Source organism: Cannabis sativa, chromosome 6 (genome assembly GCF_029168945.1).
Source record: "Cannabis sativa cultivar Pink pepper isolate KNU-18-1 chromosome 6, ASM2916894v1, whole genome shotgun sequence".
Taxonomy (NCBI): Eukaryota; Viridiplantae; Streptophyta; class Magnoliopsida; order Rosales; family Cannabaceae; genus Cannabis; species Cannabis sativa.
Genome location: NC_083606.1, coordinates 25,734,038 through 25,806,126, shown reverse-complemented (window position 1 = coordinate 25,806,126; position 72,089 = coordinate 25,734,038).

The window sequence follows — 72,089 nt, the reverse complement described above, 5'->3', positions numbered from 1 at the left end:
GAGGAAAAGAGAGAGGGATTGGTTCGGCTATAGAGAGAAAAGTAGAAGGCTCAGTTATTCTGAAAAAGTAATTTTTTGACAGATAGCTTGAAAGCTTGTTAAAAACTTGTTATTTGACTGAGCCATCACTTTCTATTTATAGGCAACTACTAGGTTTAGGTTATTAATTATTTGGCATTAAAATAATGAAAATATCAATTTGAAAAATATGCTTATGTGGCCGGCCAAGGTGTTTAATGGGCCTCACTTGGTTTTTGCAGTTTTCACAATTTTTATTTCTATTTTCTCAAAAATGCCAATTTTCCAATTCTAACCATTTAAATGCCAAAACTAATTATTTAATAACTAAAATAGATTATTAAATAATATTATCATTTAATTTAATTATTAATTAGACATATAAAGTCTCTTAATTAATAAATAAACCTAGAATCTCTTTTCTTTACAATTTCACCCCTGCTTAGTGAAAATTCACAAATCAGACATAGTCTAACTTTAGAATGATAATTGATTAATCACAAATCAATTATTGAGTCTTACAAGTAGTATAGTCTCAACTAGAATGGGGACCATGGATCTATATGCTGAGCTTCCAATAAGTGAACCGAATTTACTAAATAAATTCCTACTTATTAATTCTTCGTTGAATCCACTCTTAGAACTTAGAATTGCACTCTCAGACTTATATAGAGCATATTATATGTTCCACGATATAGATAATGTTGGGTTTTATGCCCTAAATAAAACTCATTTCAATATAATCAGATTTACTTATTAATATAGATCAGAAATAACATGTAATGTTGCATGGTTCACATGATTTATTTCATGATTATATATATATACATAATGTATAGATTCATCTGAAACCCTTTTCACATACTTGATCCTGTTTATTGTGCCGTCAACACATTGAAAAGTAAACATGACTATGTGAATAAAGTTTCCTAGATTTAATAATTATTTATAATTTTTAAATAGTTAGAATTGGCATTTAAATGGTTGAATTAGGAAATTGGCATTTTTGAGAAAATCAGATACAAAAGGTGTTAAAATTGCAAAATTGCAAAAAGCAAGACCCAATCCATTAGTGTATGGCCGGCCACCTATTGTAGCTATTTTAAGTTGATTTTTTCATTATTTTAATGCCATATAATTCAAATCTAACCCTAGTGGAATGCTATAAATAGATAGTGAAGGCTTCAGGAAAAACACTTCTTCTGATTCAGAAAAACTGAGCCTCTCTCTCTCCCTATCTTTAGCTACCACTTCTTATTTCTTCTTCCTTTGAATTTCGAAATCCTTAGTGTATGAGTAGTGCCCACACACATCAAGTGATACCTCAATCATAGTGAGGAAGATCGTGAAGAAAGATCATCAGCAAAGGAGTTTCAACATCAAGGATTCAGAGAAAGAGATCCAGGTTCAGATATTGATAATGCTCTGCTACAGAAAGGAATCAAGGGCTAGATATCTGAACGGAATGAGTCATTATATTCCGCTGCACCCAATGTAAGGTTTCTTAAACTTTATATGTGTTTAATTTATCGTTTTAGAAAGTTCTTATTTAGGATGTTAATAAACATACTTGTGAGTAGATCTAAGATCCTGGTAAAATAATTTCCAACAGATATGCTATCTCATTTAACCATTGTTATAATCTTATTGTGATTAAAGATCCTCTATATAGATGATCTACATCGAGATGGGATAATTTTACCGTTTTCACCCCTCAACGTATTTTACCCCTTAAAACACTTAGCTACCTGTAAATGATGTTTAGTGATCCAAGAATTAGTCACTTAAACAAGAACTCATCCATTTACTTCTATTTAACTAAGCTCGAAGAGAATCATCACTTGACTTCTATACACCAGTAGAAGCTATAGATTCCATATTTATGTTCAGCACTCCAACTCAATCATACTATCATGTTCTCAAAATATACGTATCACCCTGACCCAAAAGTAGGCTTAACTAATAAATCAAAGAACATGAATAACACTCCTGAGTTGAGCCTAAGCATATCAGGATTTAGATTCTTTTGATCTTAAGATCAACTACTGATATTGACTTGGAAAGATATGACGGTAAGTTTATAATATCTTAACTAAGTTCAATATCGGTCCATTCCAATGTATACTCCATACATTCGAAACTAGTATACTTTACCAATGTCTTGGAAAGAACATAACACTTACTCCTAGTGTAAGTACACATCATCGCTGATTATCACATCAGTGTAAATCCAAAACACTGATGAAACAGGGACTTAGTCTTTTGATTCATATAATCACAATCACATTCCACTGTGTTGACAATACTGTAATTGTGAATAAACATATGATCTGGACTTAACAGATTTTGTGTGTAAATGTAATAAACATATTAAACCATTAGCATGTAAATTTCATGCAAACATAAATCACTTCAAATTTCTTATATTGATAACTAATCAGATTGTAAAGGGTTTTATTTAGGGCACAAAACCCAACACCTTCAGCCTTTAACGTAATGCTAGGCTGACCAGCCTTGTACGACTTAAAAGCTGTCACATCAATATTCCACTCGTGCCTGAAGTTCCGAACCAAAAATGGGGTAGGGTGTCTTAGAGTGAACCAACAATCTGCTCGAGAATGTTACAACCTTGCAGTGGCCAAGGGTAAGAAGGAAGTATCCTCCAGCCAGAGCCCAGACAAGGGAATGCATATTCCCAAGTAGGAAACAGCCCAAGGCGAGGATGAAAATGTGGATCCTCGACTTGGGGACCCAAGCAGCAATGTTAAACCTGTGGAAGAATTAGAAGAGATCGAGATCGATCCAGATATCCCGGCCAGAGAGCTGAAAATCGGAAAGGGTTTGTTGGTCAAAGTAAAATCGGAATTGACAAATTTCTGAGAGCAAACCTGGATGTTTTTGCCTGGTCACATGCGGATATGGTCGGAATCGATCCTTCTATTATTTCGCACGTCCTGAATATCGATCCTAATATACAGCCAGTTCAGCAAAAACGAAGATTGCTGGATAAAGAACAAGCAGTAGCCCTGAAGGACAAAGTTGAAAAGTTGCGCAACAATAACTTCATCATTGAAGCTTTCTACCCGGCTTAGGTCGCGAATCCCGTACTCGTGCCTAAGCCGAACAAGAAATGCGAGTCTGTATTGACTTCACAGACCTCAACAAAGCGTGCCCTAAAGACTATTTCCCACTTCCAAGAATCGATCAGCTCGTCGATGCAATAGCCAGGCACGAAACATTAAGCTTCATGGATGCTTATTCGGGCTACAATCAAATCAAGATGCATCCGCCAGACCAAGAACATATAAGTTTCCGGACAGATATGGGTCTCTACTGCTACAAAGTCATGCCATTTTGTCTTAAAAACGCCGAAGCTACATACCAAAGACTTGTCAACAAAATGTTTAAAGATCAGATCGGCAGAAATATGGAACTGTACGCGGATGATATGCTCGTCAAATCCAAAAAGGGTTGGGGGCACATAGATGACCTGGACGAATGTTTCAAAGTCCTCAGAAAATACAACATGAAACTGAATCCCCTAAAATGATCCTTCGGAGTCAGCTCGGGAAAGTTTCTGGGCTTCATCGTCAATGCTCGAGGAATTGAAGCCAATCCGGAAAAAATCCAAGCCCTCCTGGATATGAACTCGCCAACAAAAACCAAAGAGGTACAAAGCCTAACTAGTCAAATCGCCGCACTCAGCAGGTTCGTGTCAAAATCAAGGGATAAATGTGTCCCATTTTTCAACATCCTGCGAGGAAACAAAAAGTTTGAGTGGACAGAAGAATGTGAAAGAGCTTTTCAAGATCTAAAGGCACAGCTCGCAAAACCTCCCGTCCTCTCTAAACCTATGGACGGTGAGGAACTGGGGATATAGCTGGCAGTAACAGAGCATGCCATAAGCGCCGTACTAATCAGAGAAGAAGATGGCGTGCAACATCCAGTCTATTACATCAGTAAAAGACTCATCGAGGCCAAAGGCTGATATCCATTGATAGAAAAGCTCGCCTACTCCCTCATCTTAGCAACAAGAAAGCTAAGACCTTATTTTCAAGCTCATCCTGTTCGGGTGTACACCGACCAACCACTACGGCAAATACTGCAAAAGCCAGATGCCTCCGGGCGATTACTCAAGTGGGCGGTGGAATTAGGGCAGTACGAAATCAATTTCCAACCCCGAACAGCTATCAAAGGCCAAGCCTTGGCCGACTTTGTGGTGGAATGCACAGGAAAACCTGAAAGCATCCCAGAAGGCGATCCGGAGCCAACACCACAGCCGACCAGCACTGAAAGAAAGCCGACCTGGAAGCTTCACGTGGTGGATCAGCCACAGATCAGCTATCCGGCGCAGGAATTGCCCTTGTCACACTTGGGGGCAACACCTGCATGCAGCGGTCAAATTTGGATTCAAAGCCTCCAACAATGAGGCCGAATACGAAGCCCTAATCGTTGGACTCAAACTAGCGAAGGAAATGAAAGTCGAGCACATCGAGATCTGCAGTGACTCACAACTAGTGGTTAATCATGTATCTGGCGAATACGAGGCTCGGGGAGAAAAAATGATAGCATATCTGAGCAAAATACATGATCTGCTCGCACAATTCAAAAGCTACAACCTCAAGTAGATTCCAAGAGAGGAAAATACAACTGCAGATGCGCTAGCCCGTTTGGCGAGCATCAATATAAGTGACAAGGAAAACCTGGTCTCGATCCAGTTTCTTGAACAGCCTAGCATCACCGGCACGGAAGAAATCGAAATGATCGATACATCTCCGAACTGGATGACGCCAATAGCAGCCTATCTCAACTCGGGGGAACTCCCAGATAACCGAAATGAAGCTCGAAAAATGAGAAGAAAGGCAACACGGTACATCATCGTAGACGCAATCATGTACAGAAGAGGATTCTCAATGCCATTGCTCAGGTGCGTCACACCAAGTGAAGCTGAACGGCTTCTATATGAAGTTCACGACGGATTCTGCAGAAATCATGCAGCCGGACAAAGCTTATCAAAGAAAATTCTAAGGCAAGGCTACTTCTGGCCGACGATGATCGAAGATTCGAAAACTTACGTTAAGAAGTGCGACAAATGCCAGAGATTTTCAAAGATACGAAGGGCTCCGCCCAACGAGCTGACACAAATGCAAAGTCCGTGGCCCTTTGCCATCTGGGGAATTGACCTAATCGGGCAATTACCTAAAGGTAAAGGCGGAGTGCAGTACGCGGTGGTAGCAGTCGACTACTTTACAAAGTGGACTGAAGCCGAACCCCTCGCAACTATCACATCAAAGAAGGTTCAAGACTTTATAGTGAAGAACATCATATGCCGGTTCGGACTACCGTACAAAATAGTTTCGGACAACGGCAAGCAGTTCGACAGTCAATCTTTCACTGATTTCTGAGCGAACCATGGCATCATCAAAAGCTTCTCCGCATTGGCACATCCACAAGCAAATGGTCAAGTTGAAGCAGTCAACAAGATCCTGAAGGACACACTAAAGAAGAAGCTTGAAGATGCCAAAGGAGATTGGCCGGAAGAACTCCCCGAAGTTCTATGGTCATACCGTACAACAGAAAAAACAGCATCCGGTCAGACACCATTCTCAATGGTGTACGGTTATGAAGCTATGCTGCCCGTCGAACTCGAACCACCATCCCACAGAAGGTTGACGTACGATCTGTTGGAAATTATTTTACCAGGATCTTAGATCTACTCACAAGTATGTTTATTAACACCCTAAATATGAACTTTCTAAAACGATGAAATAAACACGTATAAAGTTTAAGAAACCTTACATTGGGTGCAGCGGAATTAAATGACTCCTTCCGTTCACATCTCTAACCCGTGAATCCTTTCTGTAGCAGAGTATTATCAAGATCTGAACCTGGATTTCTTTCTCTGAATCTTTGATGCTGAAACTCCTTTGCTGATGATCTTTCTTCACGATCTTCCTCACTATAATTGAGGTATTGCTTGCTGTGTGTGGGCACTACTCTAATCACTAAAGGAATTTCGAAATATGAAGGAAGAAGAGAGAGAGAGGGTGGCGGCCAAGGTAGAGAGAGAAAGGCTCAGGTTTTCTGATTCAGAAGTGTAATTTTCCTGAAGCTTTCACTACCTATTTATAGCATTCCACTAGGGTTAGGCTTGAATTATTTGGCATTAAAATAATAAAAATATCAGTTTAAAATGCCTAAAAAAGTGGCCGGCCATGGCTTATTGGGTTTGGGCCTTGCTTTTTGCAATTTTGCAATTTTAACACTTTTGTATCTAATTTTCTCAAAAATGCCAATTTTCTAATTCAACCATTTAAATGCCAATTCTAACTATTTAATAACTATAAATAATTATTAAATAATATTGTCATTTATCATATTTATTAATTGAACCATACAAAGTATCATAATTAACAAATATGCCCCTAACAACTCTTTCTTTACAATTTTGCCCTTACTTAGTGAAAATTTCACAAATAGACACAGTCTAATTTGAGAATTATAATTGATTAATCAAAACCAATTACATGAGTCTTATGAGCTCTGGTGAGCGTTCATTTAGAGAATTGTAATTGTCTTGTTGAATTTTTTTAAGTCAAATTTTTTCAAAATTATCCAAGCATGATAGTAAAATTACAGTTTGAGTCAATATTTGCTATATTTTGTTACCAAGTTGTGATTTTCAGAGTTCTTTTGTGCACTTTCCAAACATGTGGTAAAATGGTTGTAAACACATATAGTTAAGAAAAATTTTGAGTGTAAAGTTTTTCATTTTTGGTGAGTTGTGAGAGTTGAGAAAACAACTTTTTGAACTTTCATTGATCATTTGAGTTGGTAAAGTCAAACTTTTGGAATTTCAAACATGACATTTACTAGAGGGATTAATTTTATGTCAAAAGAGCCTTTGTGTTTATTTCTTTGTAACTTTATTGTATTTCCTTATATCTTTATTTTTATATGTTGTCTCTTGTCAAAAAAAAAAAAAAAAAAAAAAAAAAAGAAAATAAAAAAAAAAGTAAAAAAAAAAAAAGATCATCAAATCAAAAAAAAAAAATATATCAAAAAAATATATATAATGAAAAAAAAAAAAAAAGAACAAGAGCAACATCATTTTATTTTGATTTTCAAGTAGTCTCCATTTGTTTTTTTTTTTTGAGAAAAAAAATAAATAAAAAAAAAATAAAAATAGCAAAAGTAATATCATTTTATTTCTATTTTCCTCAATTCTTTCCATATCTAAAAAAAAAAAAAATCATGTTAGTTTTTTTAATTAAAAAAAAAAAAAAAGAGAAGCATCACATGTCTCTCTAAAGAAAAAAAAATTGTTATTATATTTCTTTATTTATTAGTTAGTTAGTTGGCTCTTTATTTTGTGAGTTTTTTCATGTAATCCCAAAGGTTGTTTGTCATTTGAATTCTATTGGTTTGATATGTCTATCTTGTGATCAATATTTGTTCAAATTGCTTGTCCTAAAAAATTTATCCTCTCTCATTTGTGCGTTAATTGTTACATTTCCAACTCCAAAAGAGTGTCACCCTTCCAATATAAATACTTTCAATACCCGTGAAAAAAATTGGAGTTGAGACCTTTACACTTTTGAGATTTTTCGATACTATTTGTGTTAAGACTTGAAATAAATACAGTTTGGTACACACACACACAACTCTGTTGTTACAACTGAAATAACATGATAGCAATCTTTAACTCTCTACTAATATTTTGAAAATGCTTGGATTTTTTTGCGTGGTTTGACTTGTTTATTCAACTCGATTATTCTTTTTCTCCGCTTGAATTGCTAGGGACTAGCAATAAGCTAGTTGGGGGTTGTGATTAGTGGTTAAAAATCAAAATTTGTTTAACGCCCAAATGTGACTTCCACTAGCGGTGGTTGTAGTATAGATCGGGCGGTCGATCCCACAAGGAGGTGATTATGGACAAAAGCGTTAGTAGAAAAATAAAAACAAAAGGTTAATAATAAGTGATAGTAGTAACAAATGATTTTGTGGTTTTTGTTTTGGTAATAAATATTAAAGGAAAGCAAATAAAGGTGTAATCAATAATAAAAGAGAGAAAGGCTTCAAGAATCATCCATATGCTTGTTTAGCTATTTTGTACCTTTGATTCACTAAGTTGACACAATGATGTAACATTAAAGTTCATTATATTTTGAGTATACAAGTTCTTAAAAATAAAAGAAATAATTTAATCTTATGTAGAACCTAGAAATGACATTATACATCAAGCAATAATGCAATAAAAGATTAAATATAAAACTAAACATCAATATTATTTTTACTAAATAGTAACACATAGAAAGAGCATGGCTAATCCTATATATCTCTAGTAAAAATAATGACAAAGAGATGGAGATGGAGGTGATAGTGAAGGAAATGAACATTAATATTACTTTTATTAATTTTTAGACACATAGGGAGAGCATGACTAAACCTATATATCATTTAACAAAAAGTAAATAAAAATGAACATAAAAGATAGAAATGAGCAATACTACCATTACTATAATCACTAAATAAAAATATATAGAAAGAGCATGACTAAGTCTATATATATATTTGGTATATAATAGCATAGATAGTATAGATGGAAGAAGAACATAAAAATAAAAGTGGAATATGAACTTGCATTACTCAAATAAATATTACAACAAAAAGTGAATCAAAGATACAAAATAACCTCACTTTGCATATGGAATCATCCCTAACCTTCCAAGGAAGATTAGGCCATTATGCTAATCATTCTCATAAAATTTCTAAAGAGAAAAGATGAGAAGAAAAGATGAGAGAATTTTGCTATAGTTTTTCTACACTAAAAATTACACACCAAAAATTACTAAAATGAGCTCCTATTTATAGAGCCATAAAAGGACTAAAAATAAATAAATAAAAATTTGGGATTATAAAATAAATATTAAGATTAAATTTGACATTTCAAATCAAAAATAAAATTAATATTATTTTTGTTATCATTGTGATTTTGACTTCTACTCTTTGGATGAAGGTTGAGTGTGGAAGAGGAAAATAGGGTTGATGATGACCTAGACTTATCATCATTGCATCACATGCTTTGGAAGAGACAAAATTGATGATGAGCTTCATGGGCTAGGCTTAACCTTTTTGGGTTGGGATGCTTTGGACTTCAACAAAAATGCCATTTTTTTCTTCATTTCTTTTCAACTTTGCTCCTTCCTCTTTCTTTCAACAAAAATACACTTTAGTTCCTACAAGAAAGACATAAAATGAATCAAAATCAAATATTTTCATTTATAAAATATATTACAATAATTTCATGAAAATACCAATTAAAACTCAATTTATTTTATCATTTAAAACAAATAAAAGTGTATTTTTAACCACTAATCATCTTACAAACAATATTATCTCAACTAGTGCGGGGACCATGGGTCTATATAACCGAGCTTCTAACAAGAATTTAGCACTAAAATTCACTAACTTATTAATTCTTTGTTGAATCCACACATAGAACTTAGAATTGCACTCTCAGTATATATAATGCTCTATATGTTCCACCATATAGATGCATCATAAGTTATCCATTGTTATAATCCTAATTTGATCAATGATCCTCTATATGAATGATCTACACTGTAAAGGGATTAGATTACCGTAACACCCTACTATGTATTTTTTCCTTAAATCACTTGACCCCGTATAAATGATATTTCAGCTTATGTGAACTGAGTACTCCACCATTTATGTTCGTTTGGTCAAGCTCGAAGGAGATCATCCTTTGCTTACTATTCACCAGATAGAAGCTATAGATTCCATGTTTATGTTAGCGCTCCCACTCAATTGCACTACCGTGTTCCCAAAATGTACGTATCACCCTGACCTAAAAGTAGGCTTAACTAAAAAATCAAAGAACACGAATAGCCTTTGAAGATTGAGCCTAATCATAACAGGATTAAGAACAGTTGATCTAGGATCAACTTGGCGATATTGACTTGAATAGATTTTACAGTAAGTTTAATTAAATCTAAGTCGAAGTTCAATATCGGTCCCTTCCGATGCATACTCGATGCATCCAACCTGAGCTTTACTTTAACCAATGTTCTGGAAAGAACATAGCATTTCTCCAAATGCAAGTAAACTCTTGTTGTAGATTATCATATCAGTAAAACCCTGTGTCTGATAAATCTAGGAAACTTAATTCACACAGTCATGTTTACTTTCCAATGTGATGACAACACAATAAACAGGATCAAGTATGTGAAAAGGGTTTAAGATGAATTTATAAATCAAATAGACAAGCAATTGATAAAGTGAACCAAAACATACACAAATGAATGAAAAATATTTCTGTTTCTTTATTGATGTTGAATAAAATAGATTACATTGAAATGGAGTTTTATTTAGGGTATAAAACCCAACACGATCAAGGTACTAATCACATACTCCTTGCAGAATCTCTTGATGAAATCGAAGAAAAACGAGCAACTGCAAACTTAAAGGTTGTACCTCATCAACAAAAAGTAGCTCGATATTTCAACAAACAAGTGAAAGCTCAGAAATTCTTTGTGGGAGATATGGTCCTAAGAAGGGTATTCCTAAACACCAAAGACAACACGTCAGGCGTACTAGGACCCAACTAGGAAGGACCTTATCAGGTGGTCGAAGTTCTCAACTCCGGAGCATACAAACTTGGTAAGTATGACGAAAAAATGCAACTCATTTTAGTACCACGATACTGGAATGGAGAACATTTAAGGAAATACTACCAATGAGTACTCAGGTCGGGTGGACCACTTCAAAGTACTCAGGTCAAATAGACCATTTCAAAGTACTCAGGTCGAATAGACCACATTAAAGTACTATTGAACATTCGCTATAAGTGAATGGCCTCTTGGGCAGACTCCGCGCAAAGGCTTCAGAAACAAAAGTACTTAGATCGGGTAGACCACTTTAAAGTACAGTTTCTTATTTGTTTTATGTCATGTTAAGCTGAAAAGATCTATTGGATCACTAGCTCTGATGTAAGTTACTACGGTAACAAATACATTTTCGATCAATAAAAGAATAAAGATAGTATTTTCAATTCTATTGACTCAAAAAAATTAGCATGATTATAATTTGCCTAGAGTGCGTACAAAAGGTTCAGTCGAACCCAAAATACTGAACAGATAGCAATATATTTGCGAAAGACAAGTGACCAAGAGTCATACGTCTGCTCGGTCACTTGGGGGCACCTATACCTGTACAAAGCATCTGGTAAACATAAAACAATCACAATTGCACTGCAATTATAAACATAGAATGAAATTCATTAAGGATAACAAGAGCATAAAATACCGGGATTAAAAGCTGCCCGGTCAGCCCGTTGTCCAAAAAATGAAAATTAATTCCAAGTTTAAAGACCGCTTGGCCGGTCATGATGTCTTAAAGGCCTTACGGCCATATATATAATATATATATATATAAACAGGAGAGATACAAAGATCAATGTTCAAACAATTGGAGTCCCAGGCTCTTGATTTGGTTCTTCTGAGCCGACTGGAGCAGGAGGATCTGCTGTTCGAGCAGGAGAAGCATCAGCAGCCTGGTCAAAAGCTTGGCTGGAAGTTGAAGCAGCCACCTCTTTCCCACCATAGACAACTTGGGCCGCGCAGTACTCGAGGTACATGTCCTTGGCGTCGCCCAAGTAGTCGAAGTTGGCCTGGGGATTAGCCTTCCAAAAATCAAAGAAGAGCTCGAGGCCAACAGTTTCCAAAGCATCAACCTCCTTCTTCAAGCGGTTCGCCTCGACCGTCTGAGCATCCTTATCATCCTTCAGCCAAAGGAGGACCTGCCATAGAGGAGTCCTCTCATCCTGAAGACGATCAACTTCAGCAGATAAGGTCTCGATGGTTTCCTCAAATTGATCAGCAGCCTCGAGGTCCTTTGTCAGCACGGTGACCTTCTTCTCAGCGGCAAAAAGCTTCTTGTTGGCCTCACCCAACTCATGGCGAACAGTTGCAGTCTCCGCCCTGGCCTCCTCAACTTCCTTCTTGGCCAAGTCCGCCTCCGCCCTCAAGGTGTCGGACAGAGCCGTACTCTTGGAAGTAGCAGATTTAGCCCAGGAGTAGGTATAAGCCAACTTCAAACCAGCCTGCATAAAGGAAAAAGTCAATATAAGAAGCTAAGTATGAAAAGCTAAAAGGGAAGTGTCGAAAAGAAAAGACTAACCCTGGTAAGCTCCTTCAAGACTCCGCCCACCAACACATCCAGAGAAGAGTCGTCAGCACCAGCCAGCTCCTCACCGACCTCAGGAACCAACCGGTTCATGTAATGAGCCATCACCTCCCTGCCCTTCTTGACCTCAGGCAGCGTGGGGCATGGGTGGAGTTGGTGCTTGCACCCGTTCAGGAATCCTCCTGACCAGTTCGGACCCAGATGTTGGTGGCCCAGACTCCTTAGACTTGGCAGATATGGGAGTGGAAGGATTTGCAGTAGTCAGCTCCTCAGAAAGATCAATGACCTCTCCAGAAGGCCTCTTCTCTGAAGACCTCTCTCCGACCTTGGACTTCTTGGCCGGAGGGGAGGCACTAGAGCTTCCGCTCATCCTCTTCCTTAAGGCGTCCATCATCTGTCGAGACATGTCTGCATAGAGCAAAAACAGCGTGATTAGCAAAAACCAAAAAAAAATACAAAGTATGAAGTTCATGAAGCTTGAAAAAAGCAGAATGGAAAACAGACGCAATGCAGTTCTAAAACAAGCCTTACGGCTGAAAGCTAACGCAAGGACATGGAAAAGAAGAGTCGTAGAAGTTTCAAACCCTAGGGTTTCCTACGATGTTCTTTCTACAGCAAAGTTACATTCAAAGCACAAGCATGCAAAGGAAAAACGTAAAGGGGATCAGAAACTTACTCAAAGATTCGAGTGTCCGGATTCAAGCAAGCCTGAAATCGTTTGAAAGCTCTTCAGCAACTTTGAAGCCTGAAAACTCTCTTTTTGCTCTGAAGTTTGCTTAACAACGAAGGGTGAAATGAGGTAATGTGCCAGTACTCCAAGTATTTATAGGCAAAAGTGTAACTGTACGTAAAGGAACCTTAGACGCCTCGACTTCCCGCCTTGAAAGCAAATATGGGAAATTAAAATAATCGAGTGCAACCGTCAGCCGTGGAGAGAGAAATTCGGATTTTCAAAATATTAATTGTCAAAGCATTAATAAGCCGAAAACCGAAGGGACGCCTAGTCAGCTTCACATCGAGTCTCGAACGGTCATGCTCGACACGTGTCCCTTTTAAAAGGCTGAGCCAGCTCGGAATAAGTCTATACGCAACCTCAGAGGTCCCGCACAGACTTGGGGGGAAAATGTTATACCAAAATTGGCACTCTTACGTGGCCTCACAAGAATGGTGACATGTGGCATCAACTTAGAGCACCTAGTCGGATGAACATGCCGAGCAGGATGCCTCGCTGGCATGCCCATGATGGAATACTCAACGAGCCGTGCAGAATGAGCAACACTTAGCGAATTCAACCAGGCACTTCGTGAGTCACCAGCTCAATCCCTATAACTCAGGGATCAACTTGCGTGGATGTGGCATACACACGATTCCACTATCGGTGTATACGACCTCAATCCCACGATCCTAGCATTCAGCAATGATCACACGATCTTTGTGTTTATGCACTTTGTAACGAGAGAGGAAACTCTTCCTCCTCAAGTTTCCTGCCCTATAAATAGTGAGGAATGTTCACTAGGCAAGGAGGACGAAAAGATACTATTGTAAGAGCTATAAGAAAAGAAATCTTCTTCCTTATTCTTAAGTCAATACAACTAACGAGGATTAGGCTATTACCGAACTGCTCGGGGCTGAACCTCTATAAAATTTTTGTGTCTTATTATTATTATTATTATTTGCTTTATTACGTATTCTTACAACGACACATCGTTTATCGCTTATCAAAAAGACTCATTATTGTTGGCTACAAGCGAAGTCAACAATATTAAAATCACCTTATATGATAAATTAAATAATTAATAAATTTGAAATTAACCTAGATATTTTTTTATAGATATTCTAACCATAATAATTTTCAAATTCAAAAATTTGTTATTTTGTTAAATATTTAATTGTTTATAAATTATAAGTTTAAAAAATGATATTTATGCAATTTTATATCATTTTACTTAGTAGAAATTAATAAATTATATTTTAAATACTTAAATAACTTAGATATTTTTGTAGAAATTTGAATAATGCTTAATTTGAGATATTTTGACATATAATTAGGATAATTATTATTTATTTATTATTTTAGTCTTAAAATAATAATTATCTAACCACATATATTTTAAAATTATTTTATTTTATTATTTTAATTTTATTAAATAATAAGATTTGAAAATGATATTGAAAATATTATTTTTCAAATCATTTATCTTATTTGATATTTAATTTAATTTGATAAAATAATTCAAATAAACCTAGATATTTTAAATTAGTTTTCATTTTTGAATTTTAAATTTTGATTAGAAATTTAAGGTTGGTTTTAACAGCTCTAAGTTTTCAAAATTTAGTTGGTTAGTTTAAAATAATAATTTAATTATATTAATATTTTATTTCATAATCTGTTACATGGACAATGTTTGTTTATTTATATTGTTTATTCAAAAACTTTTTTTTTAACAAACCTATTATTTATTTGATCTAAATTGCTATGATTAACTTGTTGACAGATCCAATGATCTGAATTTAATCATAGTCCAATTGTCAATAGATCCTATATATAATTTTTAATAGGTAAATTTTGTACTTCTTTCATCTGTGTAAACCTAGTAACATGATAGGGCCCATCCAAATCATTTGACCTGTGTGAGCCTATATGTTTGCTTTTGGGCTTAGATGCATATAGGAAGCCCATTTAAGTTTTAAGTAATTAAATGGACTAGGTTGCTAAAATAAAATTTCACATAAGTAATTTTATTTAGGCCCAGTTAGAATTGGGCTTATTCAATGAATAACAATTATTTATTTAATGGTTGAATTCCTCTCCTTTGGGCCTTGTGTGAGAGTTAGGGGGCCAATAGCAGTGGGTACGACATACTGAACCCAGCCCTCCCTCACATAAACCACCCAAATTGTGAAGGCTCATTTGCCTTATTTAAATAATTGTATCAGGTTAAATATATTAGTCTAACCTAATTAAAATTGAATTAGCAACATAATTAGCTTTAAAATATATGAAATTTATTTTTTTATTGAATATTTTAAAGTTAATTTTAGAAAAATACTTAGTTAATGAGATATATTCTAGATAGTTATTTCTAGTAACTAATTATATTTTCTAATATTTAATTAGGAAAATATTTTAAGTGGAAAATTAATTATTTATTTTAATTAATTTAGGACCAACTTAAATAAAAAATATTTTCCTAGTATTAAATTAGAATTAAAATTTAAGTTTCTTTTATACTTAATTATTTAATTCTTGTATTTAATACATTTAATTAAATTAAAAATTAAATATTTAAGTTGATTTCATTCTTGATACTTAAATATTATTATTTTCAGAATATTTAATTAAATAGAAAATTATTTTAAGTTGGAAATTTTAATTTGAGAACAACTTAAATTTGAATAAGTTTCAATATATATTTTATTTTTATTTTATTAATCATTTTTTTTTTCAAAATTGCATTTTTTATTTTAATGCATAAAATTTTGAATTTTTTTTTGAAAAATAGATTAAAGTTGAAAATTATTTATTTTAATTTTAGACCAACTTAAATCATTATATTTTTCATTTAAATGATTAATTAAAATAAATGAACTAAAATATATTATAATTAGAAAATAAATTAATTAGTCAATGAAAGTCTAGATAGTTATTGTCTGTTTGCTTGAAGTATTTTTCTAGTTATATTTAATTAAATAGAAAATTAATATTTGAGTTGATTTTAATCTTGATACTTAAATATTTGATAATTTTCTCAAATATTTAATTAAATAAGAAAATTAAATTTGTGTTGAAAATTAATTTTTGATTAATTTTGGATCAAAATAAAATTATAATAATTTTTCAGGAGTTATTTTATTTTATTTTATTGCATTTTCGAAAATTGCATTTATTTTAAATGCATTATTTTTCGAATTTTGCATTATATATTTATAGAAAATTAAATTTGAATTGAATTTTTTTAATTAATTTTGGATCAACTCAAATTGAATAATTTTTATAATATTTATTGGAAAATTAATACTAAGGATGGAAAATAATTTATTTTTATTTTTCTAGATCTTCCTTAAGTATAATTTTATAAATATTAAATTAAAATTTATATTTAGAATTTTATTCTAAATTGGTAATTTTAATTAAATAAATAAATATATTAAAATAAATAGATTAAAATAAGTATAAAAGAAAATACAACTCTTTAAAATAATGAGCTTTAGTTATTAGGATATTCGATCTCTATTGTTGGTCCTACATGGTTAATATGTTTTCAATATAACCTCGAGACGCTAGACTTCGTCCCCCTAATGGATGGTTATTCGTTGAAGCATTTAACACCGTAACGATCTCGAAAGATAAGTATTTTGTAAGTTTTCGTCTCTATTAGACTCTCCCCTACGGTGACTACTTAGAGATAAATTTACAAGTATGAAACAATGGTGGAAGCTCATAAAATAAGAATAACATTGACTCTCACCTACTGGGACAACGTTGGATTCTTGTTTTGATCGAATAAAAGGTTGCTAGAATGGTTTCCATTTTAGATGAGTTGACAACTCTATTCAATGAATGATACTTTGACTCTCGCCTACCAGGACACTATATCAGTTTGTTGGAAACCTTGGAAATTATTTACGATATGATAATTTTGTATGTTCACATGTCTTTGTTATTTGCTAAATGCTTGATAATTTCTGAATTGTGTGTGAATTTATATTGAACCGTGTTGTTTTCTGTTATTAATTGTAGTTTAATTTCGAATCTTCATTGTTGGTCTAACTTTGCTTGTTGTTTTTAATGGGACAAATCCTAATGAATTGTCATCCATTAGACAAACATAATAGTGCTAGATCTCGATAGATAAATATTTGTAAATGCAACATTTGTTGGGTTTTGTGCCCTAAATAAAACCCTTTACAATCTGATTAGTTATCAATATAAGAAATTTGAAGTGATTTATGTTTGCATGAATTTTACATGCTAATGGTTTAATATGTTTATTACATTTACACGAAAAATCTGTTAAGTCCAGATCATATTTTTATTCACAATTACAGTATCGTCAACACAGTGGAATGTGATTGTGATTATATGAATCAAAAGACTAAGTCCCTGTTTCATCAATGTTTTGGATTTACACTAATGTGATAATCAGCGATGATGTTGTTGGAAGTTATTTTACCAGGAACTTAGATCTACTCACAAGTATGTTGATTTAACAACCTAAATATGAACTTCTAAAACGATGGAAAATTAAACACATAAAAGTATCAGAAATCTTACATTGGGTGCAGCGGAATATATGTCTCCTCCCACTCAGATCTCTAACCCTTGATTCCTTTCTGTAGCAGAGTATAATCAAGATTTGAGCCCGATAGTCCTTCTTTGTTGTTTCTGAATTCTACACAGCATTCCTCACTATGATTGAGGTATTACTTGATGTGTGTGGGCACTACTCTAACACTTATAGATTTCGAAACAGTGAAGGAATAAAGAGAGAGAGGGTGGCGGCTCAGAGAGAGTTTTGAGTGAGAAAATTCTGTCAGAATAATGTGTGTTCAAAACTGAAGCCTTTGCCTTCTATTTATAGAAAACCACCCAGGGCTATGATTGAATTAATTGAAATTTAAAATTGAAAAATCAATGAGAAAAGGGAAGCTTAAGTGGCTGGCCTAGGCATTGTGGAAACAAGGCTTGCCACTTTTCCAATTTTCCTTTTCCTACATTGATAGTTTTCTGTTTTGTCAAAAACTGCCAATTCCATTGTTCAACCACATAAATGTCAAATCTAATTATTTAATAATTAAAATTAATTATCAAATAATTTATTGTCATTTATTTTATTAATAATAAAACTAATTAAAGTTTCCTAATTAATAAATATGCCCTTCAAAATCTCTATTTACTGTTTTGCCCTTAATAAGTGATAAATTCTCAAATAGCACAGTCTATCTTGAGAATTATAATTGATTAATTAAAATCAATTAAATGAGTCTTACAAGTAATATTATCTCAACTAGTGGGGGGACCATGGGTCTATATATCTGAGCTTCCAATAAGCAGATCTAGAATTTACTACTTAAATTCACTGACTTATTAATTCTTCGTTGAATCCACGCATAGAACATAGAATTGCACTCTCAGTATATAGAATGCTCTATATGTTCCACCATATAGACACATCATTAGTTATCCATTGTTATAATCCTAATGTGATCAATGATCCTCTATATGGATGATTTACACTGTAAAGGGACTAAATAACCGTAACACCCTACAATGTATTTTATCCTTAAAACACTTAACCCTGTATAAATGATATTTCAACTAAGTGAAATGAGCACTCAATCATTTATCTCGTTTGGTTAAGCTCGAAAGAAATCACACTTTGCTTACTATTCGCCAAATAGAATCTATAGATTCCATATTTATGTTAGCGCTCCCACTCAACCGCACTACCGTGTTCCCAAAATGTACGTATTACCCTGACCCAAAAGTAGGCTTAACTAACAAATCAAAGAACACGAATAACACTCTTGAGATTGAGCCTAACCATATTTGGATTTCGATCATGTGATCTAGGATCAACTTAGTGATATTGAATTAAATAGATATTTACGGTAAGTTTTATAAATCTATTTCAAAGTTCAATATCGGTCCATTCCAATGCATACTCCATGCATCCAACCTGAGCTTTACTTTAACCAATGTTCTGGAAAGAACATAGCATTTCTCCAAATGCTAGTAAACTCTGTTGTAGATTGTCATATCAGTAAAACCCAGTGTTCTGATAAATCTAGGAATACTTTATTCACATAGTCATGTTTACTGTCCACTGTGTTGACAACACAATAAACATGATCAAGTATGTGAAAGGGGTTTGGATGAATTTATAGATCAAATAGACAAACAATTGATTAACTGAACCAAAACTTACACAAATGAATGAAAAATACTTCTGTTACTTTATTGATATTGAATAATCTGGATTACATTGAAATATAGTTTTATTTAGGGCATAAAACCCAACTGATGTGTACTTACACTTGGAGTAAGTGTTATGTTCTTTCCAGGACATTAGTAAACTATACTAGTTTCGATTGTATGGAGTATACATTGGACTGGACCGATATTGCAACTTAGTTAAGATATTATAAACTTACCGTCATGTCTTTCCAAGTCCATATCAGTAGTTGATCTTAAGATTAAAAGAATCTAAATCCTGATATGCTTAGGCTCAACTCAGGAGTACTATTCATGTTCTTTGATTTATTAGTTAAGCCTACTTTTGGGTCAGGGTGATACGTATATTTTGGGAACATGATAGTATGGAATCTATAGCTTCTACTGGTGTATAGAATTCAAGTGATGATTCCCTTCGAGCTTAGCTAAATAGAAGTAAATGGATGAGCTCTTGTTTAAGTAACTAATTCTTAGATCACTAAACATCATTTACAGGTAGCTAAGTGTTTTAAGGGACAAAATATGTTGAGGGGTGAGAACGGTAAAATTATCACATCTCGATGTAAATCATCTATATAGAGGATCTTTGATCACAATAAGATTATAACAATGGTTAAATGAGATAGCATATCTATATCGTGGAACATATAATATGCTCTATATAAGTCTGGGAGTGCAATTCTAAGTTCTAAGAGTCGATTCAACGAAGAATTAATAAGTAGGAATTTACTTAGTAAATTCGGTTCACTTATTGGAAGCTCAGCATATAGATCCATGGTCCCCATGTTGGAAATTATTTTACCAGGATCTTAGATCTACTCACAAGTATGTTAATTAACACCCTAAATATGAACTTTCTAAAACGATGAAATAAACACATATAAAGTTTGAGAAACCTTACATTGGGTGCAGCGGAATAATATGACTCCTTCCGTTCAGATATCTAGCCCTTGATTCCTTTCTGTAGCAGAGCATTATCAATATCTGAAACTGGATCTCTTTCTCTGATTCTTTAGTGCTGAAACTCCTTCTTGCTGAAAGTCTTTCTTCACGATCTTCCTCACTATGATTGAGGTATCACTTGCTGTGTGTGGGCAATTGGGGTCGGCCAAAGATAGGGAGAGAGAGAGGCTCAGTTTTTTCTGAATGAAAAGTCAGAAGAAAAGTGTGTTATTTTCCTGAAGCCTTCACTATCTATTTATAACATTCCACTAGGGTTAGGTTTGAATTATTTGGCATTTAAAATAATGAAAATATCAGAGGGAAAACCCTACAAAAGTGGCCGGCCATGCAATGTGGATTTGGGCCTCACTTTTTGCAATTTTGCAGTTTTATCTTTTCTGCATCTGATTTTCTCAAAAACGCCAATTTTCTAATTCAACCATTTAAATGCCAATTCTAACTATTTAATAACTATAAATAATTATTAAATAATATTGTCATTTATCATATTTATTAATTGAACCATACAAAGTATCATAATTAACAAATATGCCCCTAAAACTCTTTCTTTACAATTTCGCCCTTACTTAGTGAAAAATTCACAAATAGACATAGTCTAACTTGAGAATTATAATTGATTAATCAAAACCAATTATATGAGTCTTACAAGCAATATTATCTCAACTAGTTCGGCGACCATGGGTCTATATAACCGAGCTTCCAATAAGCAGATCAAGAATTTATAACCTAAATTCACTGACTTATTAATTCTTCGTTGAATCCACGCATAGAACTTAGAATTGCACTCTCAGTATATAGAATGCTCTATATGTTCCACCATATAGACACATCATTAGTTATCCATTGTTATATTCCTAATTTGGTCAATAATCCTCTATATGAATGATCTACACTGTAAAGGGATTAGATTACCGTTACACCCTACAATGTATTTAATCCTTAAAACACTTAACCCCGTATAAATGATATTTCAGCTTATATGAAATGAGATCTCCACCATTAATTTTCGTTTGGTCAAGCTCGAAGGAGATCATCCTTTACTTACTATTCGCTAGATAGAAGCTATAGATTTCATGTTTATGTTAGCGCTCCCACTCAATTGCACTACCGTGTTCCCAAAATGTACGTATCACCCTGACCTAAAAGTAGGCTTAACTAACAAATCAAAGAACACGAATAGCCTCTCGAGATCGAGCCTAATCATAACAGGATTAAGATGATTTGATCTAGGATCAACTAGGCGATATTGACTTGAATAGATATTACGGTAAGTTTAATAAATCTAAGTCAAATTTCAATATCGGTCCCTTTCGATGCATACTCCATGCATCCAACCTGAGCTTTACTTTAACCAATGCTCTGGAAAGAACATAGCATTTCTCCAAATGCAAGTAAACTCTGTTGTAGATTATCATATCAGTAAAACCCTATGTCTGATAAATCTAGGAATCTTTATTCACATAGTCATGTTTACTTTCCAATGTGTTGACAACACAATAAACAGGATCAAGTATGTGAAAAGGGTTTCAGATGAATTCATACATTATATACATATAATAATGAAATAAATCATGTGAACCATGCAACATTAAATGTTATTTCTGATCTATATTAATAAGTAAATCTGATTATATTGAAATGAGTTTTATTTAGGGCATAAAACCCAACACCCCATTCTAGTTGAGACTATACTGCTTGTAAGACTCAATAATTGATTTGTGATTAATCAATTATAATTTTAAAGTTAGACTATATCTGATTTGTGAATTTTCACTAAGCAGGGGCAAAATTGTAAAGAAAAGAGATTCTAGGTTTATTTATTTATTAATAGACTTTATATGTCTAATAAATATTTAAATTAAATGACAATATTATTTAATAATCTATTTTAGTTATTAAATAATTATTTTTGGCATTTAAATGGTTAGAATTGGAAAATTGGTGTTTTTGAGAAAATAGAAATAAAAATTGTGAAAACTGCAAAAACCAAGTGGGGCCCATTACACGCCATGGCCGGCCACTTAAGCATGATTTTCCAATTAATATTTTCATTATTTTAATGCCTAATAATTACTAACATAAACCTAGTAGTTGCCTATAAATAGAAAGTGATGGCTCAGTCAAATTAATGCTTTTTGTCAGAAAATCTATTTTTCAGAAAACTTAGCCTTCCCTCTCTCTATAGCCGAACCAACCTGTCTCTCTTTTCTTCTTCTAAATTTCGAACCTTAGTGATAGAGTAAGTGCCCACACACAGCAAGTGGTACCTCAATCATAGTTTGGAAGACTGTGAAGGATCACACACAAAGAGAAGGACATTCGGGCTCAGATCTTGATAATACTCTGCGACAGAATGGATACAAGGGTTAGAGATCTGAGTAGAAGGAGACATTATTCCGCTGCAACCAATGTAAGGTTTTCTTAACTTTATATGTGTTTATTTATCGTTTTAGAAAGTTCATATTTAGGGTGTTAAACAACATACTTGTGAGTAGATCTAAGATCCTGGTAAAATAAATTCCAACAACATCTAGCTGTTCATCAATAGATGACACCTTAGACAAGTATTTACAAGATGAAACAAGAATTTTATATAATAAGTATAACTTTGACTCTCGCCTACCGGGACATCGTTAGATTCTTATTTTAAATCGAAATTATCCTTTACTTATTCCTCTTAGCTTATTCTTTTTGAATTTGCTTAAATAATATATCATTGGATGAATGGTTTATAAATCATTTGCTTATAATGTCATTCTATTTTTTCTTAAGAAATTGAACGGTGCATATGATTATATTTCTGACATTCTATCTTGAAATGATATAAATCCTCAATCTTAGAAATCTCCTACTTGTATATGTTTATTTTAGGCAAATCAGACTTAGAGTTAGATTAGTAGTGGTGGTCCAAGCTAGAATAAAACTCATTGTACATTTGGTATAAATTTAAGTCTTTGACTTTAAATTTTAGATTCCAAATAGAAATTTTATATTTCTATTTCTAGAATACAATACAGTTAAACTTTCACAAGTTATTAATAACCATAATCTGTCAATGGTTCAAACTGTATGTTAAAGTATGGAATATGAGTTTAGTATTCTGTGACCAGGATCCACTTGCACTATTCTAAGAACTCTTTGATGTAACTAGACCTAAGTCATCAAAAGACCACAATGTAACTAGAGTCAATATGCCTATATCCACTGAAAGTATAATCATCTTATTTGAAGATGGAGGTACATTCAGGGGTGGATATGAGTTTTTCGTTATATTCTTAAGACGATCACTCTAGATTTTACCTTATGCAAAAGAAATTTGAAATGTTTGAACGATTTCATGAATTTCTAGCAATGGTGAAAACCATTAAGGTAAGTGGTTAAAGATCTTGCGAATTGATAGGGGTGGAGAAATATTTGGTCCATATGCAGTTCAAAGATCATTAAGTTGATTTTTAGAATTATATCCAAACTTACCTCCCCAGAAATTCGATTTGCATATTGATGATAGTATAAGGTCTACGATTAGTTACTGCCTAAGTCCTTCTAGGGAAATACCGTAGTGAAAGGGAAATTTCGGAATGATGGAATGGTTATGTACTTAGTACAAACCATTACTAGATTCATGGATGACCTAATCGTAATCTTAAGAAAAGCTAGAACTGTTAACCAAGGTTTGCATGTTTGTTAGCTATTCTAAGTGATTAGGGGTGGACCATCCCATAGTCATTAGATAAGAAAGTGTTTGTTTAAACAAATACTACTTTTCTAAGAAAATGACTAAGTCTGAAAATAAAGTAGCAAATAAAGGAGATATTTTTTCTTGATTCCAAAAGTGTTCTATCATCTTATTTTACAAGATGATCCCACTGCCTCTGTGTTGGAAATTATTTTACCAGGAGCTAGATTTACTAACAAGTATGTTTCATTAACATCCTAATATGAATTTCTAAAACAATGAAATAAACACATATAAAGTTTAGGAAACCTTACATTGGGTACAGCGAAATATAATGACTCCTTCCGTTTAGATCTCTAGCCCTTGATTCCTGTCTGTAGCAGAGCATTATCAAGATTTGAACCTGGATCTCTTTCTCTCATTCTTGAGCCCAATTCTCCTTCTTGTTTATTGGATTCTTCACAGTCTTCCACACTATGATTGAGATACCACTTGATGTGTGTGGTCACTCACTATATCACTCAAGGGTATGAAATTATGAAGAGAATAGGAAGAGAAGGTGGTTTCGGCCTAAAGAGAAAGAAGGCTCAGGAAAATTTCTGAAAGTTAAATTTTTTCAATCTTTAAGTGTGAGCCATCACTGTCTATTTATAGGTAACCACCTAGGTTTAGGTTAGATTTAATTAGCATTAAAATAATAGAAAAATAAATAGTAAAATCTACACTAAGTGGCCGGCCATGGGTATTGGATTGGGCCCCACTTTGCAATTTTTCCATTTTGTCATTTTTCCATCCCATTTTCTCAAAAACACCAATTTTTCAATTTAACAACTTAAATGCCAAGTCCAATTATTTAATAACTAAAACTTAATTATTAAATAATATTGTCATTTAATATATTTATTAATTAGACTAATAAAGTCTTTCAATTAATAAATAACACCTAGAATCTCTTTTCTTCACAATTTAGCCATTGCTTAGTGAAAATTCATAAACTAGACATAGTCTAATATTAGAATTATAATTGATTAACTAAAATCAATTAACTGAGTCTTACAAGCAATATGGTCTCAACTAGAACCGAGCTTCCAATAAGCAAACCTAGAATTTACCAGGTAAATTCACTGACTTATTAATTGTTGCATCCACGCATAGAACTTGGAATTGCACTCTCAGTTACATAGAACGCTCTATATGTTCTAAGATGTAGGTACACTATTAATTATCCATTGTTATAATCCCAATAATTAATGATCCTCTATAGATGATCTACATTGCATAGGGATAAAATTACCGTTACACCCTTTCAATGTATTTTTGTTAGCCCAAGATATGTTTCCAAGAGAGGGGGTGAATTGGAAATTTAAACTAATTTCGGTAAATTAAAACTTTTAACACATAGTTATGCAATTAGTCACTTAATCAAATAAAAGCAAGTAGTATGGCAAGCAATATATTAAGACAAATAATTAAACTTGTAAAGTAAAGAGTTTAAGGATTAGAAAAGGCAAACTCTCGATTTTTACAAGGTTCGGTAGAGCTATGCCACCTACGTCCTTGGTCTTCAAAGCTATGGACCTAGCTTTGAGTTCCAATATCGAGCCATGTTAACGGGCTTGACTAACCCTTACAACCGGGAAATTTTCACCAAGGTATTTCCAAACCTCTTACATTAGTTTCGCACCCCCGAGGACTATTAACCTCTTTCTCAGATTGTTGAAGTGCCAATCTCACTATTACCGGGTTGTTTACAATACCGGTGCCAATCTCACCTCAATCACAATATGGAAATGTGTTTGATATTACAAGCTAAAATCACTCTAGAGATATGATGATAGAATGGAAACCTAGAGTGAAAAGCAAGCACACTCAAGATGAATAAAATCAAATTTTGGCTCAAAGTGTGTGAAAAGTGTTTGTTTGGATTTCAAACTTAGAAGCTCATTAATCTCACTTAGATAGGTTAGATATTTAAAATAAATGCTCGACCAACTGATTTTTTGAAAGAAAAATCGAGTTTATACAGTGTTGAAGAGAAAAATAGCCGTTTATAGCCGTTAGCACGTTTCCCGAGGTGAGGTCAGCCGTGAACCGGAATTTCGGATGGGAACCGGAATTTCGGATTGATGACAATGGGATTCCGAATGCCAACCGGAATTTCGGATGACTGACCAAAGGCAGAAGTGCCATTTTTCGGGACTTAAACGCGCATAACTTCTTACTTGATTGTCCGATTTCAGAAATTCCAACTTTGTTCTCTTAGTTAAACAAAATGTGATTTAGAAATTCAATCAAAAAAAATTTTGAACTATCGTGTGAGAAAACTTGTTGCACAAGTTAGTGAATGGGCCAAAATTTAAATTTATAAAACTTAGTGTGCTATGCAAATCACTTTAACAAGACTAAAGTAAATTTATACCATTTGATTTTGAGTAGTCTTGATGTAGATAAGCCTCCTAGCTTGATTTGCATGTTTTTGATCCAATGTTGACTTTTCCCGAGAGTTGACCTTGACTTTGACTTTGACTTTTGACTTTCGGGTTGACTTTTGACTTTGGGCTTTTGAAGACCTCTTTTGAATAGGGTATTGAGTTGTTTATTCCTTGATGAATCTTTCGCTCTTGATATGCTTGTTGAATCCATTTAGTGTTGCTTTCAAAAGATTGGTAAAAATACCAAAATATTTATTTTCTCTTTTAAATTTGCTACAAAATCAATAAATCATTAGTAACAAATAATAATCAAATATCTTTTAATCATCAAAACAAGGAGATCTAAAAGTTTGAGTTAACAATTTTATCCTTAAAACACTTGGCCACCTATAAATGATATTTTAGTGAATTAATATAATAACTAAAATGAGATCTCAATAATTTATCTCTATTCAGCCAAGCTCGAAGGAAATCATCGTTTCACTTCTAAATACCTATAGAAGCTATAGATTTCATATCTATGTTTAGCGCTCCCACTCAATTGTACTACCATGTTCTCAAAATGTACGTATCACCCTGACCAAAATATAGGCTTAACTAACAAATCAAAGAACATGAATAACACTCTTGAGATCGAACCTAATCATGTCAGTATTAAGATCATTTGATATAGGATCAACTAGGTGATATTGAATTGAATAGATATTACGGTAAATTTATCATATCTAATCAAAGTTCAATATCGATCCCATCCAATGTATACTCCATACATCCGATACTGGTAAATTTTCCAATGCCTTGGAAAGGACATAACACTTATCCAAGGTGTAAGTATACTTATCGCTGATTATCATGCCAATCTAAATCCAGTGAACTGACAAATCAGGGAATTAAACTTTTGAACATATAATCATGATTATGATCCACTGTGCTGACAACACTATAATCATGAACAAATACATATGTTCTGGGCCTAATAGAATTTATAATCATGAAATAAATCATGTGAACCATGCAACATAAAATGCGATTTCTGATCTTTATTAGTAAATCTGATTATATTGAAATGAGTTTTATTTAGGGCACAAAACCCAACAAACTCCCACTTGCACTAATATAAAACAAAAAGTACATTTCAAATAATCTCAACACCCTGATATCCAAATCAAGTGTAGTATGTAGTATACTCTCCGTAATAGGATCTGACAGGTTGTATTTATTTCATGATTATATTTAATGTATAAATTCTATTAGGTCCAGAACATATGTATTCGTTCATGATTATAGTGTTGTCAACACAGTGGAATATCATCATGATTATATGTTCAAAAGTTTAATTACCTGATTTGTCAGTTCACTGGATTTAGACTGGCATGATAATCAGTGATAGGTATACTTACACCTTGGATAAGTGTTATGTTCTTTCCATGGCATTGGCAAAGTTTACCAGTATCAGATGTATGAAGTATACATTTGTAATATCCAGATTAAAATAGTATTTAATTTTTGGGATATTAATGGTGCGAGGATAATTATCTCATTTATTTGTGTTGTTAGTGAGTAGAGACTATTGCTTAGAGTAGTTGTACCAATTTTCTAAAGAGAGTTAAAGTTGTATTAACTACGAAAGTAAAATATTATGGTATTTTCATAAGTAGGTAATCGTTTAATTAAAGCCCGATATGAAAGTACATTAAGGTTTTTTTTATAATATTAATTAATTGTATAAGTGGTATTAAATAATATTATTATTTAATTAATGTGAGAAAATTCGTAAGTTTAGAGAAATTCGTATGTTTAGAAATTGTTTTACTAAAACGACCGTATCTGGAGTTTTATAGATAATTCAAAGATCTTTAAATTTTGTAGAAATAGCTATATTATAATTCGTAATTTTTCTAGGTCAAAACTAAGCCCTAAAGTTACGGGATTGAGAGCTTACAATTTAAATTTAAAAGTTAGATATTTATTTATTTAATAACTTATCATGTTATTATTGTTATTATATTATTATTATTCATAAAACTAAACCTAATAAGAGTCAGAATAGTATAGGTTTCATTAACCCTAAAATTATATCGGTACATTCTTCGCACGCATCTGAGCAAGACTAACCCTAAAATTTTCAAGTCATCTTTCCATTATATCCTTAGCCAAATCTATACCACTCTTCACTCTCATCTTTGATCACCATCATCTTATGTCTATCGATCCAAGCAACTTGATGTATTTGAGGTAAAAAACTCTACATTTACTTATTTATTGATCACAATAGGAGAATATTCGTAGGTCTCTTTTTTTTATTTTTCAAAATAAAACATGTCTCAGTAAAACTGTCATATCTCTTTAAATACTCATCTGATTCTCGCAATCTTGGTGCCTATAGAAAGCTTATTTAATTTCTCATAATTCTTATGAAGAAAGGTTTCGCTGAATCGAAGTTTATCTATGTCAAAAATTAGTATTTCTATACTGTTTGTTATAAATTGTTTTTTCTTTTTTACATATATTCTATATAAGTTGTCCCAGTAAAATCCAAATATCTCTCTGAATAATGATCCAAATCTAGAGATATTGGTACTGTTGAAAAAATAATTTAATTTTCTAAATATTTTATGAAGAAACCATTCACTAATTATTGATTATTCTAAGTCACAATTATTATTTTATTGTTGTAGTTCAAAATCCATTTGTTTCAGGATTTCTAAAAAAATAGTTTCGATATAATATCTATATTTCTTACATTATAACTCCGATTTTAAATATTTTAGTGTCATTAGAAAGGGAATTCAATTTTCTAAAAATTTTATGAAGAGGGTATTTTCTGATTTGGAATATTTCAGTATCAAAACTTTGTATTTCCGATGTCTCCTGTGATTCGTTACTCCATATTCCTTCTCAGAAATAGTTTTAGTAAAACTATCATAACTCCCTCAGTTTTAATCCATTTTTAATGATCTATATATTATTGGAAAGATAATTGAATTTTCTATAATTTTTATGAAGGAAACTTTCACTAAATTTATGTAGTTATTGGTCAAAAATAGTGTTCTTCCTGCTGCACTGTCAGAGTGCGAATTTTAATGTTACCACTACTACGAAATTAGTTTTTCCCAACAGTTAATAAGGCGGTCAATTATAAAAACTGTTGGAAAATGTAAGCGGAGATTTTTTTCAACGGTTTAGAACCAAAGCAAAGAAACTATTGGGAAAAATAAATGCCAACGTGGGCAATACTAAATGGATTTTTTTTTTTAAAAAAAAAACAGTAAATGCCAACAGCTTATAACTGTTGGGAATACAGTTATAAAATATTGTGAATACTTAGTATTCCCAACAGTTGTAAAATGTTGGGAATACTTAGTATTCCATGTTTGTTTTAGTATATAAAAAAGATTTCTTTTTTTTTTTTTTTGCATAATAATTTCTTTTTTTTTTTGTATATAATAAAAAAAATACTAAAAAAGAGTTTCAGATTTTTTTTATATATATAAAAAGAAATTTGTACTTTTTTACTTAATAAAATAAATTTGTATTTCATAAAATAAAATGCCAAAAATATTTCAAATTTAAATAATAAAAAAATAACGTAATAAATTTATAATTTGAGAATTTATAAAATTGAAATTTGGATTTTATATATTTTTAATTAGAGGATAATTTTATAAATTAGTTGTATTTAAAAAATTATTGTGAAAGTTATTCAAAAAAAAATTATTGTGAAGGAGAAAAATTATTTGAGGACTAAAATACTATTGGACAATTACTTGAGGTCCTAAAATATTATTGGAGAATTATTTTGAATTTTAGTTAAAAAAATTAAATTTAATAAAATAAATTTTTATATATATATATTTTTACTTAATAAAAGAATTTTGTGGATGAGGCTTGTACTTGGTTGGAGATTATTCCTCCGCCTATATACTCGGTTATTGTAAACGAATCTTGATTGGTTAATAATAACTAAGTATTTTCCCTCAAAAAAAAAAAAAAGAATTTTGTATTTAATTAAAAGAATAACAAAAAAAAAAAAGTTTCAGCTATTTAAACGAAAAAAAAACCATAAATAGAACTTTATAAAATATTATTGTAGAATTATGTTGAGTTTAGTTATAAAAAATTGTATTTAATAAATTTTTCTGTTTTTAATTTATGCTTAATAAAAGAAATATATATTTAATTAAAGAAAATAACAAAAGAAAAAATGTTTCGGCCATAAAAAAAAAGAAGAGTATAAAATACCTCTAAAATAATTAATTGGGAGTAAAATTAAATAGGGTATAACTAATAAATAATCAGATTTTCTTTTTTTTTTTTTTAAAAAAAAATAAATAATTATTTTTTTTTATAAGATAAATAATCAGATTTAATTTAAATATTTTAGTAAATATATTTAAGGGTATAAAAAGAATAATATGAAAACCCTAACCCCCAAACCCTATTTCCTCTTCTTCTTCCTCCTGCCTCTTCTTCTTCCTGTCGCCTCTTCTTTTATCCTCTCTCTCTCTGGCCTATTTTTCGAGCAGCTCTGCTCACTGGACGGAAGTACTCCGGTCACCCCAGGTCTCAATCGCCACGAAGATCCCCACCCCAGAAACCCCCAAACCCGACCCCTGTCCTCCCACTCGATCCCACCTTTCTCCCTCTCACCATCCTTCTGGTCTTATTTGAGCACCTCACAAGTCTTAATGAGCCAAACAGATAGCAGTAACAACCACAGTGAGATCCCATTATAGTTATATTTTGTCTAATTATTTTAAAATTTCAGTTCAAATTCTGGTAACAACCACGATGACCCATCTTAGTTATATATATAAATAATCTTGCTTTTTAATTAATTGTGATGATGATGATGATGATCGAGTAAACAAATTTTTTTAATTAATTGTTATATGTGATTTGTTAGATTATATATATAATTATTTTTGTTGTTTGGATAGGTTTCGTTTTTGGATAAGTAAAACATTTATAATGAAGGTATATATATATATATCTTAGGAAATTATTCTGTAATAATAAATAATAATATATAATATATAATAATATATTAATATGTAGGTGTGTGGGGTTATCCTCCTTAAGGGCTTCAAGGATCTGTGACTCAATCCTTCGTGCATCCACATTGACCAAGAACCATCGCCACAAGTGGAGGAGCTCTGGTGAGCATTTCAGCCAGTCGTTGTTCTTAGTGTTCTGGGCTTCTCTTCAAGTTTCAAAACTCAATTGAGACTCATAATTAATGTTTGTGAATGTATATTTGAATTTATTTATTTGGGTATAAATTATTTACTATTCAGTGTAATTGTTTGAGTTTGATAATCGTGTGTAATTATTTGAATAATGTTGTAAACATAATAATTTAAATGTATGTTTTATGATTGTAATTTTTTTTTTTATTTTTGTTATATTATTATTTTTAAAAAAACTTATGTATATTATTATTGTAATTATATAATAAATTAATTTAAATTTATTTTTTTAATATACATAATACTTTTACCAACAGTTATAAACACTCATTTAAAATGATTTTTTCCAACAGTTGTAAACCGTCATTTAAAGTAACTTTTCCCAACAGTTATAAACCGTCTTTTAAAGTTCCGTATTTTTATGACACCCACATAGCCAACTTTAGGAACCGTTGAGAAATTGTATAAAAGACAGTTATAAACTGTTGGGAAAAGCCAATTTTGTAGTAGTGTAGGGCTTCCCATGTGTTGTTATAGGTAGTAGTGACGAGATAACAAGTCTTAAGCAGCGGGATTTGAGGTAAGGAATTTAGATAGTTTTGTATGTGTTTATCTACATAAATTTAAATTCTTTATGTATTGAAATATGGTTTATGATTTGTTATTATGAATATGTATATGGTACTTAGAATCTGTGGTATAGACACAATATGTTGTATGACTTGTATATGTTGTATGTTGTATGTTGTATGTTGTATTTGTATGTTGCATGTTGTATGTTGTATGCTAACGTCTCAGGTAAAGTGAGGGACCATGGTTGGGTATGATACGGGATAAGGCCGTTGAATGTAGAGATACCCTACCCTGCATTTTACTGAGTCGTGTATGAGATTGTTATGGTGGGTATGATACAGTGATGTTACTGTTGAATATAGAGATACCCTATCCTATAACAATAGTAGTGCTGCATAGGCCCAAGTTATTATATGGGCAGATTAGGCCCAGGATATTGTAGGGCTAGACTAGGCATGGGTTATGTAAGTAATGTCTATGATATGCCAATGTTATGGTAATGACATTATTATTTATAGTATCGATATGATTATGTTATGAATATGATACTGGAGTTATGATCTTTGTATATATGTATGGTGTGAACAATTATTATAGACCTATATAATAAATGTTTCTATGTATACAGTTATTTGGTTATGGTTATAACAAAAGGTGTATGATATTGCTAAAACTTAATAAATACATTAATGGTATGTGTGACATTATATGGTATTGTATGATAAGCATTTCCTTACTGAGCTTTTAGCTCACCCCCTTACTTTCTCCTACAGGTATTAGACAGGGAAGTATGTAAAGTGAGCAGGGTCAGTTCTAGTACGTACACTATGAGTGGCTATGAACGGGCAAACGATCTAGAACGCCGGTGGTGCCTATTTTTTTTAGCAGTTGATAAATCTAAACACAGTGGAAATGTATTATTTAAAATCATTTACTTATCGTATTTTGTTTTACAAATGAAGGATTCTTCTCTATTGCATTTTTGATTTCTAAAACCCATTGTTGTATTTTAAGAATTTTTTTTTTATCTTTTTAAATTATGTATTTAAAATGGTATTTTTGTAAAGTAAGGCAAAATATCGGGGCGTTACAGTTGGTATCAGAGCCGATCGTTCGTTAGCCCGAAGGATACTCACGGTATACATACAGAAGACTGAAAAATATCCATATCACTATAACGTAAGTATTACTTTTAATATGTTTGGTATTGCCATTAATAGTTTTATCTGTGATACGCAGATTTTTGATAAAAATATGCTTCCTAGAATAAGAGTGTCACGTGATGTGGTACTTAGAGAAATCAAGAGCATCTTAACGCTTAAGATCGACCATGTTTTCGGCAAGGAAGATAAAATACTTAGAGCTTTGAGGGAGATTATTGCTATCAATGGAGAGATCAATAGAATAGTAAGAAAATGGGGAGCTTTGATCTGGTCACAAGAGAAGTTTTTAGTATTAAGGGTGGCATTGTCTCACGTCCCCGAATTACTTTATTATATCGATAACATTTGGCATAGTACCATAAAGAATGGTTATGAGACAACTAGGTACACAATGTTGATACGGGAGTTAGCAACGAAATTCCATAGTTTCTCTTTTGAGAAGGCTTATACTGTAGAAGTCAATGGTGTGGATAAAACATGAATCAAGACCGTACGGTACAAACTTAGTGATAAGAGTAAGAAAGATATTACCGATTCCATTGACCCTACAACTGAGTGGGACTGTAAGGAAACAAAAAGGCCTGACTATTTTGAGGTGACAGAAAATATGTTAGTAGTGGAATTAAGGAGCCCACCAGAAATTTAAGTAGAAGAGATAATAGAAACGATGGAACTCCTTTTGGACTCAAAATCTGAAGATGAAGAGATGGTAGAAAATTTAGACGAATCAGAGTATTCCCCATCGTTAGATAATGAGGAATTAGAAAATGCAGAATTGTCTCCAACAACAAATGATAACAAGTCAAATGGAGATATACCAGATTATCATTTCGAGGTAGAGATTGAGGAATCAGAGTTAGAAAATGAAAATTTACCAGCATACCACCCATCGCCAAGACAAGAAGTCTCATTCGCACCAACACCAATTCAAGAGGATGTGAGAATGGTAACATATTCAGAAGAAGGGCTTGAAGAGTCAATAGTTGAGTCATGCGTGCTAAACAATTAGTTATTGAGAATTTGTAGTTGTTTAGCTATTTAGTTTGTTTCTTTGCTTTCCACTTTTAAATTTTAGAAGGAAAGGAATTTAACCCTTTTCTCAAAAATTTATAATTTATATTATTAGGAATTCATAAGACTTTGTTTGATAAAGAGAAAATTATGTACTTGTTGTGTTTTGCAACATTAAGTTTAGATGTGCATGGGATCTTCTCTCCCAAGAATTAGACTCTTTTATACCTATTAGAAAATCAATTAGAATCAATGTGAAAGGAACGACCAATAGAGGTGGGGGCTAAGGATGTGTGTTCCGCTGACCCACAGGTGGTTGATGTTCCAATGAACCCAATAATAGTTAAGGCTAACGATCTATTAGAGGCCTTGGAAGGAATACGAGCATGACTGAGACGATTTGTTGAAGAGTTTTCATAGGCTTAGCGCAACGGATCACCAACACTAGGAGTACAACTTGAGGCACATAATAAAATGGACCAATAGCTAACTAAATACCGAGGCATAGGATAGTTGATGCTATACTAGACTTGGACAGGGCATTTCAAAAAACTTGCTTATTAAGAAGGATGAAAGAATAGATCTTTAAGGAAAAGTACTATCTTGGTGGATGTTTTATAAGTTACACACTCTTAAGTTAAATGGTAAGAAGTGTGTATGTGAAGACTCTAGATATGAGTCTGTTATAGAAATTAGTTTGAGGAGGACAATGCCATCATATAAAGGAGTGTATGTTGGAAATTATTTTACCAGGATCTTAGATCTACTCACAAGTATGGTTATTAACACCCTAAATATGAACTTTCTAAAATGATGAAATAAACACATATAAAGTTTAGGAAACCTTACATTGGGTGCAGCGGAATATAATGACTCCTTCCGATCAGATATCTAGCCCTTGATTCCTTTCTGTAGCAGAGCATTATCAATATTTGAACCTGGATCTCTTTCTCTGATTCTTTAGTGTTGAAACTCCTTCTTGCTTAAAGTCTTTCTTCACGATCTTCCTCACTATGATTGAGGTATCACTTGCTGTGTGTGGGCACTATTCTCACACTAAGAATTTCAAAAATGAAGAGAGAAGGAAGAGAGCAAAGTGGCGGCTAAAGATAGGGAGAGAGAGAGAGGATCAGTTTTTTCTGAATAAGAAGCGTAATTTTCCTGAAGCCTTCACTATCTATTTATAGCATTCCACTAGGGTTAGGTTTGCATTATTTGGCATTAAAATAATGAAAATATCAGTTTAAATTCCCTACAAAAGTGGCCGGCCAAGCATAGTGGATTTGGGCCTCACTTTTTGCAATTTTGCAGTTTTATCTTTTCTGCATCTGATTTTCTCAAAAACGCCAATTTTCTAATTCAACCATTTAAATGCCAATTCTAACTATTTAATAACTATAAATAATTATTAAATAATATTGTCATTTATCATATTTATTAATTGAACCATACAAAGTATCATAATTAATAAATATGCCCCTAAAACTCTTTCTTTACAATTTCGCCCTTACTTAGTGAAAAATTCACAAATAGACATAGTCTAATTTGAGAATTATAATTGATTAATCAAAACCAATTATATGAGTCTTACAAGCAAAATTATCTCAACTAGTGGGGGGACCATGGGTCTATATAACCGAGCTTCCAATAAGCAGATCAAGAATTTATAACCTAAATTCACTGACTTATTAATTCTTCGTTGAATCCACGCATAGAACTTAGAATTGCACTCTCAGTATATAGAATGCTCTATATGTTCCACCATATAGACACATCTTTAGTTATCCATTGTTATAATCCTAATTTGATCAATGATCCTCTATATGAATGATCGACACTGTAAAGGGATTAGATTACTGTTACACCCTACAATGTATTTAATCCTTAAAACACTTAACCCTGTATAAATGATATTTCAGCTTATGTGAAATGAGATCTCCACCATTTATTTTCGTTTGGTCAAGCTCGAAGGAGATCATCCTTTACTTACTATTCGCCAGATAGAAGCTATAGATTCCATGTTTATGTTAGCGCTCCCACTCAATTGCACTACCGTGTTCCCAAAATGTACGTATCACCCTAACCTAAAAGTAGGCTTAACTAACAAATCAAAGAACACGAATAGCCTCCTAAGATTGAGCCAAATCATAACAGGATTAAGATCATTTGATCTAGGATCAACTGTGCGATATTGACTTGAATAGATATTACGGTAAGTTTAATAAATCTAAGTCAAAGTTCAATATCGGTCCCTTCCGATGCATACTCCATGCATCCAACCTGAGCTTTACTTTAACCAATGCTCTGGAAAGAACATAGCATTTCTCCAAATGCACGTAAACTCTTGTTGTAGATTATCATATCAGTAAAACACTGTGTCTGATAAATCTAGGAAACTTTATTCACATAGTCATGTTTACTTTCCAATGTGTTGACAGCACAATAAACAAGATCAAGTATGTGAAAAGGGTTTCAGAAGAATTCATACATTATGTACATATAATCATGAAATAAATCATGTGAGCCATGTAACATTAAATGTTATTTCTGATCTATATTAATAAGTAAATCTGATTATATTGAAATGAGTTTTATTTAGGGCATAAAACCCAACAAACTCCCACTTGCACTAATATAAAACAAAAAGTGCGTTTCAAATAATCTCAACACCTTGATATACAAATCAAGTGTAGTAGTAGTAAACTCCTCGTAATAGGATCTGAAAGGTTGAATTAACCACAACCTTTTCTCCACCATTACTCTTCCTTAATCACAAAATTGTTGATAATGTGAAATTTCTCTCTATATGTCTACTCTCTTGGGATACTGGATTCTATACTTTTGGCAACTACTTTTAGTTAATAGGGAAATAACACTAGTAGTTTAGGCAATTCGGAATAGTGCCAAATATGTATAGAACTTTCCTTAGACTGAATAAGTACCTTTCCTGTAAGTTTAACATTCAGTCCCTTCCTGGTAGACCTAGAGACTTCAGATAGGTTTTTACACTTCTCCAAAATCACTATTCCACCTCAGAGTAACCACCATCTTATCAGAAAGATTTTCTAGCACAAAGGCAAATTTTGAAATCTGATGTGGTATAGTCTAAGAGTTTTAAACACACTCTTATAGACTAACATATAGTTCCTCTTTTTAATCTTAAGATTTACTTGATTGTCTTCCAATGTTCTTCTCCTGGATTAATCTGATACCTACTCATTACTCCCACTCAACAGCAGGTGTCTGGTCTACGGCATACAAAAGAATATCTGAGACCTCTCACTGTTGATATAAGAAATTCTTTCATGGTTTTATCTTTTCTGGAATAGTTGAGACTTTTCCTTAGATAAATAAAATCTATGCCTAAGAAGTTGTGAAGCTTGTACAGATTGCCATTAGAAAGAAAATGCTTCAGCATCTTACTAAAGTAAGTTGCTTGCATTAGAGTAAGTAATTACGAGGTATACCATAAGCCATAGGTTTAGATAAACTCAAACCTAGAATACTAGGAACAGGAAGTCTTGTTAAGTCCATTGAATAGACTTATACACGAAAATTTCCTTTTATGTCCTTGTAATAGAAAAATTTAGGTTATTCCATGTGAATGGATTAAACCATAGTTCTATTGGCTTTTCTTCTTAGTTTCTTATCTTGACAATCCATTACTTGTTTAAACTCACAATGGATTTTAATCACTAGTGTCTCCCAAGTCATAAGAAGGTGAGTTCCTAGAAACTCTCCCACTACGACAAGGTACCGTGAATTATGTCTAAGAAAACTAAATGGTATTGATCTCTTCGGTTGTGACAAGACAACAGAGGCAGTGGGATCATCATATGTCAAATAAGATGATTAAACACTTTTGGAATCAAGAATTAAATATCTCCTTTATATGCTACTTTATTTTTCAGACTTAGTCATTTTCTTAGAAAAGTAGTATTTGTTTAAACAAACACTTTCTTATCTATTGACTATGGGATGGTCCACCCCTAATCACTTAGAATAGTTAACAAACCATGGTTAACAATTCTAGCTTTTCTTAAGATTTTGATTAGGTCATCCATGAATCTAGTAATGATTTACATTAAGTATACAACCATTACATCATTCTGAAATTGTATTACCATAGAAGGAATTAGGCAACGACTAGTAACTAATCATCAATATGCAACTCGAAATTTCTGGGGAGGTAAGTTTGGATATAATTCAAAAATCAATTTAATGATCTTTGAACTGCATATCTACTAACTATTTCTCCACCCCTATCAGTTCGCAAGATCTTTAACCACTTACCTTAATGGTTTTAACCATTGCTAGAAATTAATGAAATTTTCAAACATTTCAAATTTCTTGCTAAAAGGTATAATCTAGAGTTATCGTTTTAAGAATACAACGAAAAATTCATATCCACCCCTGAATGTACATCCATCTGTGAATGAGATGAACTACTTTCAGTGGATATAGGCATATTAACTCTTTGCAGAGATTGATCTTGTCAAATCAACTATGAACAAGATACAAATGCCATAGATTAAAAAAAAATGTGGTAGTGTCTTTTGATGACTTAGGTTTAGTTACATCAAAGAGTTCTTAGAATAGTGCAAGTGGATCCTGGTCAAAGAATACCAAACTCATTTCTATACAGTTTGAATCCATTAATAGAAGATGGATAGTAAACCCTTGTGAAGGTGTAACTGTATTGCATCGTGGAATTAGAAATATAAGAAAATTTCTGTTTGGAATCTAAAATTAAAGTCAAAGACTTAAATTTATACCAAATATAATGAGTAATTCTATCTTGGACCACCACTACTAATTTAACTCTAAGTCAGATTTGCCCATAAAGTAGGAGATTTCTAAGATTGAGGATTTATATCAATTGGGAATAGAATTTCGGGATTATAATCATATGCGTCATTTAATTTCTTAAGAGAAAATATAATGACATGAAATGATTTATAGACCATTCATCCAATGATATATTATTGAGCAAATTCGAGAAGAATAAGCTAAGAGGAATTAGGATAATTTCGTTGTTAAATAAGAATCCAACGATGCTTCGATTAGCGAAAGTCAAAGTAATCTTATTTATATAATCTTCTTGTTTAATATTGTAAAAATACTAGTCTAAGGTGTCATCAATTGATGAACAACTAGATGTTGCATATACAATATTTATCTTTCGAGATCTAACACTATTATGTATGTCTAATGGTGAAAATCCACTAGGGATTTATCTCATTAGATAAACAAACTAAGTTAGACCAACAATGAAGATTTGAAATTAAACTACAACTTAATAATAGAAAATAACATGGTTCAATATAAATTCATACACAATTCAGAAATTATTAAACATATAGCAAGTAGGAATGACAAGTGAAAATACTAAAACATACAATCCTAAATAATTTCCAAGGTTTTCAACAAACTGATATCAGTGTCCCGTTTAGGCGAGAGTCAAAGCTACCATCCATTGAATAGAGTTGTCAGCTCATCTAAAATGTTAAACATTCTAGCAACCTTTTATTCGATCAAGATTGGAATTCAACGCTGTCCCGTTTAGGCGAGAGTCAAGGCAATTCTATCTTATGAGCTTCTACCATTGTTTCGTAATTTGCAAGTCAAATATGGTCGCCACCATTAGGGTGATCCATACCATATAAAACACTTACAAACTACTTATCTTTCGAGATTAAACGGTGCGAAATTGCTAATGAACCTTCCTCCATTAGGGAGGATTACTCACTAAAACAAACTCGATGTAAAACCAACAATGGAGATCAAATATCTTAATAATAAAGCTCATTATTTAAAGAGAGTTGTATTTTCTTTGATTCTCTTTATTTATCTATTTATTTAAAATATATATTTATGTAATTAAAATTTCCAATTTAGAATGAAAAATTCTAAAGATAAATTTTAATTTAATATTTATAAATTTTACTTAGATGGATATGAAAATAACATAAATTATTTCCATTTTAGTAATAATTTCCAATAAATATTTAGAAAAATATTCAGTTTAAGTTGTTACAAAATTAATTTAAATTAATTTACAACTCAAATTTAATTTTCTAGAAATATATATTGCATTTCAAAAAATTAAAGTATTCAAGGATACAATTTTCGAAAATGCATGTTAAAATAAAAAAAAAACTTAATCCTGGAAAAATTATTCTAATTTAATGTTGGCCCAAAATTAATTAATAAAATTAATTTACAACAAAAAATATAATTTTCCTATTTAACTAAATATATAAGAAAAATTTCAAATATTTATGTATGATGATGAAAATCAACTTAAATATTAATTTTCTATTTAATTAAATACACTAGAAAAATACTTCAAGTAAAAATATCACCTATCTAGATTTTCCTTTGACTAATTAATTCAATTTCTAATAATATATTTTAATTCATTTATTTTAAATTAATCAATTAATGAAAAAAATCATTGATATAAGTTGGTCCAAAATTAAAATAAATAATTTACAACTTTAATCTATTTTTCAAATAAAATTCGAAATTCCAGCATTTAAGAAATGCAATTTCGAAATTTGATTAATAAAATAAAAAAAAAATATATATTTTGAAAAGTTTTAAATTTAGTTGAAAAAATAAATTTCAACTAAAATTAATTTTCTATTTAAGTATCATGAAAAAGAAATATTTAAGTATCATGATCAACTTAGATATTTAATTTTCAAATTAATTAAATGTATTAAATTCAAGAAATAAATAATTAAGTGTAGAGAAGGCTTAATTATTAATCTCAACTTTAATACTAGGAAAAATATACTTAAAATAAATTGTACCAAAATTAATTATTTAAATAATTAATTTCACAATGTATAATATTTTCCTATTTAATATTAGAAATAATAAGTAGTCTAGAAATAACTATCTAGAAAATATCTTATTTGACTAAGTATCTTTTCCACAAAATTTGAAAAAAATATGTAATTTAAGTTGTATTAGATAAAATCTAGAACTTAAATATTTTTTTTTTTAAATTTAAATTAAATAAAATATTGAAAAATTAAGTTGTAACCACTGAATTTAAAAATATTCCATTTTAAGTTAATATTCGAAAAGATATTAACTTAAAAAATATCTAAAATATTACATTTTAAGTTAATATTCGAAAAGATATTAACTTAAAAAATATCTAAAGAATCTTAATAACCAATGCCTAAAATTCCTCAACTTAATTTTGAAATTTTAAATCCAAAAGATATTCAGATTTAAGTTGGTTAGTTGTAGATTACTAAATATCAATTTAAATAGGAATATTTAATGAAAAACTTAAATTAAGCTTTAAAAAGAATCTAGATAGTTATAATTCTATATTTAATTAAATATAAGAAAATACATATAGTTTAGCTTAGAATAAAAAAAATCTTTAAACTATAATTTTCTTAAATTAATTTCAAAATAAATAAAATTATTTATGTTGCTAATCAATTTTATTAGGTTAAACTAGTTTAATTAACCTAGTACAGTTATTCAAATCAGGCAAATGGGCCTTCACAATTGGGGTGGTTCATGTGAGGGGGTGCTGGGTTCAGTATGTCGTACCCACTACTATGGCTCCCAACTCTCACACAGGCCCAAAAGAGAGGAATTTAACCTTAAGATGAACAACTGTTATTAATTGAATAGGCCCAAAAACTAAATGGGCCTAAATAAAATCTATCAAGAACTATGATATTTTATTTAGCAACAACAACCTATATGCATCTATAATGAAATTAAACACATAGGCTCACACAGACACACTTTTGATGGGTCCTATCATGTTGCTAGGTCAAACACAGATGAAAGAAGATTGTAAATATACCTGTTACAAATTATTTACTTGACCAAGGGAGCCATCAGATCATTAGATCTGGCAAAAAGTTAACCATGGCTATTTGCAATCAAGTAATAATAGGTTTTGAAAACTTACAAACAAGCTAAAACACATACTTCTGCAACAAGGTTAACTGGATAGTTGGATGTATGATTTATTTAATTTTAAATAATTAATTTCGAAAATTAAATAATTAGATAAAAAAAATTTGAAAATTTAAAAAATTTCGAAATTTAAAAAAAAAAATTAAAATTAAACCTACAATTTTGAAAAATTAGGTTTCAACTAACCTAAATATCATTTCAAAATTTGCTAACTACTTTTAAAAAATTAAATGTTATTTTATAAATAAAAATTAAATAAAAAATTAAAAAAAAGATAAATGAATATCTTTTTCAGATTTTAAATGTAATTTAAATAAATAAAATAACAAAATTTAAAAGTTAGCAAAATATCTTACATCTATTTAAATTACATGATTATAGTTATCTTATTTTAAATTTAAATAAGGTCAAATTATTTAAAAAAAAAATTAATTTAAAAAATTCAAAATCTGACCTTAAATTTAAAAATAAGATAAGATATAATCAAATTTAAAAATAAGATAGATAATTAAGCAAAACAGATAGATATTGACTATTTCATGTAACACCCTAACTAACTTAGGCGTATTACGTGATTTTCAAACGTACTGTGCAGCTCGTTGCTAATCAACGAGGTTTATGGAAAAACGTGATTAATTAAAATTTTGCTTTTTAATTAAACTTATAAAATCATATTACAAAAGGCTCGGGATCCCGATTTATAAAATCATTTACAAAAGTTTTAACTGTTTAACTATTACATAAAATTAAAAGTCGTCTAACGACTAGTTACAAAATTCAGCCTTGCTGTCCCGAGGATCGTACGCTCCAGGCCTAACCGCCCCGACATGTACAATCTCATAAGCTCGCTCACGGTCCATCAGCTATAGCCTTGCCTTTACCTACACATGAACATAAACTGTGAGTCGACAGACTCAGTAAGAAAAGCATAATAATATCATACATAATTCTAACTGCCGTGTCCAACACGATACTGAGTCCCGCTACTGCCATGTCCAACATGGTACTGAGCCACTACTGCCATGTCCAACATGGTACTGAGTTTTGAACGTTCATAGGGACGGTACTATTGACAAGTATCCTCCTGATCGGTCGAACCGGTCATACTCCGGCTGCTGGTCATACTCCAGCCTGTACCGACGGGATAGGTCAATAGCACTGAACCACCAACCAAATGTCAGCCTGATCGGTCGAACCGGTCATACTGCCTGCGGTCATACTCCGGCTGTACCGACGTGACAGGGTTGGATGGTTCGAAGCCTATATACATAACTAATGTAATCTAGCAGGCTTCCTACATGCACGCTAAACATGTAATCTACATATGCATACTGTTATACTAATCTTACCTGGATTCCGATTTCAGGTGTGCCGGTCAACCTGACTAGAACTGAAGCTGAGTGGCGGATTACTGGCTCCTAAACCATACAAATCACAACGCTATAAGTGACACGCTAAATCACTTCCCGGGGACTAAAACTAGGAACTAAAAGTTTCCCTATCGATAAAAAGCATGGCAATACCCCTAAAAACATAAAAACGAGGAAAACTAGGGTTTCTGAAAATTCCCCAACCGGTAGACCGGTTGCCCAACCGGAATTTCGGTTCTGGGAATTACTGGACACCCATCCGGAATTCCGGTTGCACAACCGGAATTCCGGTTCCTCGCAGGAATTTTTCAAAAATTCCTAACTCAACCAAATCAAACCCAAATGGTTCCAAACCTTCCAGACCTGCTCTAAATACCCCAAAGAAAAAATCTAAGGCATCAAACTAACCCAGAATTCACAGATACACAAAATGCCATTAAAGCTCAAGCTTTGAGTTCTAAACTCAAACTTGAGCAATTCCCACAAACATGCAATAAAACCAGGTTAATTCTACTTAATTAAGCATGAATAAGCTTCTGCAAGCAATAGAAAACAATCACCACAACCACAGCAACCAATTTTCTCATTTTCTTCAAAATCACATTTTTAAGCTTAAAATTTCCAAACCTTAAACAAAACAACTAGCATGCATTAGAACCTATATAATCCATCCATTTAAAACCTAATTAAGCTACTGAAAACAACAATTAAACACAGCAACATACAGCTTCACAAACTAACATGCAACCTACCATTTTCACTTCAAAAACATCAAGAACAAGGAGAAGAGTTGAGAACCACTTACTAGTAACTAAGGATCACAAAATCAACACAAAAAGGACTTGAATCACCAAGGAAAACTCCTCCTCCTTGCTGCTCAAAGAGGCCGAAAAGAGAGAGGCTTGAGAGAGTTTCTTTTTTCAAGTTTTCTTTCTTTTTCTAAACTTAGCATTTTTGTGAAAAATAAAAATGAAATAACTAACCAAGCATTATACATTTCAGCCAACATAATCAATTAAAATAAACATTTAATCCATTTAATAAATCACATAAGACAAAACACTAATGGGGCAAAAAGACCATTTTGCCCCTCCACCATAAAATCACATAAAAATCACTAAAGGGGTATTTTTGGGACATTCTAAATTCCCGGCCATTCCCGACATTCCCAATGTCTAAAACCCGTCCCCAAACTACTAACATACTAAGTTGTGATTTCTACTGAGCCAAACGCCGAGTTCCAAATACCGGGCACCGGAAATGCAACATATGAAAAACTACTGATGACATAATCATGCATTTCTGAATTCCATAAATAACAGTAATAAATTATTTAAATAGCTATAAATAATTTCATAATTAATCACAATTAACTGATAATTTCCAAATTAACTAAGCGGGCTTTACATTTCAAATTCAAATTACACTAATATCATGAATTAAATTTAAAAAATATTAAATAAATTAATTATGATAATTAGAAATGAATTAGGAATAGTAAATGTATAAATACCGAACTACACAAAAAATTGGAAGTTAATTCCTTGAAAAAGCATGAAAAAACGAAGAAAAACGAAAAAATTGCAAGTTGTACGGACGGGATGCTGTGCATACCCGTCCGCGCGTGTGCTGGGGTGTCATGGGCGTGCAACCTCGGCGCTGGTGGGATTTGGCAGGATTTCTGCGCGCGCACGTGGTGCAGCGACACAACTCGATTTTTTCGAAACTTCAAAAAATCATAACTAATTCAAATTAAATCGAAATTGAGTTCTGTAAAAAAGTAACTTGCTTAATTTTTTTCATACTATCCAATAAAAATAATTCCAGAAACATAAATTCAATTATTTTTCACGAAAATTCACAAACATCAATCAATCATCAAGTAACAATCAATACAACATGATACCATCCAAAACATCAAACAATCGTTTTAAAGTCCAAATTTCTTGCAAGCAAATCAATTATTATGGCTCTGAGGCCAGTTGTTGGAAATTATTTTATCAGGATCTTAGATCTACTCACAAGTATAGTTATTAACACCCTAAATATGAACTTTCTAAAACGATGAATTAAACACATATAAAGTTTAAGAAACCTTACATTGGGTGCAGCGGAATATAATGACTCCTTCCGTTCAGATATCTAGCCCTTGATTCCTTTCTGTAGCAGAGCAATATCAATATCTGAACCTGGATCTCTTTCTCTGATTCTTTAGTGCTGAAACTCCTTCTTGCTTAAAGTCTTTCTTGACGATCTTCCTCACTATGATTGAGGTATCACTTGCTGTGTGTGCGCACTATTCTCACAGTAAGAATTTCGAAATTGAAGAGAGAAGGAAGAGAGCAAAGTGGCGGCTAAAGATAGGGAGAGAGAGAGGCTCAGTTTTTTCTGAATCAGAAGTGTAATTTTCCTGAAGCCTTCACTATCTATTTATAGCATTCCACTAGGGTTAGGTTTGAATTATTTGGCATTAAAATAATGAAATTATCAGTTTAAATTCCCTACAAAAGTGGCCGGCCATGCATAGTGGATTTGGGTCTCACTTTTCGCAATTTTGCAGTTTTATCTTTTCTGCATCTGATTTTCTCAAAAACGCCAATTTTCTAATTCAACCATTTAAATGCCAATTCTAACTATTTAATAACTATAAATAATTATTAAATAATATTGTCATTTATCATATTTATTAATTGAACCATACAAAGTATCATAATTAATAAATATGCCCCTAAAACTCTTTCTTTACAATTTCGCCCTTACTTAGTGAAAAATTCACAAATAGACATAGTCTAATTTGAGAATTATAATTGATTAATCAAAACCAATTATATGAGTCTTACAAACAATATTATCTCAACTAGTGGGGGGACCATGGGTCTATATAACCGAGCTTCCAATAAGCAGATCAAGAATTTATAACCTAAATTCACTGACTTATTGATTCTTCGTTGAATCCACGCATAGAACTTAGAATTGCACTCTCAGTATATAGAATGCTCTATATGTTCCACCATATAGACACATCTTTAGTTATCCATTGTTATAATCTCAATTTGATCAATGATCCTCTATATGAATGATCTACACTGTAAAGGGATTAGATTACCGTTACACCCTACAATGTATTTAATCCTTAAAACACTTAACCCTGTATAAATGATATTTCAGCTTATGTGAAATGAGATCTCCACCATTTATTTTCGTTTGGTCAAGCTCGAAGGAGATCATCCTTTACTTACTATTCGCCAGATGGAAGCTATAGATTCCATGTTTATGTTAGCGCTCCCACTCAATTGCACTACCGTGTTCCCAAAATGTACGTATCACCCTGACCTAAAAGTAACAAATCAAAGAACACGAATAGCCTCCTGAGATTGAGCCTGATCATAACAGGATTAAGATCATTTGATCTAGGATCAACTAGGCGATATTGACTTGAATAGATATTACGGTAAGTTTAATAAATCTAAGTCAAAGTTCAATATCGGTCCCTTCGGATGCATACTCCATGCATCCAACCTGAGCTTTACTTTAACCAATGCTCTGGAAAGAACATAGCATTTCTCCAAATGCAAGTAAACTCTTGTTGTAGATTATCATATCAGTAAAACCCTGTGTCTGATAAATCTAGGAAACTTTATTCATATAGTCATGTTTACTTTCCAATGTGTTGACAGCACAATAAACAGGATCAAGTAGGTGAAAACGGTTTCAGAAGAATTCATACATTATGTACATATAATCATGAAATAAATCATGTGAACCATGCAACATTAAATATTATTTCTGATCTATGTTAATAAGTAAATCTGATTATATTGAAATGAGTTTTATTTAGGGCATAAAACCCAACAGTGTAGTATGCTGAATAGAATCTAAAATAAGAGTTAGAAAGAGATTTGTTAAAATTTGCTGGAGGTAATATCTTATGAAGGTATCTTGAATACCAAGAGATAAGCAAAGCATCAACAAATAGTAGATTGCAAAAGGAAAATTGTAATCTTCAAACTCAAGGTCAACTATTTTGTGGAGGAGACAACAGAGTAATTCTTGCATGGTTCAAAAAAAAGTCAAAGGAGGCACACAAATGAGGATTAGGCACCTCTATCAATTTGGATAAACTATGGATGAGAGACTATGAAGAGGAGATCACAAATTTAAAACTAGAGGAAGATGAGAAGTTAACATTCATGGATGACATCTCTAGAACCTAAATAACATCAACACGACACCAAAAGTATGGAGCATAAAGTTGGAATTATTTTACCAGGATCTTAGATCTACTAACAAGTATGTTCTTTAACATCCTAAATATGAACTTCTAAAACGATCATAAATAAACACATATAATGTATGAGAAATCTTACATTGGGTGCAGCGGAATAATATGTCTCCTTCCCCTCAGATCTCTAATCCTTGTATCTTTTCTGTCGCAGAGTATCACCAAGATCTGAGTCTGAATGTCCTTCTGTTGAATCTGGATTCTTCACGATCTTCCACACTATGATTGAGGTACCACTTGATGTGCGTGGACACTACTCTATCACTCAAGGGTTTCGAATTTTAATGGTGATGAAGAAGGCTTAAAGTGGCAGCTAGGTTTAGGGAGAGAAGGCATTCAGTTTTTCTGAAGAAAGATGTGTTATATTTTCTGAAGCCATCACTACCTATTTATAGCAAACCACTAGGGTAGGGTTAGAATTATTTGGCATTTAAATAATGAAAAAATAAATGATAAAACCCTATAATAGTGGCCGGCCATGTATGTGGATAATGGGCCCCGCTTTTGCAATTTTGCTGTTTTATCATTTCTCCATCTGATTTTCTCAAAAACGCCAATTTTCCAATTTAACCATTTAAATGCCGATTCCAATTATTTAATAATTAAAAATTAATTATTAAATAATAATGTCATTTAATATGTTTATTAATTAGACTAATCAAAGTCTCTTAATTCACAAATGTACCCTAGAAACTTTTTCTTCACAATTTTGCCATTGCTTAGTGAAAATTCATAAACTAGACATAGTCTAATTTTAGAATTATAATTGATTAATCATAATCAATTAACTGAGTCTTACAAGTAGTATTGTCTCAACTAGTATGGGGACCATGGGCCTATATATCCGAGCTTCCAATAAGCTGATCAAGAATTTACCAAGTAAATTCAATAGCTTATTAATTCCTTGTTGCATCCACTCTTGGAACTTAGAATTGCACTCTCAGTTATATAGAACGCTCTATATATTCCACCATATAGAGACGCTATTAATTATCCATTGTTATAATCCTAATTTGATCAATGACCCTCTATAGATGATTTACATTGAATAGGGATCCAAATTGTCGTAGCACCTTTCAATGTATTTTATCCTTACAACACTTAGCTCCGTATAAATGATATTTCAGCTAAGTGAAATGAGTACTCAACCATTTATCTCTGTTTAGCTAAGCTCGAAGGAAATCATCATTTCACTTTCTATTTGCCAGATAGAAGCTATAGACTCCATCTTTATGTTTAGCGCTCCCACTCAATTGCACTACCATGTTCCCAAAAAGTACGTATCACCCTGACCCGAAAGTAGGCTTAAGTAACAAATTAAGGAAAATGTGTAATACTTTTGAGATTGAACCTAAACATATCAGGATTCAGATCATTTGATCTAGGATCAACTAGGTGATTTTGAATTGAACAGATACTACGGTAAGTTTAATATATCTGAAACAAAGTTCAATATCGGTCCCTTCCGATGCATACTCCATGCATCCAACCCAAGCTTTACTTTAACTAATGCTCTGGAAAGAACATAGCACTTATCCACGGTGCTAGTAAACTATGTTGTAGATTTTCATATCAGTTAAACCCTGTGTTCTGATAAATCTAGGAATATACATTCAATCACATAATCTTGATGACTTTCCACTGTGCTGACGACACAATAAACAAGAATATAAATGTGAAAAGGGTTTTGATGAATTTATAAATCAATTAGACAAGTAAATGATAACATGAACCAAAAGACACACAAATGAGTGATAAATACTTCTATTTTTTTATTGATATTTAAAAGAATAGAGATTACATTGAAAAGGAGTTTTTTTTAGGACATAAAACCCAAAAAACTCCCACTTGCACTAATATAAAACTAATCAGTGCATATCATTTAATCCTAAATTCTGACAGTTCTTTTGGAATGCAGTTCCTGCCAAGACTTTGGTGAATGGGTCAACTAGATTGTCCTCTGTGTCCACTTTCTCCACCACTACAACCCCTCTTGCTACATATTCTCTAATAATGTGATATTTCCTTTCTATATGATTGCTTCTCTTGTGGCTTCGAGGCTCCTTACTGTTGGTTATGGCTCCAGTGTTATCACAAAGCAAAACCAGAGATTTTTCCATTCCAGGAATGACACCGAGTCCAGTGAAGAACTTTCTAAGCCAGACAAGTTCTTTGGCAGCCTCTGTTGCAGCTATGTATTCTGCCTCCATGGTAGAGTCTAAAATTGCGGTTTGTTTAGCACTTCTCCAAACCACTACTCCACCCCCAAGAGTAAACACCATCCTAGATGTAGATTTCCTGTCATCAAGACATTCCTGGAAATCCGAATCAGTATAGCCTACGGGATTTAAAGCACCACCCTTGTAGACTAACATGAATTGCCTTGTACTCTTCAAGTATTTTAAGATATGCTTAACATCTTTCCAATCTTCCTGTCCTGGATTTGTCTGATACCTGCTCACGATTCCCACTGTATAACAGATGTCAGGTCTAGTGCATAACATTGCATACATTAGACTTCCAACTGCAGAAGCATAAGGAACCCTACTCATGTCCTCTATCTCTTGAGGATCAGTGGGACACTGTTCCTTAGATAGATTGATACCAAATCTAGAAGGCATATGCACCCCTTTGGCATTGGTCATGAAGAATCTCTCTAGAACTTTATCAATGTAAACAGTTTGAGAGAGAGCAAGTGATCTGTTCCTCCAGTCTCTGATAATCTGAATACCGAGAACATAGGCAGCTTCACCCAAATCTTTCATTTCGAATTGAGTGTCTAGCCATTCCTTGATGTAAGTCATTTTATTCACATTGTTACCAATGTTCAAAATGTCGTCAACATAAAGGACCAGGAATACTACCACGTGGTCATCCTTGAGTTGGTAAACACAAGGTTCATCTTCATTCTGAAGAAAGTCGTAGGTCTTGATGATCTCATCAAAACTTTTGTTTCAGGAGCGAGAAGCTTGCTTGAGTCCATAGATGGATCTATTGAGTTTGCAAACTTTCTTTTCCTATCCTGGAAGAACATAGCCTTTTGGTTGCTCCATATAGATGGTTTCTGCAAGAATTCTGTTAAGGAAAGCTATCTTGACATCCATTTGCCAGATTTCATAATCGAAAGCGGCAGTGATGGAGAGAAGAATTCGGGTGGATTTGAGCATGGCGACAGGACTAAAAGTTTCCTCATAGTCCACACTTTCTCTTTTGGTGTAACCCTTGGCGACGAGTCTAGCTTTGAAAGTTTCGACTTCGCCTCCAGCACCTCTTTTCTTCTTGTAGACCCACTTACATCCGATTGGATTATAGTCGTCAGGTGCGTCTATATATTCTTAAACTTTGTTCTTTTTCATGGAATCCATTTCTGAATCCATGCCGGCTGACCATCGTTTCCGTTCTGGACTTGCCATTGCCTGTTTATAGGTTAATGGGTCGTCATCAATACCGTCACCAACAACCATATTGATTTCACCATCCAAGCCATAACGAGATGGTTTAGTAGAAACCCTCCCACTACAACGAGGTGCGTTGATCTTTTGAACAGGAACTTTACCGGTAGTTTTCTCAGTTGTTTCAACTGAGGGAGTGGGATTATCCTGTTCTTGGGTAGGAGAGCACGGAACATTACAAGGAGTAATATGAAAAAGCCTTTCCTCTAATACAACTTTACTTTTCGGTTTGAACACTTTGATATAGTTTTCTTCAAAGAAAGTAGCATTTTTAGAAACAAACACTTTATTATCCTTGTAACTATAAAATAGTCCACCCCTAGTCTCTTTAGAATTTCCGACAAACAGACAAACTTTTGTTCGCGATTCCAGTTTGCCTTCTTTCTTTCTTAAGACATGAGCAGGGCACCCCCAAATTCTATAATGGCGTAAAGAAGGTGTACGACCATTCCATAGTTCGACGGGTGTCTTAGGAACTGCTTTAGATGGAACAACATTTAGAATGTCGTTTGCCATCTGTATAGCATATCCCTAGAAGGACGTAGATAGAGTTTAATAACTCAGCATAGACCTAACCATTTCCAAAAGAGTGCGATTTCTTCTTTCTACTACTCCATTTTGCTGTGGAGTGCTAGGTGCAGTATATTGGGATTCAATTCCAAGTTCAATTAAATGATCTTTGAACTGCATATCCATATATTCTCCACGCCTATTAGTTCGCAAGATCTTTAATGTTTCACCTAATTTGTTTTGAGCCAAAGCATGAAATTTCTGAAACTTTTCAAACGTTTCAGATTTCTTTTGCATGAGGTAAAGGAAACTATATCTACAGAAATCGTCAATGAAAGTGACAAAATACTCATAACCACCTCAGGCTTTGACATTTAGGGGTCTGCAGACATCCGAATGTACTAACCCTAGGGGTTGTTTGGCACGTTCTCCCTTTGTAGAGAAAGAACGTCTGGTCATTATACCTTCTAGGCATGACTCTCATACACGTAATTCACCTAAGACGACATTTTTCAATGGACCGTCTTTGGTTAGCTTATTGAGTCTATCATAGCCAATGTGACCTAAACGTAAGTGCCATAGATAAGTTTGCTCATCATTATCAATCTCTTTTCTTTTTAGGTTTCTAGGTTTAGCAACATTGAAAAGTTCATTGTTTAGTGCGAATTGTATTTCCGGTCTCAAAACATAAAGCCCTTGTTCCATGTAAGCAACACATAATTGAAATCTATTACGAGAAATTGAACAAAAAGTACTCGAAAAATTCAAATTATATGGATGTGTTTAAAAACATGAAACACTAATCAAGTTTCTACTAAAGTTTGGAATAAATAAAAAATTTTCTAAAATTAAAAATCTCTTTCGAAACTTGAGGCGGGCTTTCCCTCTTGCTTTGACCGATACTAACTGTCCATTTCCAACTTTAAGCTTTAACTCTTCTGGGTGCAGATTTTCCCAAGTTTCAAGCAGCTGCAGTGGAGAACAAACATGGTTAGTAGATCCTGAATCAACAATCCAGATGGATTTGTCATTCTCTAAAACACATAATTCAAAGACAAAAGCATTACCTTCGTTTGAATTGTTTAGAAGCCTGGGACATCGATCTTCCTGATGTCCCTTTTCATTACAATTCGAACATAGAAGAATATGACTATCAATTGTATTTGAAGAAGCAGCTTTGTTAGAAGCTTCATGCTTAATCATTTTCCTCTGATTAAAGTTTGCAAAACCAGGAGGTGGCATTGCAATCAGATTCCGTTCATATGATCGTAATTCTGCTTTGAGCTTATCCATGTCGGAAGAAGTAAAATTGTTGATCATGTAAGATACAACAAATGCATTATACTCTGGAGGAAGACTATTAACTATGAATTGCACCCATTATTCTTTTGATAATTCAATTCCAAGTAGATTTACCTTTTGGAACTTCAGATTCATCATCAACAGGTGTGAGTTTATGCAACTACCAGGATGCATTTTCACACTATAGAGTTCATTTGCAAAGGTATTTACTAGGAGTGGGTCGGGGTGTGGGTTGTTCATATTGGCACTACAAATATCAATAAATAGAAGTATGGTTTTGGTTCAAAAATTCATACACAAGTTCAGAAAATAACAAGTAATCACGTATGTTTATAAAATACTAAAACTTAACATATTTTATTTTCCAAGGTTTTCAATAAACTGATACATTGTCCCGTTTAGGCGAGAGTCAAAGCATCATCCACTGAATAGAATTTTCAATTCATCTAAAATGGTAAACATTCTAGCAACCTTTTATTCGATCGAAAAGATAATCTAACGTTGTCACGTTTAGGCGAGAGTCAAGGTCATTCCTATTTCATGAGCCTCCACCATTGTTTCATACTTTTGTAAGCCCTATAATAGTCGCCGCCATTAGGGTGATCTATACTAAAATAAACACTTACAAAAAAATACTTATCTTTCGAGATTCTACGACGTTAATTGCTAATGAACGTTCCTCCATTAGAGAGCATTACTCACTAAAACAATTAACTATGTAAAACCAACAATGGCGATCGAATGTCTCTTGATTAAAGCTCATTATTTGAAAAAATATGTATTTTATTTAATCATTTATTTTATTCTATATTTTAATAATGAAAATAACAAATTAAAGTTGGTTAAGTAAAAAAAATTTAAAATTTAAAAAAAATCCAACTTTAATTAAATTTTAATTATTTAAATTCAAAAAAAAAATTGAAATTAAATAAAGAATTAAAATATAATAAAATAAAATTTGAAAAATATCTTATTTAAGTTGTTATAGAAAAATCTAAAGAACCAACTTAAATATTTTTCAAATAAAATTTAATTAAATATTAAAATTAAGCTGTAACCACTTAATTTGAAAATATTCCATTTTAAGTTTATCCATATTTGAAAAAAATATCAACTTAAAAAATATCTAAAGAATCTTCAATAACCAATTCCTAGAATTCCTCAACTTAATTTTTGAAATTCAAAAGATATTCAAATTTATGTTGCTAATCAATTTTATCAGGTTAAACTAATTTAATTAACCTAGTACAGTTATCCAAATCAGGCAGATGGGCCTTCACAGTTGGGGTTGTTCATGTGAGGGGGAGCTGAGTTCAATATGTCGTACTCACTTCTATTGGCCCCCAACTCTCACACAAGGCCCAAAAGAGAGGAATTTAACCTTAAAATGAACAACTGTTATTAATTGAATAGGCCCAAAAACTAAATAGGCCTAAATAAAATCTATCATGGTGTGACATTTTATTTAGCAACAACCTATATGCATCTAAACATAAAGTAAACATATAGGCTCACACAGGCACACAGATTTGGATGGATCCTATCATGTTACTAGGTCATACACAAATGAAAGAAGAATGTAAAATTTACCTGTTACAAATTATTTACTTGACCTATTGACAATTGAACCATGGGTTAAAATCAGATCATTGGATCTGTCAATAAGTTAACCATGACAATTTAGATCAAGCAATAATAGGTTTTATAAAACTTACACACAAGCTAAAACACATACTCCTGCTACAAGTTGAATTGGATAGTTGGATGTAGGATTTATTTAATTTTAAATTAATTAATTTGATTTAAAAAAAAATCGAAAAAATAAATAAGTAATTTCAGTTTTAAATAAATTTAAATAAAATAAATTAACATTTAAAATTAAACCTACAATTTTTGAAAAATTAGGTTTAAACTAGCATAAATATCATTTCAAAAAAAAAAATTTGCTAACTACCTTTTAAATTTCATGTTATTTTATAAATTAAATATTCAAAAAAAAATATCCTTTTCTGATTTATAATTTAATTTAAATAAAAAATAACAAAATTTTAAAGTTAGCAAAATATCTTATATCTATTCAAAATATCATGCTTATAGAAATCTTATTTTAAAATTTAAATAAGGTCAATTTATTTAAAAATAGAATAATTTAAAAAAAATGTTAATATCTGACCTTAAATTTAAAATAAGATAAAATAACCCAAAATTTAAAATAAGATAGATAATTAAGCAAAAAAAATAGATATTTATCTATTTTCAAGTTCAAATTACACTAATATCATAAATTAATTTTAAAATCCCAAGTAAGTTAATTCTGATAATTAGAATTGAAATAGGAATAGTAAATATCTAAATACAAAACTACAGAAAAAAAAACGGAAGTTAATTCCATGAAATAGTATGAAAAAACAAAGAAAAATAAAAAATTTGTGGGCTGTACGGATGGTATGTTGTTGCATACACATCCACGCGTGCCAGAAGGGGATCTGGCCGAGAAAACTCAGCGCTGGAGTGTCCTAGCATGATCTCCGCACGCAGAATGGGGTATGACACACCCCTGTGCGTGTTGCTAGGACAAAATCTTGTCCGAACACGCATCTGGCCGAGTGAATGGGCCATCCGCGCGTGCGTGGGATAGGTGATCATCTTATCTTTTTTCAAATCTTCAAAAAATCATAACTAATTCAAATAAAATCGAAATTGAGTTCTGTAAAAAAGTAAATTACTTAGTTTTTTCCAAACTATCCAATAAAAATAATTCCATAAACGAAAATTCAATTATTTTTCACAAAATCTCACAAACGTCAATCAATCATCATATCACACACAGATCAACATGAAACCATCCAAATCACACACAAATCGTTTTAAGTCCAAATTTCTTCCAAGCAAATCAATTACCATGGCTCTGATACCAGTTGTTGGAATTATTTTACCAGGATCATAGATCTACTCACAAGTATGTTCTTTAACATCCTAAATATGAACTTCTAAAATGATTATAAATAAACACATATAAAGTATGAAAAACCTTACATTGGGTGCAGCGGAATAATATGTCTCCTTCCACTCAGATCTCTAACCCTTGTATCCTTTCTGTCGTAGAGTATCACCAAGATGTGAGTCCGAATGTCCTTCTGTTGAATCTGGATTCTTCAGGATCTTCCACACTATGATTGAGGTACCACTTGATGTGTGTGGGCACTACTCTATCACTCAAGGGTTTCGAATTTTAATGGTGAAGAAGAAGGCTTAAAGTGGCAGCTAGGTTTAGGGAGAGAAGGCACTCAGTTTTTCTGAAGAAAGATGTGTTATATTTTCTGAAGCCATCACTACCTATTTATAGCAAACCACTAGGGTAGGGTTAGAATTATTTGGCATTTAAATAATGAAAAAATAAATGATAAAACCCTATAATAGTGGCCGGCCATGTATGTGGATAATGGGCCCCGCTTTTGCAATTTTGCTGTTTTATCATTTCTCCATCTGATTTTCTCAAAAACGCCAATTTTCCAATTTAACCATTTAAATGCCGATTCCAATTATTTAATAATTAAAAATTAATTATTAAATAATAATGTCATTTAATATGTTTATTAATTAGACTAATCAAAGTCTCTTAATTAACAAATGTACCCTAGAAACTTTTTCTTCATAATTTTGCCCTTGCTTAGGGAAAATTTATAAACTAGACATAGTCTAATTTTAGAATTATAATTGATTAATGATAATCAATTAACTGAGTCTTACAAGCAGTATTGTCTCAACTAGTATGGGGACCGTGGGCCTATATATCCGAGCTTCCAATAAGCTGATCAAGAATTTACCAAGTAAATTCACTAGCTTATTAATTCCTTGTTGCATCCACTCTTGGAACTTAGAATTGCACTCTCAGTTATATAGAACACTCTATATATTCCACCATATAGATACGCTATTAATTATCCATTGTTATAATCCTAATTTGATCAATGACCCTCTATAGATGATTTACATTAAATAGGGATCCAAATTACCGTAACACCTTTCAATGTATTTTATCCTTTAAATACTTAGCTCCGTATAAATGATATTTCAGCTAAGTAAAATGAGTACTCAACCATTTATCTCTGTTTAGCTAAGCTTGAAGGAAATCATCATTTCACTTTCTATTTGCCAAATAGAAGCAATAGACTCCATCTTTATGTTTAGCACTCCCACTCAATTACACTACCATGTTCCCAAAAAGTACGTATCACCCTGACCCGAAAGTAGGCTTAAGTAACAAATTAAGGGAAATGTGTAATACTTTTGAGATTGAACCTAAACATATCAGGATTAAGATCATTTGATCTAGGATCAACTAGGTGATTTTGAATTGAACAGATACTACGGTAAGTTTAATATATCTGAAACAAAGTTCAATATCGGTCCCTTCCGATGCATACTCCATGCATCCAACCCAAGCTTTACTTTAACTAATGCTCTGGAAAGAACATAGCACTAATCCACGGTGCTAGTAAAATATGTTGTAGATTTTCATATCAGTTAAATCCTGTGTTCTGATAAATCTAGGAATATACATTCAATCACATAATCTTGATTACTTTCCACTGTGCTGACGACACAATAAACAAGAATATAAATGTGAAAAGGGTTTGGATGAATTCATAAATCAATTAGACAAGTAAATGATAACATGAACCAAAAGACACACAAATGAGTGATAAATACTTCTATTTTTTTTTTATTGATATTTAAAAGAATAGAGTTTACATTGAAAATGAGTTTTATTTAGGGCATAAAACCCAACACATAACTCAACGAAAAAAGATGTTAGGTAAGCCTCACTAGTATTAGAGATAGAAGACAAGTGAGGCACAACTAAGACTAAAGTGATATGTCTTGAAGAATTCTATGGCATGGAAAGGACGATACTGGTTTCAGAGAAGTGTTGGGATTATTAAATTCTCAAGCAACATACATGGATTCAAGGAACAACATAAGCAAATGATACTAAAATCTACTTATGATTCATGGAAAATAGCATAAGTATGTTGGAGTGTCAACGCAAGAGGAAATTAAGAGGTAAACTTTCAATAAGTGCCAACTTTTGTTAAAGATGTGGCATTTTAGGTCTTGTAGAGCTCGAGAAAATAAAGCTATTAAGATATAAGAATTTTGAAAAATATTAGAGGATTTTCTTGAACTGGAAGGCTAGTAAAGGAAATTTCTAGATGGACTTTCCAAAGTTGGAATATTCCCATAGCAAACATCTCTACAAATAGCTGAAGATCGTCCAATTAGAAGTGGAAAACTTAAAGGGAAAAGAGAGAGAATTATTAATAGTTAAGTTGCGCTTGAACATGGAATGAAATGCTTAAACGGAGTACAGACTTATGTCTAAAGGTAATTTAGGAAGTATATAAGTCAAAGAGCCTTGACTAAGGAATTACAAACTATGAGTCTCTAGTAGAAAATCAGATACAAGTGAGGGTATATGAGGTATAGTAGTGATGGACAGAGTAAGGTCTATTCGGCATGGTTTGCCAATTATATTTATTGTATCCTTACCCCCCCCCCCCCCAAAAAAAAATGTCCTGGTTAATATATTATGAGATTGTATGGTTAACCTATCGTTAAAGGTTAACAGTAAGTTAATAGCTGGGCTACAATAACCCATGGTAGGGTTTAACTCGTTTTAATAAGTTACCAGTATGCTTACGATATTTTAGCGCATATATGATATAGTCTTAGTTAAAAGTGAATAATCAGTATTGGATTATGAGTTGGGTTCAAAGACTTGGAGGTCTTGGCAGTATAATTTAGAAAGCATGAATTTTTGCAAGTTAAACAGGCTTGCAATGCACAAATATGGTTGGAGCAATCGACGATATCGTAAGTATAGAAAATTGGGTCGCCCTAAAAGACTATTATGAAGGAAGAAACACTCATTAAAATTAACAACACATGTCTATCGTCGCTACAAGAATAAGCTTGACCACTACAACAACAGATTGTTAATTCGGACGAATAAAAAAATGGAAAACTTGCTAGTTTCAAAGTTAAGTAAGCATGATTGAAAGTAATAATAGAATATCGTGCAACAAAGATGAGATTAGCAAAGAAGATAAAATAGAGTTGTACAAGAATCAAGAGACTGAAAAAGGAATCAAAGACTACACTGTCCGAGAAATGGCCTAAAAGAAACTAAGAAGTGAGCTCATACTGAGTGGTGGTTGAATGGATCAGTAAAATTATATAAGGAATTATAAAAGGCCTAAGTGCTTAATTCCCAATGTTATGAGAACAAGTATCTCTAACTGATAGAGTAACAACTATGAAACTATAGGTGACACTGTAACTCTATGGTGGGAATTAATAAGTAGAAAGTTAAGCTTTTTGTATGTAGTAACATTCAACGGACGAGCATGATAGTAAAGAGAAGTTTGCATAAGGTCTTCTAACCTACTCTTTGTTGTTTGTTATTTTTTTGTATTGCATAATGTGTTCTCAAGTGACATGTAAGGATGTTCAGAGGAGAATAAATAGTTTTACTCTTAATAGCATGTAAGGATGTTCATAAGAGAAGGAAAACTTTTATAATATTACGAGCATGCAGTTGTAGGAGCATGTTTTGTTATTAAGTAAAGTATAGTAGAATAACCATTCTTAAATAAAGGAGTATATTAAATGTGTTATAATTTTACCGATAAGACAAACGTTACATACATGACTATTGGGTTCATGTGGTAGAAAAGGAGGCAATGTGGTAGGTAGAAGACAAAATACCCTAAATGCTTGGAAAGTTAAATTTCGAGGACGAAATTTCTTTTAAGGAGGGTAGAATGTAATATCCAGATTAAAATAGTATTTAATTTTTGGGATATTAATGGTGAGAGGATAATTATCTCATTTATTTGTGTTGTTAGTGAGTAGAGACTATTGCTTAGAGTAGTTGTACCAATTTTCTAAAGAGAGTTAAAGTTGTATTAACTACGAAAGTAAAATATTATGGTATTTTCATAAGTAGATAATCTTTTAATTAAAGCCCGATATGAAAGTCCATTAGGGTTTTTATATAATATATTTATTTGATTTAATTAATTGTATAAGCGGTATTAAATAATATTATTATTTAATTAATGTGAGAAAATTCGTAAGTTTAGAGAAATTTGCAGGTTTAGAAACTGTTTTACTAAAACGAGCATATCTAGAGTTTTATAGATAATTCAAAGATCTATAAATTTTGTAGAAATAGCTATATCATAATTCGTAATTTTTCTATGTCAAAACTAAGCCCTAAAGTTATGGGATTGAGAGCTTACAATTTAAATTTAAAAGTTATATATTTGTTTATTTAATAATTTATCATATTATTATTGCTATTATATTATTATTATTCATAAAACTAAACCTAATAAGAGTCAGAATAGTATAGGTTTCATTAACCCTAAAATTATATCGTTATATTCTTCGCATGCATCTAAGCAAGACTAACCCTAAAATTTTCAAGTCATCTTTCCATTACATCGTTAGCCAAATCTATACAACTCTTCACTCTCATCTTTGATCACCATCATCTTATGTCTATCGATCCAAGCAGCTTGATGTATTTGAGTTAAGAAACTCTACATTTACTTATTTATTGATCACAATAGGAGAATATTCGTAGGTCTCCTTTTCTTATTTTTCAAAATGAAACATGTCTCAGTAAAACTGTCATATCTCTTTAAATACTCTCTGATTCTCGCAATCTTGGTGCCTATAGAAAGCTTATTGAATTTTCCCATAATTCTTATAAAGAAAGTGTTGGAAATTATTTTACCAGGATCTTAGATCTACTCACAAGTATGTTGATTAAAACCCTAAATATGAACTTTCTAAAACGATAAAATAAACACATATAAAGTTTGAGAAACCTTACATTGGGTGCAGCGGAATATAATGACTCCTTCCGTTCAGATATCTAGCCCTTGATTCCTTTCTGTAGAAGAGAATTATCAATATCTGAACCTGGATCTCTTTCTCTGATTCTTTAGTGCTGAAACTCCTTCTTGCTGAAAGTCTTTCTTCACGTTCTTCCTCACTATGATTGAGGTATCACTTGTTGTGTGTGGGCACTACTCTAACACTAAGAAATTCGAAATCTTCAGGAAGAAGAGAGAGAGGGAGTGGTTGGCCAAAGATAGGGAGAGAGAGAAGCTCAGTTTATTCTGAATGAAAAGTCAGAAGAAAAGTGTGTAATTTTCCTGAAGCCTTCACTATCTATTTATAGCATTCCACTAGGGTTAGGTTTGAATTATTTGGCATTAAAATAATGAAAATATCAGTTTAAATTCCCTACAAAAGTGTCCGGCCAAGCACAGTGGATTTGGGCCTCACTTTTTGCAATTTTGTAATTTTATCTTTTCTGCATCTGATTTTCACAAAAACGCCAATTTTCTAATTCAACCATTTAAATGCCAATTCTAACTATTTAATAACTATAAATAATTATTAAATAATATTGTCATTTATCATATTTATTAATTGAACCATACAAAGTATCATAATTAACAAATATGCCCCTAATAACTCTTTCTTTACAATTTCGCCCTTACTTAGTGAAAAATTCACAAATAGACATAGTCTAATTTGAGAATTATAATTGATTAATGAAAACGAATTATATGAGTCTTACAAGCAATATTATCTCAACTAGTGCGGGGACCATGGGTCTATATAACCGAGCTTCCAATAAGTGGATCAAGAATTTATTACTTAAATTTACTAACTTATTAATTCTTCGTTGAACCCTCGCATAGAACTTAGAATTGCACTCTCAGTATATAGAATGCTCTATATGTTCCACCATATAGACACATCATTAATTATCAATTGTTATAATCCTAATTTGATCAATGATCCTCTATATGAATGATCTACACTGTAAAGGGATTAGATTACCGTTACACCCTACAATGTATTTAATCCTTAAAACACTTAACCCTGTATAAATGATATTTCAGCTTATGTGAAATGAGATCTCCACCATTTATTTTCGTTTGGTCAAGCTCGAAGGAGATCATCCTTTACTTACTATTCGCCAGATAGAAGCTATAGATTCCATGTTTATGTTAGCGCTCCCACTCTATTGCACTACCGTGTTCCAAAAATGTACGTATCACCCTGACCTAAAAGTAGGCTTAACTAACAAATCAAAGAACACGAATAGCCTCTTGAGATTGAGCCTAATCATAACAGGATTAAGATCATTTGATCTAGGATCAACTAGGCGATATTGACTTGAATAGATATTATGGTAAGTTTAATAAATCTAAGTCAAAGTTCAATAGCGGTCCCTTTCGATGCATACTCCATGCATCCAACCTGAGCTTTACTTTAACCAATGCTCTGGAAAGAACATAGCATTTCTCCAAATGCAAGTAAAGTCTTGTTGTAGATTATCATATCAGTAAAACACTGTGTGTGATAAATCTAGGAAACTTTATTCACATAGTCATGTTTACTTTCCAATGTGTTGACAGCACAATAAACAGGATCAAGTATGTGAAAAGGGTTTCAGAAGAATTCATATATTATGTACATATAATCATGAAATAAATCATGTGACCATGCAACATTAAATGTTATTTCTGATCTATATTAATAAGTAAATCTGATTATATTGAAATGAGTTTTATTTAGGGCATAAAACCCAACAAACTCCCACTTGCACTAATATAAAAAAAAAAAAGTGTGTTTCAAATAATCTCAACACCTTGATATACAAATCAAGTGTAGTAGTAGTAAACTCCTCGTAATAGGATCTGAAAGGTTGAATTAACCACAACCTTTTCTCCACCATTACTCTTCCTTAATCACAAAATTATTGATAATGTGAAATTCCTCTCTATATGTCTACTCTCTTGGGATACTGGATTCTATACTTTTGGCAACTACTTTTGGTTAATAGGGAAATAACACTAGTAGTTTAGGCAATTTGGAATAGTGCCAAAAATGTATAGAACTTTCCTTAGACTGAATAAGTACCTTTCCTGTAACTTTAACATTCAGTCCCTTCCTGGTAGACCTAGAGACTTCAGATATGTTTTTACACTTCTCCAAAATCACTATTCCACCCCCAGAGTAACCACCATCTTATCAGAAAGATTTTCTAGCACAAAGGCAAATTTCGAAATCTGATGTGGTGTAGTCTAAGAGTTTTAAACACACTCTTATAGACTAACATATAGTTCCTCTTCTTAATCTTAAGATTTACTTGAATGTCTTCCAATGTTCTTCTCCTGGATTAATCTGATACCTACTCATTACTCCCACTCAACAGCAGGTGTCTGGTCTAAGGCATACAAAAGCATATCTGAGACCTCTCACTGTTGATATAAGAAATTCTTTCATGGTTTTATCTTTTCTGGAATAGTTGAGACTTTTCCTTAGATAAATAAAATCTATGCCTAAGAAGTTGTGAAGCTTCTACAAATTGCCATTAGAAAGAAAATGCTTCAGCATCTTACTAAAGTAAGTTGCTTGCATTAGTGTAAGTAATTACCAGGTATACCATAAGCCATAGGTTTAGATAAACTCAAACCTAGAATACTAGGAACAGGAAGTCTTGTTAAGTCCATTGAATAGACTTATACACGAAAAATTTCCTTTTATGTCCTTGTAATAGAAAAATTTAGGTTATTCCATGTGAATGGATTAAACCATAGTTCTATTGGCTTTTCTTCTTAGTTTCTTATCTTGACAATCCATTACTTGTTTAAACTCACAATGGATTTTAATCACTAGTGTCTCCCAAGTCATAAGAAGGTGAGTTCCTAGAAACTCTCCCATTACGACAAGGTACCGTGAATTATGTCTAAGAAAACTAAATTGTATTGATCTCTTCGGTTGTGACAAGACAACAGAGGCAGTGTGATCATCATATGTCAAATAAGATGATAGAACACTTTTGGAATCAAGAATTAAATATCTCCTTTATATGCTACTTTATTTTCAGACTTAGTCATTATCTTAGAAAAGTGGTATTTGTTTGAACAAACACTTTCTTATCTATTGACTATGGGATGGTCCACCCCTAATCACTTAGAATAGCTAACAAACCATGGTTAATAGTTCTAGCTTTTCTTAAGATTTTGATTAGGTCATCCATGGATCTAGTAATTATTTACACTAAGTACCCAACCATTACATCATTTGGAAATTGTATTACCATAGAAGGAATTAGGCAACGACTAGTAACTAATCATCAATACGCAAATCGAAATTTCTGGGGAGGTAAGCTTGGATATAATTCAAAAATCAATTTAATGATCTTTGAACTGCATATCTACTAACTATTTCTCCACCCCTATCAGTTCGCAAGATCTTTAACCATTTACCTTAATGGTGTTTAACCATTGCTAGAAATTAATGAAATTTTTCAAACATTTCAAATTTCTTCGCATAAGGTATAATCTAGAGTTATCGTTTTGAGAATACAACGAAAAACTCATATCCACCCCTGAATGTACATCCATCTGCGAATGAGATAAACTACTTTCAGTGGATATAGGCATATTAACTCTTTGTAGAGATTGATCTTGTCAAAACCACTATGAACAAGATACAAATGCCATAGATTAATAACAATATGGTTGTGTCTTTTTGATGACTTAGGTTTAGTTACATCAAAGAGTTCTTAGAATAGTGCAAGTGGATCCTGGTCACAGAATACTAAACTCATATTCCAAACAGTTTGAATCCATTAATAGAAGATGGATATTAAACACTTGAGAAAGTGTAACTGTATTGTATTCTGGAATTAGAAATATAAGAAAATTTCTGTTTAGAATCTAAAATTAAAGTCAAAGACTTAAATTTATACCAAATATTATGAGTAATTCTATCTTGGACCACCACTACTAATTTAACTCTAAGTCTGATTTGCCCATACAAGTAGGAGGTTTCTAAGATTGAGGATTTATATCAATTGAGAATAGAATTTCGGGATTATAATCATATGCGTCATTTAATTTCTTAAGAGAAAATATAGAATGACATGATATGATATATAGACCATTCATCCAATGATATGTTATTGAGCTAATTCGAAATGAATAGGCTAAGAGGAATTAGGATAATTTCGTTTATATATAAGAATCCAATGATGCTTCGATTAGTGAGAGTCAAAGTAATCTTATTTATATATAATCTTCTTGTTTCATATTGTAAAAATACTAGTCTAAGGTGTCATCAATTGATGAGCAGCTAGATGTTGCATATACAATATTTATCTTTCGAGATCTAACACTATTATGTATGTCTAATGGTGAAAATCCACTAGGAATTTATCTCATTAGATAGACAAACCAAGTTAGACCAACAATGAAGATTCGAAATTAAACTACAACTTAATAACAGAAAATAACATGGTTCAATATAAATTCATACACAATTCAGAAATTATTAAACATATAGCAAGTAGGAATGACAAGTGAAAATACTAAAACGTACAATCCTAAATAATTTCCAAGGTTTTCAACAAACTGATATCAGTATCCCGTTTAGGCGAGAGTCAAAGCTACCATCCATTGAATAGAGTTGTCAGCTCATCTAAAATGTTAATCATTCTAGCAACCTTTTATTCGATCAAGATTGGAATTCAGCGATGTCCCGTTTAGGCGAGAGTCAAGGCAATTCTATCTTATGAGCTTCCACCATTGTTTCGCAATTTGCAAGTCAAATATGGTCGCCACCATTAGGGTGATCCATACCATATAAAACACTTACAAACTACTTATCTTTTGAGATTAAACGGTGCGAAATTACTAATGAACGTTCCTCCATTAGGGAGGATTACTCACTAAAACAAACGCGATGTAAAACCGACAATGGAGATCGAATATCTTAATAATAAAGCTCATTATTTAAAGAGAGTTGTATTTTCTTTGATTCTCATTTTAATCTATTTATTTTAAATATATATTTATTAAAATTTCCAATTTAGAATGAAAAATTCTAAATATAAATTTTAATTTAATATTTATAAATTTTACTTAGATGGATATGAAAATAACATGAATTATTTCCATCTTAGTAATAATTTTTAATAAATATTTAGAAAAAATATTCAATTTAAGTTGTTAATTTAAATTAATTTAAATTAATTTACAACTCAAATTTAATTTTCTATAAATATATATTGCATTTCAAAAAATTAAAGTATTCAAGGATACAATTTTCGAAAATGCATGTTAAAATAAAAAATTAATCCTGGAAAAATTATTCTAATTTAATGTTGGCCCAAAATTAATTAATAAAATTAATTTACAACAAAAAATATAATTTTCCTATTTAATTAAATATATAAGAAAAATTTCAAATATTTAAGTATGATGATGAAAATCAACTTAAATATTAATTTTCTATTTAATTAAATACACTAGAAAAATACTTCAAGCAAAAACAGATATCATCTATCTAGATTTTCCTTTGACTAATTAATTCAATTTCTAATTAAATATATTTTACTTCATTTATTTTAATTAATCATTAAATGAAAAACTCATTTATTTAAGTTGGTCCAAAATTAAAATAAATAATCTACAACTTTAATCTATTTTTCAAATAAAATTCAAAATTCCAGCTTTTAAGAAATGCAATTTCGAAATTTGATTATTAAAATAAAGAAGAAATATATTTTGAAAATTATTTAAATTTAAGTTGAAAAAATAAATTTTAACTTAAAATAATTTTCTATTAAATTAAATGTCATGAAAAAGAAATATTTAAGTATCATGATGAAATCAACTTAGATATTTAATTTTCAATTTAATTAAATGTATTAAATTCAAGAAATAAATAATTAAGTGTAGAGAAGGCTTAATTATTAATCTCTAGTTTAATACTAGGAAAAAATATACTTAAAATAAATTGTACCCAAATTAATTTCACAATGTATAAATTTTCCTATTTAATATTATAAATAATAAGTAGTCTAGAAATTACTATTTAGAAAATATCTTATTTGACTAAGTATCTTTTCCACAAAATTTGAAAAAATATCTAATTTAAGTTGTATTAGAAAAAATCTAGAACTTAAATATTTTCAAATTAAATTTAATTAAATATCAAAAATTAAGTTGTAACCACTTAATTTAAAAATATTCCATTTTAAGTTAATATTCGAAAAGATATTAAGTTAAAAAATATTTAAAATATTCCATTTTAAGTTAATATTCAAAAAGATATTAACTTAAAAAAAAATATTTAAAGAATCTTAATAACCAATGCCTAAAATTTCTCAACTTAATTTTGAAATTTTAAATCCAAAAGATATTCAGATTTAAGCTGGTTAGTTATAGATAACTAAATGTCAACTTAAATAGGAATATTTAATGAAAAATTTAAATTAAGCTTCAGAAAGAATATAGATGGTTATAATTCTATATTTAATTAAATACAAGAAAATACATATAGTTTAGCTTAGAATAAAAAATTCTTTAAACTATAATTTTCTTAAATTAATTTCAAAATAAATGAAATTAATTATGTTGCTAATCCATTTTATTAGGTTAAACTAGTTTAATTAACCTAGTACAGTTATTCAAATCAGGCAAATGGGCCTTCACAATTGGAGTGGTTCATGTGAGGGGGTGCTGGGTTCAGTATGTCGTACCCACTACTATGGCTCCCAACTCTCACACAAGGCCCAAAAGAGAGGAATTTAACCTTAAAATGAACAACTGTTATTAATTGAATAGGCCCAAAAACTAAATGGGCCTAAATAAAATCTATCAAGAACTATGACATTTTATTTAGCAACAACAACCTATATGCATCTATAATGAAATTAAACACATAGGCTCACACAGGCACACTTTGGATGGGTCCTATCATGTTGCTAGGTCATACACAGATGAAAGAAGATTGTAAATATACCTGTTACAAATTATTGACTTGACCAAGGGAGCCATCAGATCATTAGATGTGGCAAAAAGTTAACCATGGCTATTTGCAATCAAGCAATAATAGGTTTTGAAAACTTACAAACAAGCTAAAACATATACTCCTGCAACAAGGTTAGCTGGATAGTTTGATGTAAGATTTATTTAATTTTAAATAAATAATTTCGAAAAGAAAAAAAATAAATTAATTAAATAAAAAAATTATTTTCGAAAATTTTAAAAAAAAAAATTTGAAATTTTTAAAAAAATATATTTAAAATTAAACCTACAATTTTGAAAAATTAGGTTTCAACCAACCTAAATATCATTTCAAAATTTGCTAACTACTTTTAAAAATTTAATGTTATTTTATAAATAAAAATTAAATAAAAAATTAAAAAAGATAAATGAATATCTTTTTCAGATTTTAAATGTAATTTAAATAAATAAAATAACAAAATTTAAAAGTTAGCAAAATATCTTACATCTATTTAAAATTACATGATTATAGTTATCTTATTTTAAATTTAAATAAGGTCAAATTATTTAAAAAAAAATTAATTTAAAAAATTTAATATCTGACCTTAAATTTAAAAATAAGATAAGATATAATCAAATTTAAAAATAAGATAGATAATTAAGCATAAAGATAGATATTTACTATTTTTCAAATTCAAATTACACTAATATCATGAATTAAATTTAAAAAATATTAATTAATTTAATTATGATAATTAGAATTGAATTAGGAATAGTAAATATATAAATACAGAACTACACAAAAAAATCGGAAGTTAAATCCATGAAAAAGCATGAAAAAAGGAAGAAAAACGAAAAATTTGCGAGCTGTACGGACAGTATGCCAAGCAGAAGGCTGCATGCAGCCTATTCCGCGCGCGTATCCCTGTTGCTCAACCCCGATTTTTTTTCGAAACTTCAAAAAATCATAACTAATTCAAATTAAATCGAAATTGAGTTCTGTAAAAAAGTAACTTGCTTAATTTTTTCCATACTATCCAATAAAAATAATTCCAGATCAGATATTCAATTATTTTTCACGAAAATTTACAAACATCAATTAATCATCAAATAACACTCAATACAACATGATACCATCCAAAACATCAAACAATCGTTTTAAAGTCCAAATTTCTTGCAAGCAAATCAATTACCATGGCTCTGATACCAGTTGTTGGAAATTATTTTACCAGGATCTTAGATCTACTCACAAGTATGTTGATTAACACCCTAAATATGAACTTTCTAAAACGATGAAATAAACACATATAAAGTTTGAGAAACCTTACATTGGCTGCAGCAGAATATAATGACTCCTTCCATTCAGATATCCAGCCCTTGATTCCTTTCTGTAGCAGAGCATTATCAATATCTGAACCTGGATCTCTTTCTCTGATTCTTTAGTGCTGAAACTCCTTCTTGCTGAAAGTCTTTCTTCACGATCTTCCTCACTATGATTGAGGTATCACTTGCTGTGTGTGGGCACTACTCTAACACTAAGAATTTCGAAATCTTTAGGAAGAAGAGAGAGAGGGAGTGGTCGGCCAAAGATAGGAAGAGAGAGGCTCAGTTTTTTCTGAATGAAAGTTAGAAGAGAAGTGTGTAATTTTCCTGAAGCCTTCACTATCTATTTATAGCATTCCACTAGGGTTACGTTTGAATTATTTGGCATTAAAATGATGAAAATATCAGTTTAAATTCCCTACAAAAGTGGCCGGCCAAGCATAGTGGATTTAGGCCTCACTTTTTGCAATATTACAGTTTTATCTTTTCCGCATCTGATTTTCTCAAAAATGCCAATTTTCTAATTCAACCATTTAAATGCCGATTCTAACTATTTAATAACTATAAATAATTATTAAATAATATTGTCATTTATCATATTTATTAATTGAACCATACAAAGTATCATAATTAACAAATATGCCCCTATTAACTCTTTCTTTACAATTTCGCCCTTACTTAGTGAAAAATTCACAAATAGACATAGTCTAATTTGTGAATTATAATTGATTAATCAAAACCAATTACATGAGTCTTATAAACAATATTATCTCAACTAGTGCGGGGACCATGGGTCTATATAACCGAGCTTCCAATAAGTAGATCAAGAATTTAGCACTAAAATTCTCTAACTTATTAATTCTTCGTTGAACCCACGCATAGAACTTAGAATTGCACTCTCAGTATATAGAATGCTCTATATGTTCCACCATATAGACACATCATTAGTTATCTATTGTTATAATCCTAATTTGATCAATGATCCTCTATATGATTGATCTACACTGCAAAGGGATTAGATTACCGTTACACCCTACAATGTATTTAATCCTTACAACAGTTAACCCCATATAAATGATATTTCAGCTTATGTGAAATGAGATCTCCACCATTTATTTTCGTTTGGTCAAGCTCGAAGGAGATCATCCTTTACTTACTATTCGCGAGATAGAAGTTATAGATTCCATGTTTATGTTAGCGCTCCCACTCAATTGCACTACCGTGTTCCCAAAATGTACGTATCACCCTGACCTAAAAGTAGGCTTAACTAACAAATCAAAGAACACGAATAGCCTCTTGAGATTGAGCCTAATCATAACAGGATTAAGATCATTTGATCTAGGATCAACTAGGCGATATTGACTTGAATAGATATTACGGTAAGTTTAATAAATCTAAGTCAAAGTTCAATATCGGTCCCTTCCGATGCATACTCCATGCATCAAACCTGAGCTTTACTTTAACCAATGCTCTGGAAAGAACATAGCATTTCTCCAAATGCAAGTAAACTCTGTTGTAGATTATCATATCATGTTGGAAATTATTTTACCAGGATCTTAGATCTACTCACAAGTATGTTTATTAACATCCTAAATAAGAACTTTCTAAAACGATAAATTAAACACATATAAAGTTTAAGAAACCTTACATTGGGTGCAGCGGAATTAAATGACTCCTTCCGTTCAGATCTCTAACCCTTGTATCCTTTCTGTAGCAGAGTATTATCAAGATCTGAACCTGGATCTCTTTCTCTGAATCCTTGATGCTGAATCTCCTTTGTCGATGATCTTTCTTCACGATCTTCCTCACTATGATTGAGGTATTGCTTGCTGTGTGTGGGCACTACTCTAATCACTAGGGTAAGTTCGAAAATCAAAGGAAGAAGAGAGAGAGTGAGTGGCGGCTAGGGAAGAGAGATAGGAGGCTCAGGTTTTTCTGATTCAGAAAGTGTGAAGTGTAATTTTCCTGAAGCCTTCACTATCTATTTATAGCATTCCACTAGGGTTAGGTTTGAATTATTTGGCATTAAAATAATGAAAATATCAACTTAAAAAGCCTACAAAGGTGGCCGGCCATGGCTTAGTGGACTGGGCCTTGCTTTTTGCAATTTTGCAATTTTAACACCTTTTGTATCTGATTTTCTCAAAAATGCCAATTTTCTAATTCAACCATTTAAATGCCGATTCTAACTATTTAATAACTATAAATAATTATTAAATAATATTGTCATTTATCATATTTATTAATTGAACCATACAAAGTATCATAATTAACAAATATGCCCCTATTAACTCTTTCTTTACAATTTCGCCCTTACTTAGTGAAAAATTCACAAATAGACATAGTCTAATTTGTGAATTATAATTGATTAATCAAAACCAATTACATGAGTCTTATAAACAATATTATCTCAACTAGTGCGGGGACCATGGGTCTATATAACCGAGCTTCCAATAAGTAGATCAAGAATTTAGCACTAATATTCTCTAACTTATTAATTCTTCGTTGAATCCACGGATAGAACTTAGAATTGCACTCTCAGTATATAGAATGCTCTCTATGTTCCACCATATAGACACATCATTAGTTATCCATTGTTATAATCCTAATTTGATCAATGATCCTCTATATGAATGATCTACATTGTAAAGGGATTAGATTACCGTCACACCCTACTATGTATTTTATCCTTAAAACACTTGACCCCGTATAAATGATATTTCAGCTTATGTGAAATGAGATCTCCACCATTTATTTTTCGTTTGGTTAAGCTCGAAGGAGATCATCCTTTACTTACTATTCGCCAAATAGAA